Source organism: Acanthopagrus latus, chromosome 3, assembly GCF_904848185.1.
Source record: "Acanthopagrus latus isolate v.2019 chromosome 3, fAcaLat1.1, whole genome shotgun sequence".
Lineage (NCBI taxonomy): Eukaryota > Metazoa > Chordata > Actinopteri > Spariformes > Sparidae > Acanthopagrus > Acanthopagrus latus.
The window spans coordinates 19884190-19956278 of record NC_051041.1 but is presented as its reverse complement, the minus strand read 5'-3'; the positions used below and the strand labels follow the sequence as shown (position 1 = coordinate 19956278).

At 42.7% G+C, this 72089-nt stretch overlaps 4 protein-coding genes across 4 annotated transcripts; 1 reads left to right on the top strand and 3 right to left on the bottom strand.

The window, feature by feature from the left end:
* Nucleotides 1-33132: 33132 nt before the first annotated feature.
* gja4 (gap junction protein alpha 4) lies at nucleotides 33133-40914 on the top strand. Its single transcript, XM_037094184.1, has 2 exons — nucleotides 33133-33606; nucleotides 36468-40914. The coding sequence occupies exons 1-2, from the start codon at nucleotides 33415-33417 to the stop codon at nucleotides 37614-37616; spliced, it is 1341 nt and encodes a 446-aa protein (XP_036950079.1). The 5' UTR covers nucleotides 33133-33414; the 3' UTR covers nucleotides 37617-40914.
* A 5516-nt stretch (nucleotides 40915-46430) lies between these two features.
* smim12 (small integral membrane protein 12) lies at nucleotides 46431-48942 on the bottom strand. Its single transcript, XM_037093179.1, has 2 exons — nucleotides 48810-48942; nucleotides 46431-47829 (listed from the first exon to the last, which is right to left on the bottom strand). Exon 2 carries the CDS (start codon nucleotides 47799-47801, stop codon nucleotides 47529-47531), a length of 273 nt encoding a protein of 90 aa, XP_036949074.1. The 5' UTR covers nucleotides 47802-47829; nucleotides 48810-48942; the 3' UTR covers nucleotides 46431-47528.
* A 2426-nt stretch (nucleotides 48943-51368) lies between these two features.
* Nucleotides 51369-57855, bottom strand: pef1 (penta-EF-hand domain containing 1). The gene is made up of 5 exons (XM_037093178.1): nucleotides 57726-57855; nucleotides 56072-56333; nucleotides 54003-54158; nucleotides 53344-53487; nucleotides 51369-52643 (listed from the first exon to the last, which is right to left on the bottom strand). Exons 1-5 carry the CDS (start codon nucleotides 57741-57743, stop codon nucleotides 52414-52416), a joined length of 810 nt encoding a protein of 269 aa, XP_036949073.1. The 5' UTR covers nucleotides 57744-57855; the 3' UTR covers nucleotides 51369-52413.
* A 1828-nt stretch (nucleotides 57856-59683) lies between these two features.
* Nucleotides 59684-66077, bottom strand: gjb9b (gap junction protein beta 9b). Its single transcript, XM_037090708.1, has 4 exons — nucleotides 66060-66077; nucleotides 64930-65061; nucleotides 60723-61205; nucleotides 59684-60293 (listed from the first exon to the last, which is right to left on the bottom strand). Exons 3-4 carry the CDS (start codon nucleotides 61110-61112, stop codon nucleotides 59865-59867), a joined length of 819 nt encoding a protein of 272 aa, XP_036946603.1. The 5' UTR covers nucleotides 61113-61205; nucleotides 64930-65061; nucleotides 66060-66077; the 3' UTR covers nucleotides 59684-59864.
* Between the last annotated feature and the right edge of the window lie 6012 nt (nucleotides 66078-72089).

The window sequence follows — 72089 nt, the reverse complement described above, 5'->3', positions numbered from 1 at the left end:
TGGGTGCTGTTGGCTGTTTGAGCTGAATTTTGTTCATGTTTGTGTGTGTAGAGAGATGGCTGCTGCAGAGTGTGTGCAGAAGTTTGTAGGCAGGAGAAGCATGTGTGTGGATGTGACTGGGGCCTCAGGAATGAAGCCATCATTTCATTATACTTACCTGTTTGTGCGTGTTCAAGTGTGTGTGTGTGTGTGTGTGTGTGTGTGTGTGTGTGTGTGTGTGTGCACGCGCGTGCATTTTAAACAAAACAGGAATTTATGTATGTAGGAAGATGCTTGTAGCTCCATCCAATCAAAAACCATCATGCATGTAAACAGGAGGTCACTGTAGCATTATAATTCAGTAGCATAGCTTCCAAATGTTTTTTTGTTTTTTTTTCCATTTAGTCAATCTTGTGGTTTGAGGTTTGTTGTGTTATTTTTGTGAACATAAACGAGAAATATTCCAAGTTAGCATTAAACACCATTTTCAACATTTCAGCACAAGATTCAACATGCGAAGTCTGAGGAGGTTTGCTGTCAGACATCTGAGCCATTGGATTCTCTGATTGGTGGTGTGCCAGCTAATCAGCATTGTGTGTGGGAGGGGCGGAATACTGTGTGCACCTTGTTTTTCTATTCACTCCATTCTGTCATTCACTGTTTTCATGTTTTGAAGTACTGGCACGAAACTAGCTGTTGTATCGGTTCAGGACGAATGAATCTGTGTTCGTTTGGTAATGCCTCGCTGCATGTTTAGTATGCAGCTGTTTTTGCCTGAAATAGTTCATTTTTGTTTTGATCGAAAGTAAATAGAGTTGCGTGCATAAACCTCTCGTCCAGCGTCTTTTTTATACTCTAGTGCCACCCGCTTACTGCATCTCGTACACGCAACTGTGGAGCTGGCAGCATGTCGAAGCGGTGTGTTCAATGCAACTTTTCTGCCAAACGCATCAGACAAGAGGCAACAGTGGTCAGATAAAGGCAGTTGGCTGTTGGTTTGAGTCTGGGCGGTGTGTGGGGGGCTTAACTAAATGAGTGGGGAGAGAGTGATTACTTTACTTTCAAAAACTGAATTTCGAAGCGCCACTCAAATCCAACAAAAAAAAAACAAAAAAAAACACACACACATAAGAAACTTGGTGACTCTTTTATGCTGCTGCAACTTTATCATCTGATGTTTCATAACCTCATCCCTCTTGGTAATCCTGTGCATTAACCTGACATCCTCCTCTTCCGTGCCTACCACAAGTCTGTCCACACCAAAATCATTTGAAACTGTTGTGACTTTCCACTCATCTGCAACAAGATTGGCTCATATGTTTCCCTGTTCCACTCTTATAAAGCAGACGATTGGCTTTTTGTGGAGAGAAAGTAGGATTTGTCATACAGCTGCCATCGCCGGTGTTACATACTTTTATATTCAAAATGCTACATACATGTAAACTGCTACATAGAGCCTCTTTAAAAAAGGCTGGTGCCACTGGTTCCTGGTTGTAAGTAGTTTGATAGGACCTGTACTCTCTAGATGAATGGATGGATGTATAAAAGAAGAGACGGGAAAGAGAAAGGAGCGTATTGAAACACACTAAGCAGATTTAGCCCAATGCCGCGTGTGAATAAAGCAGGTAAATCCGTTAAATCTTCCACTGTCTCGGGGCTTCTAGAGAGAACAAGAGCGAGGAGCAGTCAGAGGGAATGATGCAAAAAGATGGAGCCATGGAACAAGAAAGGCTAGTACCAATTTTTTTTCCCCCCATGCAGCGAAAGGGAATTTTAGGTCAAGTAGGAAAGCAGTGTGGGAGTGTGCTTGTACCCGCCTCCAGAGAATTCAAATGAGAAACCATTCGACTTGACAAGGACATTAAAATCCAATATATTCACATTATGAGGCCAGCGCGTTTCTGAGGTTATTTTGGACAGCCACACACACACACACACACACACACACTGCTTTCTGAGCTGAAGAGAGCTCTTCTGGAGTGTCATCAGCAATATTATTCGGGATTTGTCACTTTTGGCACTTCACTGCGATCCGGTGACACTGTAAGCCTGATCACTCTTCATGACTGCTCGGCACATGTCGATGTCCATAAAATCAGACTGATTTGAAAGCTAAGAATGGATATGACTGCGCACACACAGAATATGTGCATGGGTGTGCCTGGACACACATCCTGCGACTGTGAAGTGCGCACAGATGGCACATGGAAACACGTCATGTCACACAAACACAGTCATTATCACGAGGCCAATGATGATCATTGTTTACCCTTGGTTTAGGGATCCTACACATGTGTGTAATGAATGGCATTAGGGAGCATGTTGGAGTCTACCCACTAATGGGAGGGTGAGTATGACATTTCACCAGCCTTGAGTAGTACTCCTACAATTAGCTCTTGACATTTCTGCGTCAGACTAATATTTGGGCCACTTTCTCTAGGCCTGGGTGAGAGTGTGTGTCCCTCCTTGTGTGTGTGTGTGTGTGTGTGTGTGTGTGTGTGTGTGTGTGTGTGTGTGTGTGTGTGTGTGTGTGTGTGCGCGTCAAAAGTGGATGATTAATCCTCTTATTTAGCACCACTGCAAACATTTACAGCTGTAATTTTTTCCATCCCTGTCTTTGATAGCGAGTGGGCTTTGGGGCTGCCAGTGTATCTGTGTGGACCCAGGCTCCAAATCCCCACAACGGCCACAAACAGAACTCAGTCAGGACTTAATGGAGTTTACCTCTTTATCACCTTGCTCTTGTTTGTATAGGGGATGGGATGTTTTCTTTTTTATGAAGTGTATTTTTTTTTCAAAGAAAGTTAAAACGTTGCGAGGGATCACATAACGGCAGTTTGAATCAAAGGCAGCCTGAGCAGCATTGATATTCCCTCCCTTTACTAGTCTATAAGGAAGAAGCTGCTGTGTGTGTGCGTGTATGTGCGTGTGTGTGTGTGTGTGTCTATGCGCGTAGTAGCTGCTGATGCTTCTTTTACATTGCCCAACTTCAAAAGCAGCATTTCCACTTTAATCTTCTCTTCTCCTGCACTGCGGACCCAAGGAAAGACAGAAGAGAGAGACCCGGGCTCTTTCTGCCACTCCCATCCTTCCTTCGCCTCCCAGAAAAGCCTTCCTTTTCTCTTTTACTGCACCCCCCACTTCAATTTTTCTCTATAACACACTAATGCACATGTGCGCTTATCCTCTCGCTCGCCTGCATGTGTCCACATCTCCGCTGTCCAAACACAGAGCCCTCGCCACGCACGCTAGCTGGCCTCGTAGTGACTTACAGTAATAGCCTCATCTTTCTTTCTCTCGCTCACACTCAGGCAAACATACACAGTCACACTGCATTGCCAAGTGTTGGCGCAGTGAGGTGAATGTATCAGGCATATTAAGTCATACTAGGAGGGCGCCGAGTGCGGGGGTGGGAGAAAGCTGGCAGCGGCACCTTGTGATTTCCACCACTGTGGCGTCAAAAATTGAAAAGCCAATTCCAATTGGACCCCAGTAATTAGAACTGACCCGAGTGGCTGCACTGAATATGGGATGAGAGAGAGAGAAAGGGAGAAGGGCAGCGTGGATACAAGGACAAATGACCTACACCTCCAAATGTATTGTTTCAATGGTCGGATATAAATGAACTGCCATGGAGGCTAACTGTCATCACGGTGACCACATAATTATGTTTGACAATCACTTTGGCTATATTAGCAGGTTTCATGCCAATCTCAATGAAATAGAACAAATTCAGTGAAAGAACGTACAAGAGTCAGTAACTGAGATGGTTGAGGTAAATCTCATGCTTTTGTGTTAAAAAATAGACCTGGAGTCAGAATGGGTGTTTCTTCCTAGAGGCAGCATGAACCGGCAAGCCTGTCCAGTTCAAAAGTACACCCTAATTAACATGTTGTATCTAATCTATTTGACTGTCACATAAACAGCTTTTAAATCTTTTCTAAAAATGGTGGTTTTGAGGGAAGTTCCATGTTCTATCTAGCCAGGGTTCCCACTCAAGGAAATTGTTTTTTTCAGCACCAGAATGTGACTAATTGACCCGTTTAATTTCCTCTTTTGCCAACTTGTAAAAGCTCACAATTATGTATGATCAATCAATCACCAAGTGTTTTAAAATCATAATTAACCCTAGTTTAATAAACACCAATACTAAAGGTGCAATATGTACAAATAAGTAATAGCATTGGGAGGAGTCACTATTTTGGTGTCATGTCAAAGTTGTCTACAGTCGCTCTGAGCCTGAAAACTTACTCTTACCAGTGTCCCAAAGTGTGCTGGCATTGTAAGCAACACCAACAGTCCCCCAGTGCTCCCAGTACAAGCAGGCTGTAGTATCTCTGATAGAACCATTGCCTGCACTGCTAAGTGCGCTAACTAGGTAATGACAGTTGGTAGCAGTTAGCAGATATTCTACTTATTTGTTAAACAACCTTCTTGTCTGAGTATGAATTTCACAGGTGGCCAGTTAGGATTTTATTTTTCAGATATAGTGAATGGATATATTTTCAGTTACAGGAAAAAATGAAAGAGAAAAATAATATTAAAATATGCTTAAATGTATGGTGCCAAAGCTGGCATCCCCTCTTCTGTGACATTACACTTAAAACTACAGCTGGTTGAGGCAGTCAGCTGGAGTGTGCTGCTGCTGTACTCGCACGACACAGAATCCCAACATTGACATGTGGGCTCTGAGTCCTCATTTACACAATTATGGTGTGAAATATTTCAGTGGTTCTCTGGGGTCTATGGAAAGGACGTTCCTCCTGACCCAGAACTGGCACTCTGCCACGCTAGCTGTAGACCTAATTTACCTGTTGGGCCTCAGACTGAAGAAAATGTCAGCTTATTAGTTGGAAATCGTGCTGTTCAGTTACACAGGACACTAGCACAGCAACAAAGTACATAAAATAAGCACTGCAGAAACATCAGAGCACTTTGTTCAACTACATATGATTAAAGGTTACAGTCATGGCTCAAAATGGCAACAGAAATATACAAGTTTGTTTTTTTGTCTTAACGTCTTAACATGTGTCATGAATATAGAACTGCACATTGTAAATCCTCTTACTTCTTATCCTAATCTGTTACTCTTGGAAAGGTACAACATCCTCAAATTAGGGTTTAAATTCTTTCTGAAAAATACAAGCTAAGCAAAAATTCCACTTGCTTTTCATGTAATTTAACCCAAAACCAGCATCAGTACAGCATCTTGATTAATTTCTGTCAAACATATGCTCCATAATTTAGAAAAAAAAAAACCTTCAAACATGTTTATCTACATTGGTGAAGTAGAATGATCTCTCTCTGTTGGGAGGTTTTACAGTTTTTGTCTCGAGACCATGTTCCAAACGACACCACAAAAACGTTGCCCTCACTGAATGTTGCTGGGCTGAAAGGGAGCACAGTCCTCCCTCCTCCCCGCTCCCTTTTACCATGTCATCCTTAAATCATCTCCCCTCCCCCTCTCCTTCTGCATTCTCCCTTTTCACCTCACCCTCACCCTCACATCCTCCTCTTTGATTCATTCCGTTTCAGCACCTTCATCCAACCTCTCTGTGCCGACCCCGTCCCCCATCTCCCAGGCTCTCCATCACTGCTGACCCTCACATCTTCACTCTCTCTCTCTCCCTCTCTTGACCTCCCTGCTGGCTTCACCTTACCTCTCACCTTGTTCACATGCTTCCAGTCCCACTATGGCTGATGGACTGAAGCGGAGAACCCAACATCCGAGGCGGGAAATGAGAGAGGGAGAGGAAAAGACGAGCAGGGGAGGAAAGAGTGGGCTGAGAGGAGGGAAGTTAGAAAATGTCAAGAGTGAGTGACAGGGGAAATCATATAACTTGGTGGGTAAGCTACGTATAGATATGGAGTATGGGATTCATTTTCAAAGTGCACACAAACACACACACAAACACACACAATTGTAGCTTCAAAACAATTCACACCAGTCTACAGGAGCTGTCAAAGGAAATGGTCACACTGGGCTGCCCAGGGTGAAGCATGGTGAGCTGAGAAGACACACACACACACACACACACACACACACACACACACACACACACACACACGCACACACACGGAGCACTGCACAATCCCATCACTCTCTTACTTCCTGGGTGCTTTCACTCAAACTAAATCCAACACTGAGGACAATAAACACTATTTAACCTGTGTACAACCAACGATTCAGAGATCCGTCACTTAATTGCCTTTTGAAAAAGGACCTGAATGACTAAACAGAAAGTTGTTGCTTAAAACCTGCACATGAATTTTGAACCAGTCCACCTACATGAGCTGAAGAAGGAGTCTCAGCCAGTAACAGAGAGCACAATCAGTGTTTGGCTCAAAAAAATCATATTGAGATTATTTTGACTGATATTATAACTGCGATTTAACTCAAGATCAGTGGGAAGGATCATTTTTAACACTGTTCACAAATTAAATAAGTAAAAAGAAATATAAGAATGAATGTTTGTGGAATTAATTTGGTTGAAAATAAACATTTAAAAATTTTGGCTAGTTTGACACCTAAGAATAGGATATAGCACAGCTGCTCTGTTGGTGTTAGCTGTGATGGGTCAGGCATGTGCAAGCTGACCAATGAGAGGAGAGTGGGTATTCAAGAGACAGGACACTAAAACAGGATACTATGAGAAAACTGATGTGTTTTTGTGTCCTAAAGCATGTAAACCAGTTCTAGAAATAACGCATGAACCTGAAAATGAGGATAATATGGCTCCTGTAGATTAACACGCTGCTGACTTCTGGTTTCATACTCATGGGCGAAAGTTTGTGCTCGGGCCTCTCCTCCCTATGCAGATTTGATCATTCATCATACTTCAATACCTGACTTCATCCTTTGCTGCCTCAATAATCAATACAGTCACAAAAGGTCACTGCCTAGCAAGAAACATAAAGGTGGGTTGTAAGAAGCTGCTTTCGTAGTCAACCTATGTCTTTCTCTTTTCTGATGAAGCTTGTGGGCAGACCAAACTGGTGTTGGCTTACACGCCCCCGTAAAATGACCAAATTGCTTTGTAATGGACTATGTTTCAATACACACCTCCAGGTAACCCCCAAATGCCAGAAGCACAAACTGAAACAGGATCCTTAAAGGTCCTTAGATAGTTTGATTTTCCTCGGCGCTGATCCCAGCACTCTACCTGCAGAAAAAGCAGCAAATCCTCCCATTTTAGATGCCATAACAAGTGCATTTTTGGCCATTCCTCCTTTATAAATCACTTTAATGATCTGTCGTTTTTCAATGGACCGACCAATGGTTTTGGCACCGACCCAGTGAACAAAAGGCCTACAGGCAATCACACTCTATGGCCATTTTCTGCAGTCATCATTGTGAGAGAGTGTGCTGAATTTCCTTTAGCCAAGTAAATTTGACACACTGATGATGAGCAGGAAACCAGTCGCATTATGGGAACGGGAGAGTAGATGCACTCGTGCCTTTACAGGCCCGGGGTTCATTAGCTGCACAGACACATATACGCACACTGGATGTTTGGCTGGATGTTTCACTGAAACGCACACACACGCTCATTCTGTAGGGGTGGTGAATGTACTCCATTAGCGGGTGCTGTAGGTACCAGGACTCTGAAACTCTGCGCTCCGTACTCTAATGGCCTCGGTCCTGCAGCCCTCCGGTGATCCAACCAATACAACTGACTGTCACACTGGCAGGAGTGTGTGCTTGTTTGCATGTGCGTAATTGTGTATGCACCCTGCTCGTGTGGCCCCCCTGTAGGGATTGTCTATTGCCTTTTTATTCACCTGCTGGTGTCACTGCATTTGCTACTGGTGTTTACAGAGTGAGGGGCCAAGTATAGTAATACAACCTAGACAACCACAACTATTATAACTACTAATAACAATAATCCTACTGCTAACATTGTCACCACGCATCTGTCAAAACAAAACTAATAAAAAGTGCTCTTCTCTGTATTAAATCATCTTCTCGCTGAGTCATTATTCATATTCCAGTGTGTGTCCTCATTAGCTGTGGCTGTCACACAGCAGGGTCAGGGTCTCTGCAGTATCATGTCGGGCCACAGGACCTTTGCTCCCCTGTATGCAGTCAGGTCAGAGCTGTGTGACAGCTGTGGGGCCCTCCTGCTCTCTTCCTGGCAGCGGCTGCAGCCTCTGGCCCTCCTCCAGACGAGCCACATTTAACCCAAACTGGCCCCGACTGGAAATCAGCATTGCTGTTCTCACTACATGCTGAAGAGCTTTTCTTTCGGGGGGAAAAAAACACGAGTGACAAACATCCAATTTTGTCTGCGCACTGTACAAATCTGTTTTCATTCAACTGTCAAATTAACTTTTTAAATAATGAACCGCATCAGCTGGAAACAGAGAAAAGTGTTTAGCCAAATCAAAGAGTGACAAATACATGGACTAAGTCTGTCATGAATTGATTAGCATTGGATAAGTGGTTATTGTAATGTGTTGTCAGCTGATGCCGTGTTTCTTGGCAGCTGACGATGAAAACATGGAAATGAATTTGGCAGTATTACAGTGTTTTAACTCAAACTTACAACCATGTGGTGAAAACATCAGCATAACCTGATGTGCAGTCAGATTAAGCATGTTGTATGGACGATTACATGGAACCTTTGTCATTTCTTATCTGAACAATGTATTGTCAGTTGTAATGACCTGATGATTTCCATCTCATCAGCCACCCATGTGTAAGCAGGATAAATATTGCAATTGTGTATTTCTGCAAACAGCTGTCTATAGCGCTTTTCCAGTCCAATGACCACTCAATGCACTTTACAACACTTGTCAAATTCACAGGTTCACACACACTGATGGCAGAGGCTTCAGACCTGCACTTCAGGGTTCAGTATCTTGTTCAATGATGGATAGTTCTACCTCTCTACTGCTCCACCTCCTGCACAACAACCAGCAGCTTATTACACCTCATACTGACATCTGTTGTCAGGCAATGACCTCTTGTGGCTACAGTAAGTATTACAGCATTAAAGGAGGAAGTCAGGTATACTATAAAGAGCTAGAAAGTCCTAATATAACATACGTATGTTTGTAGCTGAAGTAATGTAGCAGTTTTAACCCAAACAACAATGTTTTCCTTAAACTAACCAAATAACTTTAGTCCCTAAAGTAGTCCAGATCCAGATCCAGCATGCCTGTCAGTGTTAGTTCTTGGTAATCAGGTATGAGGATGCGCTGTACAGATTTATGTCTCTTTACATTTCAGTGTTTCACATATATGTTGAGACAGTGCTGTGCTTATGGTCGGGTTAAGTTTAGGCAGAAAAGGCTTTTGGTCAGGGTGAGCAAAATATCATGTTTTGGCTTTAAATGCCCGGCTTTTTCTTCACACAAAGAAGGAAATGTTCCAAATGTTGTTATGATCCGTATGAAACTTGCACCCATAACTTACCTAACAACTGGGCTGCCAACTCTGATCAATACCTCCACAACTATCTAAAAAAAAATGGGCTGAATATGAACTCTGCTGCTCGTGGCTGCCTGAGAGCATAAGCAGTGAGGTACATGTAATTCTGATCATGGCGTACTTCTGCTGATGTGCACTGTGACACAGAAATGGATCCCAATACAATACGTACACATAGGAACGCAGAGAGGGTTGCATTGTTGGAGGTGTAAAAATGAAGATTTCACATTTGTCAGTTCTGGTGAGAACACCGCTGTCAGCCAACACTCTCACACACTGTACCGCACCTCCGACGGATGGCAAAATGTACGACAGGATTTTTGCTTCATCTAACTCACAGATCACACTCCGAGACAAAGACAGAACCCCACTGAGACGGAAACAGGAAACAGAGGGAGAGAAAAAGACTTGTGTGTTGTGCTTATGTCTGCACGTGTGTTTGTTCTGCAGGAAGACACCTTGGAGGAAGAAGGAGCGCACCGAGGCTTTACTTCTCAAAACTCTCATTTAGTCTTTGTCTTCCACTTGTCTGTTGCAAAGCGCCAATCTCTCCATCACATCCCAGTGTGACTCAGCACCCCACTGATCAAACACCGTCTAGTCATTCCTCCCCTCCATCGCCCCTCTCTCCCCTTCCCTCTGACAGACTGTCGAGGGCGGCCGCACACAAACAGCTCCCTAAAATGCCCCCCTGAGGGACCAGCCCTGTATTCTTGAAAAGTAAGAAGCGCCCTCCAGGAGAAGGCTTTACAGAACGAGCACTGAATAACTGGCAAGAGAGAAAATAACAAGATAAGATCACAAACACAACTCTCTCTATCTTCTTTTTTCCCCTTCTCTCCTCAAGCACCAGTGCACAGCTCGCAGCTAGGATACCAGGAGACAATGGGGCGTATTTCTCTTTTCTTAGGGCTCCACTTATTCATCCTGTTATGATATTTCCTCTGACTTTTTCCGAGTGTCCCAAAAACCTTGAATAGACTGAAAAGAACAAAAAAGTCACAGTTTGTTCTCAACTGTCAGTCAGGCCGGTAAACCTACCGAGCTGTCCGGCAGTCCAGAGGACGAGTGATCGTGACAGAATGGATAACGCTGATAGTTATTCGAGCGCCGGCTTGTGAGAGAGCTAAACAATCAGGCCACGCGATTATGTTTCATACGAGCATGACATGAGATCAAATGACAATATCAGCCCCCTCGCTGTCAGAGGAAAGACGATGAAGAGAAGATAAAGAGGCTTGTGTTTGTCATTATATCTTTGTGATTGGTTCTCAGTGGTTAATGAGTGAATTTTCCACTGTGCTACTCTCATGAACACTTATCCATACAGTAGATCATTAGTCTGTTCCTCACGGAAAACGTAGCATATATAAAGTATGAGTAAGCCAACTAGCATAATCTTAGCTGCTTTAAATGTAAATTGTTAGTGATATTTAATTACTTGTAGCAGAGGCTGGGATTATTTCATTTAAATGGTACGAATGTTGATTCATGTCATGTTTTGAGTTACAGTACCACAGTCTATTTTCCTTGTCTGTAGTGATTTGAAGGTGATTTATTATGAAAAACAGTGACTGCCAAAAATGACTGATCTGTAAATGAGTAAATAAAAACTGGCAGCACCAGATATCACGCTGGTGACTAATGAATTTGAATATGGAGTAATTACTCCTCGTCAAACCTGCTTGATTTTGGACTGCCAGCAGTGGCAGTTCTGGATGTTTTACTGCAGTAGGTGAACTTTGATTCCCCAAATTGATAAATGTTAATCTGGGATGAAATACACGCTGGCCCTGTGGGATGTGTGTGTACCACTTTCACAACAACATCAGGGTGTATATGCAGGGTGTGTAAATGCGGGTTAACCCTCTCTTACCCTCTTGCTCCTTTTCCTTTGCCAGGAGATGAGGTTGCCTTTCTGTTTTGTTTTCCTGGTGAGTCACATTCGTTATCAAACCAGCAGCAGATACCTCATCAGACTGCATCCAAAAAGACAACACAACATGTTTTAAAAAGTCTTTATCAATATTAATTTGATTTTACACATTGTTTTCTTTTCTAGAGCTGATGATGACAGTTGCTAAGGGGTGAACATGCACAGTACCAGTCAGGACTCCAGTCTGTCTCTCAAATCTGGCACCGACTGAGCCACGTTTGATGGTGGAAACAAGCCACTGTCTTTATTTTCAATGTGCGTCACGAGTAAATAATAAACCAGCGTGTCCACCCAGGTGTTGTGTTTTCATCGCAGCTGATCAGAGCTGGAGCCGATAAACACGGGTGTCTACTGCAGAGTCATTTCATGCATTGAGTTTGGTGGAAGCTGGTTGTTCATTTGTGTTAGCAGACACCCAGCAGAGAGAGCAAATAAGATGGTTAAAAGAAACCAATGTTGGCTGCCAGTAGGAAATGGCAATTTCATATTTTTTCTAGCAACCCCCTACACCTACCCACCTCCACTCTATTTGCAGGTCCCCATGGAGGGTCCGCCACATTAAGTGCCATCCCAAACCAATTAGTAGGGACTGGAAGTGGGTTATAGACCCTGCAACATCGATGCCGAGTTCTTGCCCACGGGCAGTGTAGCGCTGAGTTCGTCATGGAAGACGCTCCATGAAAATCTCGGTTCGTAGTGTATTCAAGATAAAAACATAGCCTTCTTATCTCATCTTGTTATTGGCCATTTGCTCAAACAAACGATGACGTCATCTTACTTTGAAGGACGCTCTCTTCAGCTCAAGAGCCAACTTTAAGAATGAAAAACAAAGCTGGCATGAAGTGGAAAAAAATTAAAATAACTGCCACTGAGTCCCTTCCGCTCTCCTGATATCAATATTGCAAGCTTGCGAGCTGGCGTATGCATGTCACCATCAGTGAAGTCTGGCAACAATGCCTTCAGGATCTCCTGCATTATTCAGAGAGCCCAACAAGCACTAGGGCTCTGCCATTATCTATTTAAATCTGAGCACCAGCATGTCCCACTGAAAGCGTGTTCTTCCACCACCACCTGCCCTGCTTACAAGAGATAGAGAGGGCTGTAGAGTGGAGGCAAGGGACTGGTCCATGTAAAAGAGGATGGAAAACATGCGGGAGAGAGAGGGAGAGGGATCAGGAGGCCAAAATGTTATGGGCCGAGGTAGTAGTGGGAGCAACGAGATGAGGACAGTGGAGAAGGAGGAATTAAGCACGACAGCTATTAGAGTAAGGCAGAGGTTAGGCAAACGTAGTGAAATAAAAATGGGAGTGTGGAAAATGGAGGCAGGGTAAGAAGTGATGGAGGGAGATATGAAGAGGGCATTAGGGAAATCGGCAGAAGATGAGTTTTGGGGGAGTGGAGAGAATGAGGTGCTGAAAGGAGCGAACGAAGAAGGGAAGAAGGAAGAAAGAGGAAGGAAGGAGGAAGCATGAAAGGGGTAGGAAGGCAAAAAAATAAGCCAAAAGACAGGGGAAAGGGGAAGACAGGATAGAGGGCAGGAAGGGAGCGAGCAAAGAAGGAGAACGGAGATGAAGGAAGGAATGGGCGACTGGGAAAAAAAGGCAGAAAGAATTTTTTTTAAAATGGTGCACCTTGAGGAGAGAACTGAGCTAAATGAAATGAATAGCTACCGTATGATGTAGCTTTTTAAAAGTACTCCTCTCTATCATTTCATATCTCTCTCCCTCCCACCTCGCTCCCCACCATCACCCATTCATCAAATGACTGCCGTCCCTTCATCCTGAGTCATCGACGCAATTGCTCATCCACTCCATTAGACCATCATCCCACCCTCCTTTATTCCTGCTCTCCCCTCTCCTGCCCCTCCATCCTCTGATCGTCTTCAGGTGAAACACATCCCTCATCCGCTGCTGGCATTAGTGGAAAAAGCTAAGACTAGACCATAAAAACATCCAGTTATACAAGTCATTTAATCTGGCATCAATTCTTCTCATATCATTCCCATTTACTTGCCACTGGGGAGAGATCATTTCATATCCAATCAATCAACTTGTTTCAATGATTTTCCATGAAGCAGGCTCAATGCTCTGGAGTGAATGATCTATAATCTGAGTGAGTCTCCGGCTCTTCAGCTGTGTTTTCTGACACATGCACTTGTTTTTATTTTTTAATTTCACCAAAAGCTAAAAGTTAAAATGAATAGATAAAAAAAATGTGTGTGCACGTGCTCTGACATACACGTGCTGAGGCTAACTAGCTTACTAGCAGTGCAGCAATCTGGTGTGAGGCTCTATTTAAAGCTACTGTGAGTGATATATTTTAAAATAAATATTAAATAGCTCTATATTGTGTGTGTTTGCTAAGTCACCCATGTCTCACCTCCTCGTGCTCGTGCAGTTAAAGAGAGAAGACATTTTCTGGTCTCCCTGCCCACTTTAAGGAATAGAGCGGCAGAAAGTGTGGGTTCATTTCCCGTGTCGTATTCTACAACTGCTGGAAAAGTGAAGATGCATTGTTTACAGTCTCCCACTGACCTGCTAATGTGTCGCTAATCAAATCTTATTTGCCAGAACGTTCACGGACACTGAAGAATATTAATAGTGTTGTACAGCCACAAGAAAACACAGTTTTGTGAGTGTGGGGAAACAAGCTAACTTGCTCAGCCCTTCGACACAATGCAACTCCTTATGTATATGCCAACAGGGAAGATGCTGACCTTTTACCTGAGACATGTAGCTTCAGTCTCTGTCTGTCAGCAGCCGATCATGTGGGCCAGTGTTCCTCAGTCCTGCTCCCTGGGGCCCCATTTCCTGCATGGTTTAGACCAGTGGTGTCAAGCAAGAACACACCTGATTTGGATCAGGTGTGTTCTTGCTTGGTTGGAATGAAAACCTGCAGCCACATGGCCCTTTACTGGATCAGTTTGACACATGTGGTTTAGACGTTTCCTTACTCCAGCGCACCTGAATCAAACGATCAGCCCGTCATCAGGCTCTGCTGAAGTCATTCATTTGAATCAGGTGTGCTGGTGCAGAGGAACATCTGAAACATGCAGGGTGGTTGGTTAATGTGAGACCTATCAAAACCCCCAAAATGTATGGATCTATTTTATGCATTTCAGGGTTCTTCTTTTTGGTTCTATAAGGCACTTATAAAAAAAAAAAAAAAAAAAGTCAGCTGAAGACTGAGCTTCCTGGTAACTCACTGAAACACCACCTAACAGTTAGCAACAGTTGTGATTTCAGCTGACAGAAATGACTGTCATCGGCCATGTGAGGAGCCTGCTTTTGTTTCTTGTGCGAAATTGACGACTCGTTCCTTCAAAAATCACTATAATTACAAAATCTACTACATCCAATGTGAGAGCAGAACGCTCGGCAGGCATGGTAACAGTAACTATGGGAGGCGTGGGTTCATCTCTGAAACAATGACGTTTCTACTTTTACTTTTTACTCAATAGAGACGTTTCATTTCTGTCATGATAAATAACAGTCCCTTTACAGCACTTTCATAGAAAGAGTGACTCCTATCAGTTTAATTATGCAGAAAAATAATATTTTTTTCACGACCGGGTGCCTCATGTATCTCCTGCACATAATCGTCAAGGGAAACACTGTGCAACGTGTGTATTTCCCTTGGCAATTACCACTGGAGGTACAGTTAGAATATGCAGTGCAAACAGTCATCTCCTGAGCAGCATTTCTCAAGCATATAACATCACAGGAAGCACGTTTGATGTGTCGGATATTGTGAGTCCAGGGACTGAACTGGGTCATATTTTTCATACCCTATGACGTATTGAACATGAATGTTCCCCATGTGACTCAAAGTCATCAATCATGAAATTCATCAATTCATCAATCACGCAAGAAGGCATGATTGAAAAACACACACACACACACCATCCACACACACAAACACGCATTCCTCTATCAATATATGAATGATGGATGAACATATGTTAATATGATTCTTTCCCAGGAGCACTTGATCCACAGTCCTCAAATCAGCTTGCCCTCCGGCTCTGTTTCCGTCTCTCTCCTGATTTTGGCGTGAAATTCTCAATGATCATTCTGCCGCAGTTCTCCATGCAGCCCGTAATCATTGCAGCGCTCGCTCACTTATTCTGTCAGTCAGGGAGGAATGGAGAGGGCCAGCTGACACCCAACACCCACCCATCCTCCGCTCCCCCTCACAAACACACACATTCACAAGTACTCAAATAAACATTCGCACAGGCGACCGAAGGCAAACAGACAAACGCGGCGTACAGAAACACCCATGCAGAAAGGGCAACTCGCCTGGCTGGGGATGGGCGATGGACTTGGGCTTGGGGCTTGCTAGGGTGGAAAGGGGAACAATTTCATGCCCAAGTGCATCAGAGAAGAGTACACTGGGAACACGAACAAACATTTTTCCACCCAGATAGGTTACAGCAATTACCCTCGCCTCTTTAACCTTGCCGCTCGCCTGCAAGCTCTGTTTCAGGTCCCATCCACAAGACGAGTTGAGCATGGGAGTTTGTATTGGATTGTTGGGGGCTGGGTGGGTATCTTTCCCTCCATTACATCATCTTGAGCATGACGAGTGGTCTGTAGATCTATTGTGAGTGTGACAGCCGTTATGAGTTCGTTTTTGACCCGTTAGCCGACAATATCAGCGGCGGGTGTGATTAAATAGTCGTCATTCTGAGGGGAAATGTGTCAAAGCAAACGCCACAGCAAGAGTGGCACCGTAACAGCAACAATGGAGGTTGGCATTCATATGAGGGGGAGCGCTGACGATTAAAAGAGAAGCGTGAAGATATGACAAAGCATGTGTGCGCGCGCGTGTGTGCGTCGGACGCCAACACTCCACAACCAGACCTGGATTAACAATACAGGCCGCCCTATTCTATTAGTGTTTGTCTTGGCGCCAACACGGTGAGCCTGCCAACAGATAGAGCGGAAGAGAAGGCCCTTCTGACACCGGAGAAAAGATTAGCATTAATATGAGTGCAAACACACAGAAAATGTCATGGTGGTATTGAGCCCAATTCCAAATGCCTCGACCTCTGTGTAAAGCCTATAGGAATAGTGATTTCACCATTTCTGTTGTTGATTATTTTAGTTAACGAAATCTTTCAGGCCTGCCCTCTGTTTTCTTCCCTTTCAGCTCTGAAGGTATAGTTTGAGACATTAAGTGTGAATGAAAGTGTCTTTATCTCACGTGGATGTCAGACACTTGAAATAACGAGTATAACTGGCTCGTGCCACAACCTTCAGTGTGATGTCATTGGGTTTATCTTCTCAGTCTGTGGAAAGCTCCTTCTACAGCTGCTGAAGACATGACACTCTCTAACAGGCTGAGAAGAACTCCTCAGAAGAATTTTCTTTTTGATGTGCAACAGAGGGGGTGAACGGGACCCGAAGATTTGTTTGTCTCTCCACATGAAGCTTCTTGCAATTTGACATAATTGGCATGACTCATTCCACTTGTATAACCGGGATATACAGACAGTGATTCAACTGCTTCACTCCAGTAATCTGTAGAAAGAGGTTTTTTTCTGGTGAATCATCATGAAATTAGCATCACCCAGGGCTCTAATGGTTTGTGCAGTAGTACCGAACTGCCGCGATACGGGGGTCAAAGTCTGGTGCAGGCAGCAGCGCGGAGAGACTACGTGCTGTTGAGACCGATGTCTGTTAACAATAGAGTTCTGTCTGGAAACTTTGAGCCGTTAGCAGCACGTTAGCAACAAGAAGCGTGTGGCCTGAGGGTTGATTAGACTTTAGTCTGGTGAATGAAGACCCACCTGCGTCCTTTAAATAAGTTGTTTGGGAACAATTACAAGGTTACCAGTCAGCTAAGAACATCAACAGAGAAAAAGACGCGGGTGGTGCGTTGGTGATGCATCACTGTTTTGTGAATGGGAACACATCAAACATTTATCTCTCTGTTTAAAGTTGTAATTTGTCGGAAATGGACAGATTTTGAAGATAGCTCCAAAACTAACTGCCTGTGGACTAGCCACCGTTAGCATGTAGTTCAGTGAGCCCTGGAACTTAATGTAGAGACGGAATATTTTCACATCTCTACCAGCATACTCTCACCCAAACCTTAGGATGATCATGGGACGACAAACCAAGAGTGTTTTGGCGAGTTTGACTTCATTACTCATTTTGAAAGGAGTGTGTTTGGCCATTTTATGAGTTAACAAGGCAGTTAAGCTCATCGTAGTTTGGCAGAAGAGAGAAACTTGATTTCAGACTGTGCTATTTTTTTCTGTTTAGAAAGGAAAACGGATCCCTTCAGTTACTGACACTGTGTGACTTCAGTGGACATCTCTGTTACACAGTGCATAGATGTCCTTGCTTAACAACATCAACGCTGCTGTTTCTTCACACTCACACTGCTGATAATGTTTGCTCATTTTTTGGACTGTTTTATTCTTATATTCTGGCCAACAATTAAACAAATGTTTCAGTGTTTTGATCATTCAAACATATCAGAAGAAGAATATCAGTATGCATTTTTTTTTTCTGCTGAAGTTTCCGCTCTTAAGATGCTCCCTGAATTGACAGAGCAGCATGCTAAGCCAAAGCAGGGAGCACACTGCAGAAAACCCCCCAGGGTAGGCAAGATAGAGCCATAAGGAAGACACTACTAATACTGTTATAATACTGTTTTTTAACCTTGAGCCCTAATAGGACTGTAGGAGGCCGGGGTGGTGTGTGGCAGCTTTTGAGGAGGAGCTGTTATGAGTGAGGAGGGAGTCGTATTTAAACGGACCACCTCGTGGCGAGAATAGCTGTGATTGGTGTGAGACTGATTGGTAACAATGATTCCTTCGGCAGGCTTTCAGCTGATTACAGCTCCGTGTCCTGCATGAACGAACGCTAAGCTTCATTTTACCACTTCCTCCCTGGTGTCAAAGATTTAGCTAACAGCTAGCGACAGAAGTGATCTCATTATGTGACGCCCGTATGAAAGGTCGCTGTGGTCTACGTCGTTGTGTAATGCAAGACTCATCCTTTCAAAACTAACTGCAATTACAAAAACGACTATATTTACTGTGAGAACGGGGAGCTTGGCAGACGTAGTAACAGCAACTATGTGGGTGGTGGTTGTTGTCTAACGGTTGATTTAATTCAGAAATTTAACTGACATGACTCATTCCACTTGTATCACGAGCAGAAGGAACGCCACAGCTTCTGCTTGCCTCTCTCCATATGTATTGTGTTCATGACTAACAAGCTGGGGGTCGGCAGAGTTTACATCCACTCCACCATTAAACCCACTGAATCCACTCTGTGTTAGACTGACCAGGAATGCACCTGGTTCTTTTAGTTTCAATAACGTCTGCTGCATCTAATCACCTTGTCTCTGCCGGCCTGTGTTTCATCACGACAGTAATCTCCTTCCTTCCTTCTGTTTGGCTCTGTGAGGAGGCTACAGCTGCAGGACAGGCAACATTTTAAATGACTGATGTTACAGCCGCTGATTAACTCAAAGGTAAATGTTATACTGTTAATTACCACAGGGATATTAGCAAGCAAGTCAAATTATACCATGCATCAGTCATGGCTGCCCCTTCAGAACCTGAGCTGAATATTACACCAGAAAAAAAAAAATAAAAAATTACAACCTGCCTCCTGATTATTCAAATTGAGAACCACGCCTACGCCTCTTATCAGTCCACTCCACATCTGATCCTCCAAGATGACTTTCATCTACCTAAGAGTGTAGTTTACTTCACATCTGTCATTGTTATTGCACTTTGATTTGTTTTAACACGGGTTCCCATCAGGGGTTTAATGATGTAGCCGCAAAAATGATTCATAAAAACTGACTGGTTGATGTCTGGATCAACCAGGCAGCATCTTTTAACCTCAGCCTCCATAAAGCACGTGGATGACGGAACAGGGCTTACTTATATTGTGTCTTTGAGAGCCCAATAAAACCCCCAGCTCTAGAGCTGATGCTCTTTATTGATACGAAATATGCAGAATGGCCTCTTTACGGCTTAACACTCGGCACGGTTTATAAAAGTCTAGGGATGACGGAGAAGCTCATTATTCCTAGGATGGCGACAGAAAGTCACACTGACCCAGGAATGTCCAAGTTAGGGGTTTGTGTGGTCATTAAAGGTGCTATATGTCAAAAAGTAACTAAGAATATTAACAGAATTGGAAGAAATAACAGTTTTGATGCTAGAGTCAAAGACGTCCATGTATTGTGTAGCAGAGATGTCTGATGAATGATGTCAGCAGACTGACCAGCTACACCCAGGCCGAAAAATCTCTCAGTGGTCTAAATGCCCTGTGCTCGCAGTGTAGGCACCAACACTTCCACTCTGGCTGCAAGGCTAACTGAGCTAACAAGCTAACAGTAGCTAGTCATGGATGTATTAACAGGATACAGTTAGCAGTATTAGCACCCTATTGATATGCTGCCCCTATTGTTTGGGAATATAAATTCAACGTGGTGCCTATTCTTACATGTTGCAACTTTAAAGGGTTAAAAAATCACATGTGGGAGAGAGAGGTAGAGAGATGAGATTAAAGTAGGGAGGGTAAAAGTCTTTCCACGTATGTTCACAGCACGCTGAAACTGCCTGAGTTGTTCTCATCAGCAGTGCCCATTCAACTACATTTTAAATGAATGCACTCCAAAAACACGGAGGGCATTTCTCGCTCCTCTGCCCTGTGTTATCATGCACTGGTCGGCTTTCAAGTCGACTGTACCGATATGGAAACACTCAAAGCCCTTCACCTTGTCATCCAGACCACTATTGCTTTTCCACCACTGCAGGATTTCAGCACAGGGCTTTGATAAACTGCATAGATGATAACAAAGTGCTTTGTTGCGAGGAGATACCTTATCAGTGCCAGTTTGTATTGGGGGAAGGAAGTAACGGTGAATTCTGAAAGGTTTGAGTCCAGGGCAACTATTAATGGCAGGGAATTCTGATATGACATTGTGCAGCATTTTAAAAGATGGTCCACAGACCATCACATTTCTTAATAATGCTCAGTGTATCACTTTAATCAAGAGCTCTCCTTGTGTCAAGTCCAAATTCAGTTTTCCATTTTACTCTGGAATTGCTTCTTGACATTGGAAGCGATGTTAGGAAACCGTGGCACCCCACTGAAGGCATCACTTGGATTTGGAAGACGTCGTCACTTTTGACCATCTGAGCTGGTTGTTTTTTTTTTTTCAGCCATGCTAACAGCTCTAAGGATGACAATGTTGGACTGACATTCATGGTCCTCAGAGGATGAGATGTACTGCCTTTGGTGACCTCAAGTTTTACTTATTTTGTGGTATAATTCTACTGGACAGATCTGGTACAGACAATTATGATTAACAGATGATCGACCCGACAAGCAATCAATTCTGAGCAGTGTATCTCAACAGCTGTTGGATGGATTGCCATGCAGTTTGCCACACGGATTCAAGTCCCACTGAGGAAAAACTGTAATGATTTTCATGATCTGGCTTTCCCCTGCTGTCCTTATCAGAGTGAAAAATTCAAAGATGTGCATGCCTCATGTTTGCAATGCTGCCAGATCACGACCAAAAACAAAACAAAACAAAAAACTTTAATTTAATTCTCTTGACAACTTTTGTCCACTACTTTGGTTTCTGACCAAATATTTGCCAAAAGTAGCATTCTAACACGATAACATTGCTAAAACAAAAACAGTGAATTTGGTATAATACCTAATTAAACCAACACCACCATGTTGGCATTGCCACTGTAAGCATGTTAGAAAGCTAATGTTAGCATTTCACTCCAAGTACAGCCTCACATTACCACTAGCATGGCTGTGGACTCTTAGTCTTGTTATTAGGCCTGTAAGAGGAATGATCAAATCAATGATGTGCACAATCAGTAGATGTTCTGAGGATATTACGATTGACCAAATCATAATATCCTGTCAGATATTGGACATTAAGCCAATTTGTGCCGAGACACTGTTTGTTTCTGAAGTCATTACACAGAATAATGAACTGAACCCTCTCAGAGTCAGTAATCATTCCATCACTGCTCCACAAGGTGTTGCACTTCCCACTCCCCACATCCCTTTTTCCTGGAAGAGCATGTAGTGTGCGGGAACCTTTATACAGGCGTCACTTAATCTTCGTGCACCCATCACGACAGAGCATCATTACCGAGCCTCTTATGCGATGGTGAAAAGAAATAATAGGATTTGTGAAATGCGTGTTGATGCACTAAAATGAGATCTGGCAAATGCATCCATACACACTGCAAGAAATGTCCAAACACGTATAGCCTATTCTCTTTTTTTTCCCCTTGGTTTGAAAAACAGAAAATCAATTTTAAGGTTGGATGAGACTTGAAAAGTCGCTGCGAGCCGACATTTTGATAGCATCTTGCTTTCTTAATGTTTTGTATTTCCTGGTGGATGAAGAAGAGACTGTTTTGGTCGGAGAGAAGATTGGGATTCTTCAAGAATGTATTTCCTGTTTGGGTTTTTTATTCATGTCCGTTGCATTAGGAGTTGTGGTTTTAAAAGAAAACATTCTGTAGCTTTATATTATAAAAGCAAGCCAACAAAAGGGGGGGGGGAAACATTTCCTATTTAACAACACTGTTTTTCTCCTGTCAAACTGACCCGTTTTCCATTTAATGGACGAGATGAGCAGCGCGTCCTGCTGTATAACAGAACATGCCGTCTCATCGCACCATTTTCACATCTGACAGATTTGAGACAGAAAAGTGCAATTGATTGCGAGTGCATCTGAAAAGCAGCCCTTTCTGCAAGCTGGTGGTGCAGGCTGACACACTCAAGAGGAAGATTGAGAGGATGTGTGTGTGTGTGTGTTGGTGTTGGTGGTTGTGGGGTCAGCTGGCACACTCACTCACTGGATCAGGAGATACAAATTTCTTCCTGGAGTTGGAATCGTTTCGATGGGACGGGCTTGTTCTGGCCCCAGTGAGCTACAGTAGTGTTAATAATTTATTACCCTGACACTGAAAACTACAGTATCTGGTCAGTCAACACTCTGACTCACTTTGTTATCCAAAGATATCTGATATCTGTTTCATGTCTTCTGGTTTTGGAGCCGCACGCTGTTGGATGCGAGGATGTTTAGTCGATGCACTCACACATCAGCGCCGGTTTATGCGTTTACTCTGCACTGCAGTTCACAAACACACACACACACACACACAGCCAGATACAGCCTGGATTCACAGAACAATGTAATGCAAAATATTAACCTTATCGGTAAAACTCGTGCATTTCCTCATCGTCTGGTACAATAATCCTTTAGATCTGATACCACAGGAAGAAGTATCAAAACCACAGCTGCATATGTTCTGCGCCTCATCCATCTGATCTTTTCACACGTTACAATATAATCCAACTAATGCTGCACAGAGAGGTGAGGCGGTGCCAAAAGGGGGGCTGGATTTCAGCAGCATGACTGTAACATACAGGAAAAGGGGCGGTCACTGAGCCAATTCATGTGAAGCCAGATGTTCACGGGCCGAATGGTTTGCATCCCTCACAGGAGCGCAAAACGCGCGTCAGAAGCTGCAAAACCTTCGCCTCCTCATCCAAGCACACACTGGTAGAATAATACATGTGCAGCATCATAAACGACCCTGCCTCGCCACCAGCAGCGCACAACCCCCCTGGAGGATTTTTGGACCGGGGTGGTCCTGAGGTATCATCTCCTCTCTGTCCCGAGCGCCGTGCTCGTTGTGCGCCGCTCTCGTGTGATTAATTTAAAGCCGTTGTGCACCTCGGCTTCGCACTGTGAACGCGATACTTGTGCAGCCAGAGCGTATTCCTCTCCGGGACATACACACTCACACATATAACACACACACACACACACACACACACACACACACACACACACACACACACACACACACACACACACACACACACACACACATACACTGCAAGCGCGCTTTCACGGTCAGCGAACATTTACGCACAGATGAAAATCGGTGATCGCCAATATCTCCGCGTCTTTAACGTATGTGTTTGGAGTTTACTGCCAAAGATACATTCGGTGCTTGAGTGTTTTCTTGTCTGTGTGTGTGAGAGAGAGAGTGTGTGTGGAGGAGGGGGGTCGTCCTGCGTTCGCAAATGGCGCAACTTCTCCTGTTTTTCCCGTCAAGTTGACACAGCTGGGCGCCCCGCTGCGCTGACAGTAAGGCGACCAGTCCCCCGGTGTTTGACGCCGGGCCGCACCAGTGCAGCCCAGTGTTCAGTCCTTATCTTCTGCACACGAAGACATAAAGCCACATGACAGCCCGCACTCTCCCGCACAGGAGCACCTGCACCTTCAGCCTTTTACCCTCCCACCCCTCCGACCCCCGCTCCATCCATCCATCCATCCATCCAGCCGTTTCAGGAGCATCCTTACCTTAAAGTCGAGGCTTCTCTTCTCTGCGACGTTTTTTTCTTTCTTTCTTTTTTTGTGGACTGATCTTCGTTGGAGTGACAGAAGCAAAAACACACGCCTACTCCGCAGCTCCCCGATCGCTGTGTGGAGGAGAACGAAGGATGGAGGAGCAGCGGTGAAAACCAGCGGCGCTCTCTCTCTCTCTCTCTCTCTCTCTCTCTCTCTCTCTCTCTGGTTCACTGGCAGGGATCCCCGCTGAAATATTACCAGCAACCCGATTGGTCCGCGGGATCCTCGGCGGCCCCTCTCCGCTGCTCTAGGAGGGGCCAAACAAAACCACGGGGACAGAAGTGCCAACAACGCGCCGCGAATAAATCAATCTCACAAGCCATGCAGCTCTAATGTCCAGTTTGTGTTTAGTGTGTATTCACACGGAGCCTAAACCACGTGTTTACAATGCGGTTACATCCGGTCATGGTGCACTGCAAAAAATGCATTTCAAGTTGCACGGTATGGCAAGTTTTGTCTGAGGTTGGTTGCTTGTCTAATTCTGCAGTAGATTGCAGATACGCAATATAATATTTGTTTGGACTTAAAGGGGCGGGCACTATGTTGTTTCGAGCAGATCAATAAGGTAATAATACAAACTCTCTCTCTCTCTCTCTCTCTCTCTCATCTTTCTATCTTCAGACGTGTTCTGGGGACATTATTTTCCTGACAATAGCTTGTTTATTCAGTTTTAGAATAAATAAATAAATATGAGTTTGTATTAGTGCCTAATTAATATTGGGGACAATAAGTTAAAAATGTCTTATCCAAAATGACAGAGCGTTCTGCTGAAGGGTATCTTTAAGTTTCCCATTTCACACATAAAGTGTGTTTGCAGTTGCATCATGGGTAATGTAGGCACCAAATTTTGAAGAGCAGCACACTACTTTAGATTTGAAATAGAAATACATACATCTGAACCAGAGATATTTTTTATTCCACGCATTGGTCTTCCTTTTCAGAGCCTGGTCCGGACATTACCCACAATGCAACTTAGTTGCTCAGCGTCATCACTGAGGGCTGTTTATCAGATTACATGCAGCTCTGGAGCCACAAAGGCTTTTTACTTCTGAAAAATAAAATATAGATGTTTAAATAAAACAATATATCAGCCTATAGAGTGCCCCTTTAAGTTGTACAATGAGGTAGCCTTTACAGTCTGTAAGGCTCAAGGTTACATGTCCAGTCTATAGTATTTCTTTACTTGTACAGTTTTATGATTGAAAAGCCAAATTCACTTCGCACTGAATATGGATTACCCATCCACACGAAGCATCACCAAATGTCGACCATAGATTAGCCCCAAAGATCTCACTGATGTTTGAGCAGCGCAGCCGCCAATCCTGAATACGCCGTCATGTCACGCACTTAACTTAGACTGAAGCTGTAAATGGGTCAGAGCAGAGAGAGAGAGGGAGAGTGGAAATAAAGACTCGTTTTCAATAGGCCTTAAGGGCATTTCATGATTGCATGAGTGTTTTATTGCGCACTTGAAAACTACATGGGCCAATACTTGCAAACAATGCCCTACATTTATTTTTTATTGTTCAACTTTTAAGATAAACTGATGGAAAAAAAATACAGCATGTGAGGGAAAGAAACAGACTGAAAAGGCGTACATGTGGGACCGTTAGGGTGTTGGAGCCTCAGAGTGTTTTTCTTTATTCCCCGTCGGTTCCTAACAGGGACCGTCATCTTCACAGACGCTGCACAGCGCCTTCAGTGTTAATTTCTCATGATGCAGCGTAAATATATTCAGCGCTGCTGCTCCAACAGAGACATAACCCGAGGCTCTTCAGGAGTCAGCGCATCACGACCCACCATGAGCGTCTTTATCTTCAATAGCAAAGGTCTTTGTCAGTTACAGCCATCATGTTTAGACCTTCACAGTTAAACAAATACTGGTCAGAAAGGAATGTGGGCTCAGTTTCCTTATTTTCATTTGCAAAACAGAGTTTACCCCCACTCGTGGTTAATAAATATTCATGATATATTAAAGTGACTATGAGGTCTAGTAAAAAAGTGATATTTTTCAGAGAGACTAATTAATTGTTTTACTATACAGCTTGTTTTCCTTGTGATTTTTCACCCACTGGCAACCTTTAATTTACTGCTGCGGCACTTCTGACAAGGATTCAGCATCTTCAGCAAATGTTAATAACTTTGTTTTCAAGGGAAGTGATGTGTGAATGGATTATAGTTATCCCTGGTGTTTTAAAGTATCCTCAGTTGTGTGAAATAGTCCTGTTTATTTAGTAACAGCAGTGACAGTAGTGGGAGCTGAGGGAGCAGCTTAGTTACACTGGCAGACTTTGGTTTCAGCACCATGGTCAGTGACATTGTGTGAGACTGTTGGTGCAGTGTGTGTGTGTGTGTGTGTGTGTGTGTGTGTGTGTGTGTGTGTGTGTGTGTGTTTTCTGCTATTCCCACAAGACTCCTGACCATCGACGTATGTGTTTACTATCAGGATCAAAGTGTCAATGTGTCAAGTCAACCTGAGATCAGAGCTGAGACTTAATCTACTCTCCCTCTGTGTCAAAGTGTGATGTTCACTTTCATTTTCAGGATGACGGAGTGCCTCTGCTGACCTGATTAGGTGACGTTTGAGCTTATGAGTGTTGCTGGTGTCTATGTGGGAGTAACGTAGAACTGCATGCCATAAAGCACACTTGAGTGTTGATCAGTCTATCGGCAAAGATTAGATCGGTATCAGCAGAACTATGTTGCAGTTTTACGTTGCGTTAGGTTCAGTCTTCATTTGTCTCTTGTCAGAATTCTGTGGTTAGGGTTAGGGTTAAACACAGTCTGTTCTGGTCAGATATCCTGACTCTCCACAAACACAGCTAAAAAGTGTCTTAAGGCCTCCTCAAAAACATCCGGTGGTGTCATGCTTACGAATGTAGCCAGTGCACAAATTTGAACACATGCAGAAATGTTGACCACTAACATTTTATCCTGCAGACAGGCTTTAATTTGTTTTTTCCATTCTATTTCTATTCAATAATTAGTTTAAATTTGATGTGCAGTTTCAGATTTATATATCTATTTTGGGTATTTATTTACAACTATTAGCTGTTCACTTCCAGCCTCTTGTGGCAGACTATCATTATCATATTGCCTTTTAAAGATCGGCTATCTGTTGACCTCTGATGCACACATGATTAACCACACCGACCCTGAGAGTAGGTGTAGCTGTCACAAATTGATGCACACTGACATTCACATGCAAACCTGGGCCCTAAGTGTTGCTACAGGCAAGTGTGTCATACTCAATCAGAGCTGCATTAAGGCAAAGTATAGGAGAGAAAATCACGCTTTAGTGTATTAGCCCCATTATGGCTTTGTAGTCGCACTCGAGCTCAGTCGCGGCACACCATTTTCCTACATAACAAGGCCACTGAGATGTAACTGTACACCTTCTCTCTCTCGACTGATGGCAGCGTAATGAATATTTATCGGTTCACTGGGTCAAGGTGTAATATCCGTATTTTCAACGCGACACAACACGCGCCCTCACCCCTCACGTATGTGGCAGGGCATTCATCACCAGGCCAGAATCGTTTACAGCTCGGCCCCGCGCCACCTGCTTCACAGCCTGCCAGCAGATCCGTTTGCATCTTCATTAGCACTCTTACGAACTGCGCTACGACCAGATGTCAGAGGGGCCTGACCTCGGCTCACTTTGAATAAAGCCAACCCACTGGTTGCAAAATTTGTGTCAGAGAAGAAACGTGCCACTTCTCTGCACATTCTGAGATTGAAGTCCTGAATTACCATGGTCACAAGTAAATTGGATATGCTATTTTCTGCTCCAGAAACATTGGGTAGATTGAACCCAGAACCCCCTCCCCGTGGTTGCGAGGCAGGTAATCAATCTTTTGAAAACACACACAAGTCAGTGGGAAAAAAATACTAATAACTCTCAGTCTGAGGTAAATTTAAGTTTGCGTGAGCATTCACACAGATATGAGCATGTTCAAATACACAGCCATGCATCACAGAAAACAGAGAGAAAGCAGGCAGTATTTTCTATTAAAGTAAAGTGAAAGAGGTGACTTGAAATATTTGATAGGCACCTGGAGTAGAGGCGCAAAAACAGTTGAACTGTATATTGCTTGTCTTTGCCAAGTTATAGTTAGTGGGTAAATTATATCAAAACAGCTCATAAACCAGTCAGTCATGATGATTAATGGAATTATCACATTAATATCCAATGCTGGGTTTGCCTTCTGGCGATAGCTCATGATTACCTGTGGTCGGAGGGCATCATCCCCCCAGGACAAAATAAAATTGATCACCTTCAGGGAAAAAAAAAACAAAAACACAGCCACTCAATTGATCCCCAAACAAATGTGATGAGCTCTATTCATGGTTCATCCCCTTTGGGCCTTTTGATGTGGGGAAACTTGCTGAGCCGCCGTGTCCTCCTTTTCTAATAAAGCTGTCATCAGCTGCCAATGTGCACTTTCATGGCGTGGCTCCAAGCTGGCTGAGATCAATAGCGCCTGTCAGGGAGCGCTCCCTAGGCGTAATAAGGCTGGGAGACACATGGTAAGTAGACCACAGGGAGGATCCAGGCAACGCTCTGATTGGATTTGGACCCTGATTTCAACAGGCAGACATGAAACTGTGTTTAGGGGGAAAAGATTTAAAAGAAATTTGGCCATGCATAGATATAAAATAATGTTATTCCAGAATCCGCTTAAAGCAGAAGAACCTGGATGTATGAAGCTGTAGTTAGTTTCTGTTGGGACAGTGGTGATTACACAAACCCTTCTAGTGTAGAATGATGTCACCCATATATATATATATATATATATATATATATATATATATATATATATATATATATATATATATATATATATATATATATCCATCTCCATCACTTCAGAGGATCTACAGCTCTGCCAGTGTCATGCATATTTCATCAAACAACATGCAAGGCTGCCGAGCCCATAGCTCATGTACCTCTGACATCTTTACTAACCAGGCAGCATTGACAGACACACACCACTTTCTGTGCTGGAAATTTACTGTTAATGTGACAGACTGATAGAAAGAGCCATTCTTGCGCTGTCTCATGCAAACACACACCCACACAGCACAGCCACACAGTATTATATCCTGTCATGTCGCCCCTGAAGTGTAGTAGTGACATTTTCTTCTTGGACTTGCAGATGAATTTTGCACGATGTAACATGTCACCAGAACTTCCCAGTTCCTCAGAGACTTCTCCGTGTGGATGTTCTCTGACAAAGTGAGGTGGAATGTTTCTTTGTGCATCGCTGCAAATGCAGGGGAGTCTTTCTATATGAAGACTATCATCATTGTCTTCCTCACAGATAAGATAAGGGCAGATGATTATAGTGGACCCAACAGCTGAGATAACAGTATAATAAACTGAGGTTAAACAAGACTAAAAGTCAGCAGCCATGCTGGTGAACTCTCTAAGCTGAGATCTGAATACTGATGCAGAATGTAGGCCAAGACAACATTTAGTCTGTTTGTAGTCCAAGTTGCACTGACCAATCATGTTTGGCTTCGGCTGAATGCAGGTAAAAAGTCTTTGTGGGGAGCAAACGAGTTAGAGTGCACTTTCCCAACCTATCAGCTAGCATCCAACTTCATCCAACTGTTTTATTCATTTACCTGCTTTCATATGAAAATATCTGTTTAGATAGAGATAAGACCCATCCTGCATCCGAAAAAGGAAGTCTTGGTATGTGAACATCCACTGGCAACACTGAAATCCCTGAAGCTTTGGCCATTTGCTTCAGAGGCTAAATCGGTGTTGGGCAGTAGCCGATGGGTTCAAAAACTGCCTTGTTAGCATGTTAGCAGCTCTGTACTGGCTGCAGACACAGGCACAGCGCTTTGAGCAAAATGCAAACAAAACCATGCTAATTTTCTCAAAGTGACAATGCTAACAAGCAGATGTTCATCAGCTTCCATGTTAACCACCGTGTTCTTATGCTGCCTTTCACATAATGCAGAACACAAAAAATCGCAACAGAACGCCGTCAGGATTCTTACACGTTAACATGTCCAACCAGCCCGACTTCATGAAGTAACAGCTGTTTCACACCACACAACAGTGGCAGCAGCCGTGGGGAGGAGGTATATGACCGTGTTGTCGTTACGCTAGTGAATGTTGCATTTAGACACATTTCAGTATCAGTGCTGTAAAATAAAACGTTATCCTGAGTCATTTTCCCTCCTCTGTTTCTTTTATACATGCAAATAAGCGGCGCTGCTGAAGGTTCTTATCGTGTACACTTGCCAGAGAGACATCACTTTGTGATGTTTTTTGTCAACTTTTGGCATCCTGCACTGGGAACGCTTGGAGGTCCGAAGTAGGAAAATTCAAAGAGGGAATCTGACCTCGGCCTTTGACTGAAACGCAGCATTAGTTTAACGTATCAGCAGGCTAACATGCAACTCCTTCAACAGATGATGAGATATTTCACTCAAATCCACAAGCATGAACCTCATGCTGCTGGTAGAGGAAAAGTCAGGGAAAGTCAGTAGGATTTATCCTCTGTGAACTGTGAATGTGCTGAAGAAAAATCGCATTGAAATGCATCCAGTAGTTGCCAACACGCTGCACTAAAAAACATAGATGTCAATTGAACTATGGGGCTGGAGGAAAAATCAGGGGATAGCCAAAGACAGTAGGATTAATCCTCTGGGGACAATGAATATCTGTACAAAATGAACAGGACTTCCTCTATTAGTTGTTGGGATATTTAATTGTGCACCAAAGTGGTGGACTGTTATGGATTGCTATCCCTGGAGCTATTTCTACAAATAAATATTCAATTCTAGTGACCCACCTTTAGTTTGTAAATAAAGAGAGCCTGGGTAGAAGGTGTTTGTTTTTTCTTTACAACCGATGGTTGCTGTTAATCATTTAGCAAAGCAAGGTGAGGTTTATTTAACACTCCCTCCATTACTTATTCATGTTAAGAAAACACAAACATGGGCATGATTTGTTGGCTGTCAGTGCTTCCTTTTTTCTAAAGGGGACCTGGGGCTGTCGGGTAAATGGATCTTGCTGTTTGGTTGCTTTCGCTTCTGTTTTTAACCCGTGAGGAGAAACCTGCCTGCGTGTTTTTGCCATGTAGATTTAAAAAAATGAAAAAAAAAAAGTTTGATCCTCAGACTCATAACGCGATGTTCTGACCCATCCCTGAATAAGTGTTCCCAATCGACGGTCATATCTGCATCATTGAGTTCACTGATGTATTCTCAGGTCTGAACCCTGTCACAAACTACGATGGTGCATGTTCAAATGTGTGAGGAACTGATTGAAGTTGAAGCTGGCAATTAGTTTCATTGATAACTGTGCCGCCGGGGAGGAACACACCGAACACAGGGGGACACAACACATCTCCTGAATGGAAACAGTCCCATTACTCTCTGTCTGCTGTCCTCACTCCTCTCCTCGCCATTCATCTACGGATATAATGACCAAAGAAAGAGCAAGACGCTGATCTGTCAGGATGATTCACTGTCAATTTAGCAGGCTTTTTATAAAGCTCTGCACAGTGCAGCAGCTGGGTAGATGGAGCCGGCCTCCTAACTCTTGTTATAATCTACATATTGACACATATGATGGCGCAGTGCTGATTGGGGACGACTGTGAGGAGATGACTTCTCAGCAAACACTTTAATTTGACTGAGTGCGGTGTCAGGAGGCGATAACTGGAGCGGCCATTAGCAGCTGGATTTGTTGCAGACTATGCTATGACATGTGATATGGTGCTGAACAGCATTATGCAACAAGGCTCTTTTTGAATTTGTGTTATCGTGCAGCAAATGTGTTGGAATAAAATGCTTGTTTACAATCCGTCACTGTTTCAATTTCTTGTCGACATGAGAAAGCCATTGGCTATGATGCTCGGAGCAGTGTAGCTTGTGCCAAAATTGATTTAAGATGTGAAATCTAGTCTTCCAGCAACCTCTTGCTTACAGAACATACTCTGTTTGCATCTCTCAGAGGAGAGAGGCTCGTTTTGAAAAGATGCATTTATATTGCCGAGACGTGCCTCAAGGTTTTGCATTATCACCGTATGGACTTTCAATGAGCAGGCACTGAGAGGCGGAATTACAGCAGCGTCTTGGCCTCGGTAGGGTTAGCTATAGCCACTCATCGACCCGACAAAGCCTGTGCACGGCCAGCTGCCTGTCTGGCTCCTGACTGGAACAGGCTGCAGACTTTCCAATAAGCTCAAAAACAAGAGGTGGTCTTGGTGCGTTTGCTCCAGCAGTCAAACTGTTCCTCCTCATACGTGAATTATAATCCAGATGAGATGATGAAACGCCGCTGGTGCCAGCAGGGTTATTTTAATAGTAATCCTCAAAACACATTCGAGTCTGGCACAGACACACATACAGTGGCCCTGTAACTTACATATGTACACATGTAAAGTAACGTAATGTAAGTATTGTATGTTAAAATAACTTTTAATAGGGTGAATTCACTCCCGCTGTGGCTTGTTTCTGCACTGTTACTTCAGTGAGAGGGTGGGATCCCAGTGCCGCATTGATTGAGTTTGATTTTGCCTGTAATTTATTTGTTTAATATGTTTTTAAATGTGTCTTAAACACAGTGTATCCCTGCTGTGTGGTTAACTTGAATTTGGTGTGTGGATTTATTTCTGTAGTTATGTATTTCTTCATTAAACTACCTTTCTTTATGTTTTTATTTTGTGAATACTTTCTTTTTCAACACAAACCTAATAACTTTTTACATGCTACTGTCTCTGTACGTGACTCTATTTGCTGTGGTTTTAGGTTACTGTGTACATTTTTGTGACGGAAACAATAAAAATAAAACATTCTTAAGATAAAATCAAACTAAAATTATCACATTTTCCGTATCTAAATCTTGATCTACATAAAAATATTGAGTTCATCCACAGTATGGTCACATTTTGCTGCACAGACTACAGTGTCAGAGGTCATACTGATGCGGGTATAGAAGATGCTGGAGTTACCACAGCAACAAGCTGCGCGTTTGACCAAATCTCTCAGGAGATACAAACCTGCGGAGGTCACCACGGCGGCCTCATCGATCTGTGCGTCATGTGCTTCCTGTAAATAAGCACACTGGCGCCATTGCGTGGCATAATGGAAAACTACAGGAGACTGTGACGATGTAAGATCCAAATATGTCATCAAGTACAAATACAACCTGAGATGAGAGGGTCGGGAAAATAACTGGATTAAGTTAGCAACTATAACACTGATAACACAGTAGTGATCTGAACAGATCCGATTATAGTCTAATCACAGGCATGTGGAGCGCATTTTATTTTAAATAATAAATCACTGATAAGTTATTGTTGTTGTTTTTGTTTTGTTTGTTAATCAGCGTGAACAGAGTTGGACAGAAGTTTCCAGAGTTTACTGTGGAAATAAAAGTGTTAGTTATAATCGCACAGCTCCGCCTTTTCCTTTAAAAACCTCGCATTTATGACACCTCTCTCCTTTTCCTACGTAATGTAACCCAGTCAAACCTTTAAATAACCGAAGGCACGACATCTCCTCTGTAATTAACGCGCAGTGGTGCGCTTTAAACTGAAGCCGCACGTCCGAGCGCACTTACACAGAACTCGAGTTCACCCGTCCCATTTCCTGGATGAGGTTCCTGAGGGAGGATCCAGAGAGGCAGGCATGGGAAAGTTCTCCCCACTTTTTCCGATTACATCGATTCTTTTTAAAGAAAGCAGGCAAACTCAAAGCGACTGCAGACCGCTACTGCAGGCAGCGGAGGGTGACACACGGGAGTCCACAGTCAGTGCTGCTGAGGCCGGGAAGGAGACAGAGAAAGGTAGGCAGGATGATCTGACTCACCTTCATCAGGCCTACAGTGTCTAACACACTTCTTTAATTACCTTTAATCACTCTGTTGCTTTAATTGATGACACCAAAGTCAGTGACAGGGTGTCTAAACTGAAGTCTCATATGTTGATGAGACAGTGATCCCAGTGATCAGTCAGGGTGATAACTGGTTGACCCACGTACATGTTGAGATATGTATGATTTACTTTAACTTGTACTTTGAATACTTAAGTACATTTATTGTTAGATACTTTATCAAGTGGATGTACTATACCGACATGACAACACTCCACTGATGAATTGATTTACTGGACTAGTAAATCATTTGTTGTTTAACATTTTAAACTGTTAGGAATCCCCTTTTTACTGAATGTATCTGTAATCTAATTACAACGTTTTACCCCAGTACTAGAATACAGTTACCTTTTTTTGTGCCCTAATTACAAAATCCCATTTCATTTATTCTGTAACTGCCCAGGCCTGCTTGTAAATGAAAAAAATGTTTTTAAAATTAGTCCTGTGAAAAGCCTATTGTGACTTGTAGTGTCAGTGGTACTGTTGATTTTTTATTTAGTTATACTCTTTTATTGTATTTTCCACTGATATGTAAGTTAATTGGACTTCATCCCCCATAACCTCTTGTACATTGACTCATTACAGCTCTGTTGGTGTTATGCTGGTAGAGATAACAGAAATACCCAAGACAAAACTGCCAGGAGTGAAACAGTCCAGTTATCGTTTTGGTGCCTGACAGCCCATTGTCTCGTCTCATCCTGTCAGAGGAGTTTGTATTTTCACTATTAGGAAGTTTGTTTTTTTCTCTCAGAGGAGAAGAAATAACAGAAAAACAGAGAAAAAAAAAGTCTAAACAAACACATGAGCAGCGTCTCAGCTCCCCCGCACAGGATGTTTATTCAGATGTGTGTGTGTGTGTGTGTGTCGCACGTGATTGTCTACGCGCATGAGTTTCCCACCAGCCACCGACCGTCATTTATCAGTCATGACTTCCATCTCGCCCTCATAGTATTTTCATGTAATTGGTGACTTGACTCAGCTCTGAAGGAATCCAGCTAGAATGGAATGAATGTACATAATAATGCTGTGTAATGTAAAAGTTTGAGGGGCCTCTCTTGGACCCATTCACTCCAGTTTTATTGTGAACAGTGAAAGCCTACACTGCTCAACTCATATTAAATGTTCACTTTAGTACCAGGTGTTTCTGTTTTAGTTCAATTTAGTGTATGGAGGCCTTGTTTTTCACATGCTGATGATGAGGAGTTGGAGCCCAACCTAACAACGGTGTGAGCTCATGGAAGAACTAATAGGGGGCTGCAGCCAGATACACATGTTCCCCTCGGTAAAGAAAGACGCCATTATACTGAAAAGGTTGCGGAAACTTAGCTCGTTTTGTTGCGTATAGAAATCATTAAACACTTACTGTGCATTAGCCGTGCGTTTATGGAAACCCATGAGAATTCTGCAGTGGGAATAAAATATACCAATTAGGTGTTAAGTGGCACATTCAAGCCAATCTGTTCAGCAGTGTAGCAGTAAATAAAAAGGTGGATGAACTGTTTGACCCGTATAACAACTACAGCTAGATGTACATGCTGGTGTAATGGGCTCCAAGCAGCCAGTACGGCCGGCTCAATCAGAGGAAACATGTTTTCTGCATTTGTTCAGAGATGTTCAGACCATAAAATCTCTTGAGGCTTTATTCTCAATTTTATCTTGTGACAATGATGTGCTTATGCTTTGGTTAGCATTGGGCACATAAAGACAATTCACAGGGCTCGGAAAAAAAAATCTTGTTTTGTCTTAAAACACCTGTTTTGGATGCCACAAACACAGCTGGAGATGTCCTGAGGAAAATATTCAGTGCTGTCATGTTTACAGATATTGAACCACCTTCTCAAACTGCATATTTTTATAAATGTCAGTATGGTACATAGCTTCATACATATATGGGACTGTATCATTGGTTTGCAGAAATGTTGACTGCGAACATGTTATCCTCACGACTGGGCTGATACAGCACATCACAGTTTAGACGAGCATAACAGAGTTTAAAACTCAAATTTGTGAGTCTCATCAGTCTTGCGTCTCATTCTTGAAGCGTCAGTATTTGACGAGTTGGGAATAAGACTGAAATCAACTATCTTAGAAATGGGACCTTCAAACAGATGATTTGAAGCTGGTTTATTTTGCTAACAGTTTTTTTTTTTAAATAGGTTTCAAAGCATTTTTGGTAAAATATGCAGCAACTCAGGTTTGATTCAGATAAGCATTAGATTTATGGGGGGAAAAAAGACATGTGCCAAATTATTTGCTTTGTTTCTTAAGAAAAATTGTGGAACATCTTCATGGGCATTTTTAATGTGACTGTGCATCTTGTATCGTAGGTATACAGCTTACCTTTCTAACTAATCAAACTGCCTGAAAACTAATCAAAAGTTCAGCGAGTTGTGATATTAATTGTGGATAGACTTACATCCATTAGGAGCTGCGGCTGACCAAAATGGCGGCCATGTTGACACATCACTCTGATGATTGAGGAGAGTTATCGGCCTGTTTGTCTTAGAGCGCCCCCATAGGTTGAGTATGGCTCAGTTTAAATGTGTGTCTGGTTTTGCATTGTTGATATCTCTGCTGCAAAATTCATTCAAGGTGTGGTCCGATGCACAGCCACTGTTAAAGACGGTGTAATCCAATGAAAACTGCATCGATTTTACTTGAACCTGTCTTTATTTAGTATCCTCAGTGTTATTATTTTTTATTAAAGTTAGTTAAGTATGTTTTACAACATTTTTGATCTGTATTTACTCATTCTCTACCAACTGTCCCTCTTAGGAGCAGAGGATGTCCAGAGCTGACTGGTCCTTCCTGGAGCACCTGCTGGAGGAGGGACAGGAGTATTCGACAGCCATTGGCCGCGTCTGGCTTACTGTGCTCTTCCTGTTTCGCATCCTGGTACTGGGAACTGCTGCTGAATCTGCCTGGGACGACGAGCAAGCAGACTTTGTCTGCAACACGAAACAGCCTGGCTGCCCTGCTGTGTGCTACGACAGAGCCTTCCCCATCTCACACTTTCGCTACTTTGTCCTCCAGATCATCTTTGTCTCCACACCGACTATCTTCTACTTTGGATATGTGGCTGTACGGGCTGTGAAGGACACAAATGGAGAGGAGAATGAGAGGCAGGCAGAAGAAGGTGGTGGTGGGAGTAAGAGAGGAGGAATTGAGATAGAGAGAGACAATAAGTATGTTACTAAAAATGATGAGAAGGAGAAACAAGAGGATGGTGGAAAAGGCAGAAGAGTTGACAAGGCTCCTCCTGAGCCTCCTAAACTGAAAGGCAGGCTGCTGTGTGCATACGCTTTCAGCATCCTGGTAAAAGTCCTCCTAGAAGCCGGTTTCATGGCCGGGCTGTGGATCCTTTATGATGGCCTCTTCATTGCAGCAAAGTTTGAGTGCCAGGGGTTCCCTTGTCCTCACACGGTGGACTGCTTTGTCTCTCGTCCCACGGAGAAGACCATCTTCACCATCTACACTCAGGTGATCGCCGCCATCTCCCTGCTCCTCAACCTCATCGAGCTCCTCCACCTCCTTCAGCTTGCCATCTCCCAGCGGCTGGAGAAGCACTACCGCAAGGAGCAGGAAGACTACCTACCTCCGGTAAAAGTGGTAGCAGCGCCAGAGGAGGAGCCAGAAAGTCAAGCAGGGGCGTTTCCGCACAAAGCAGCGAGCCACGTTGATCTTCCCGTGCAGGCTGCATGCCACGCTAACCCCTGCGAGAGCTACAGGGATCTGGAAATAGAGGTGAACTCGGGACCTGGGGAGGCTGTGAATGACGTGCTTCCGAGTTATGTGAACTGCATGGGGGCTATGAGGACGACACATTCCCCGAGAGTCCATTACAAGAAACAGGCACCACAACACACTGGGAAAAACACTAAGAGTGTCCAAAAAGGACACCTAAAGCAGAAACACTATGTATGACGCAGTCTGATGTGGTGTTGAAGGATTTGTTTGACCCCAGATTTCTTCCAGTTTCTTCCTACTATCCTACACATGACACTCGACTAACTAGAGTGCACGGTGAGAGCTCAAATTAGAGAGAAACGAGGAAGAACAGCTATTGCACTGTAAACTGGATGCCTCGGAGGCAGGCAGACATTAAAACCCAGATTTACCAGATGAATTGACCTATTCAAAAAAGCAACATTTTGAGAACACTCCCCAAGGCAACGAAAATGGGACTCAACAATAAAGAAGACACAGTCATAAGATGCTTTCACGTTACACTTTATGGCTTTTAGTCTTGAATGTGGCAGTGGAAAAAGAAAATCTGCAAGGCGGGGGGGGGGTTTGTCTGTGGAGGGATGTTGTGAGTGTGCAGTGGGAGCACATTTAAGAGTATTCCTCTGAGATTTGCACTGTAACCCCTGGAGTTCTCTGAAACCTCCTCCCTCTCTCCAGGCCTGTGTTCGCACTGAGGAATGCTCTGGTCTCTGGGTCCTGCTCAGCTCCCCAGAGGATAATGGCTGCGTGGATGTAGGCACGCATGCATGCACACACACAATGTACTACCCCCCCCCCCTTTCATAAGTTTTGGTCAGTTGGGGTTATGGTCTGAGAGGGAAGGGGAGCCAAACCATGAGAATGCTGGGATTTTTACATGTCTTCTCATTGCCAGTGACCGAACCATTTCATCTGTGAGGGAAGAGCGAGAGAGAGTGGATACTCCAATGCAAGAGCTGAATAATGGAGCACAGACAAGTAGCCAGTTTGAAAATCAAACCTTTTTGAGAGCCTGGGAGAGAACTCAAGAGATAAATAAGTGATTGAACACTGAATGGACCGAAAGCGGTACAGAGCTGTGCAGACCTAAAGGTGTACTCTGTGGTTTTGGGGAAGATTTTAATCTGAAGAAAAAGATCTTCACTGATGCAACAAAATTATTATTATTTTTTTTTTCATGACTGATCACAATTTCATACTGTTTTACTTTATTTGGCAGACCCTGCCACTTTCCAGCTTCAAAAGTTTTGAGAACAGCTTTATTCAGTTGTGGAAAAAGTTTGTATTAGGACCTCATTAATATTTTAAAAATTAAAATTCTTACATCCAAAACTACATAGTGCCCCTTTGAAGAGCAACTTCAAGGTACCATTTTTACATATTAAAGTGTGTTTACAAGTCTTGGCGAGTTCTGCTGCATATGGATAAAGTTAAATGAAGCCTTTTGTGGCTGCAGAGGAGGCTGCATTACATTGCCTCTGGTGACGTCACCCTGTCGCTAAGTTGTATTGTGGGTAATGTAGGAACCAAGTTTCGGAGATCAGCGCATTTGTTTAGCTTTGCACTTGAAATCAATACATCAGAACCATATCACTTTTTTTATTCCATGCATCATTCTTTGTTTTCAGAACCTGCCGTATACATTCCCCACAATGCAACTCAGTCACTGAGTGATCACTGGAGGAAATTTATCAGGTTGCATGCAGCTTCCTCTGGAGACACAAAAGGCTTTATGCTGCTTTTCTTCACACATGCACTAGCACTCCTCAAGACCTCTTAACACACTTCAATGTGTGAAATTGGTGGAGTTACCCTTTAAATGAAAGGAAATGACTAACTATGTGAAAACTGTGTTTAATGTTTAATGTCTGTGAAGAAATACCAGTGCTAATATTTATTATTTTGTGTAAAATAAAGTGTACCATTAAATAAATGATGCACAGTCAATCACTCAAATTAAATTCTGCATTTTTCACCTTAGACAAAATACACTGTAGATGGTATACAGTGACTAGATTCCATACAAGCTGATGTCTTGCGTACATGATGGTTTTATTCCTCTCCTGTGGATACAGGGATGAGATTTCTCCGTGGGGAAAATGTCTCTGAAGTGTGCATTGCCTCTGTGTCCACCCATACACTCTCTGCTATCCAAATACTGTCACAATACGGAGGCAGTGAATCACTCAAGAGCAAGCTTTGGGAATAATAGAAACACGCAGCTGTGGAGAAGTGGATGAGCCTTACAGGGTATCACGAGCATAACCTCCTTAGGGGGAAAAAATGGAGAGAAATAACTTTGATTTAATGGCTGTTTTCAAATCCGCAGCTCTGGCTGTAGAGGGAAGAAAGGCATCAATTATATGCCAGTAAAAGTTCATACAAGGTGGAACAGCATTTTCTATTTAATATCCCCCAGGGAGTCCTCACTGTTAACGCTGTTTTCGCGGAAAGCAATTGATAAAATCCAGAACTCAGCACCTTCCAAGAAGGTGCTCGTCCAGGCTCCGCATGAATGTAGCCATATGTCTTTTCAGGGCGGCAGCCTCAGCGCTCGGCAACACGGTGCTCATTTCCAGCAATTTACAGAACTGTCTCCATGACGATAAGAGATTATCTATAGCAGGAAAGGGGGTTTATGGGAAATTTAAGTGAGACAGGTTCTCATAAAACAAACAGCTTGAACCGTGTGAGGCCAAACAAGGACTACAAAAAGCAGCTGTGAAACTGAAATTAAAAATACTTTCTTTCTCTCTCTGCAGTTTAATCAACATGTTTTATGATTTGATAATAATAGGAAGACTCGTTTCTCAGTCCTCAGAGTGGAATGTGCTTTCATTGTTGGCAGCCCCTCCCTGTGTCAAGGATAAACTGGCAGATATCGTCAAGAGAACAATCCAAACAGAGCCTGCTGAAGCTGCCCAGTTCAGTGTCTGTTCACAAGAACTTGGCTGGCATTCTCATGCAGTCTTGTTATCTCAGTCCAGGTGGGTGGGTGCATGTGTGTGCGCTCGCATGCATGTATCATGTGTGTGTTTTCACAAAAAGCCAAGGGGTCATGGAACAGATTGTGCAGGGGGCGACCTGCATCAGCCCTGCGCCTGCCAACAAAAGCTGACAGCGGAGCTCGCTTTAGCATCCATCTTCCTTATATTTGATCAAGCGAGAGAAGCCCTACACCCTGCTCTGTTCTTTACACAGCGTAAACTCTCACCTCACATTCAGAGGAGCAGACATAAACCCTCCAAGACGAACAGATTCTACACAGTCATATCTACTCACCAGAAAAACTGCAGCCATCCCAGTGAAGCCCCCTAACAGTGCCGATCAAAGTGATGTTTTGGCTCCATGTTCCTCTGTCAGGACAACAGGACATAAGCAAATTGCTCTCCCATTCATTGGTTTGATTACCCATAATTTACGTCTAGACTTTTTCCCCACACACCGCTTTCAGAGGACATTCCAATAAAGCCTTAACAATGGAGATATTTGTTTGTGTAAAGCTGTGAGCAAATAAAAATGAGTGGGAGTCATTAGCTCGGACGACCCCAATCTGTGTGACAAGTCATCTCTAACGGTCATACATGCAGCCTCTGGGATCAGCTGCCATTCTGACTGCGCTTCCTGACATTGTTGGAGTCACTGCTGATGCATTTCCTAACTCTGCTGGTGAAGCCACAGGGCCGCTGATCGCACACAAAGACACACAGTTTGGTGAATGAGTGCGCTTGCACACACACAGACACACACACACACACACCTCCACACACAAGCATTTAGTGTGAAGCAGCTCAAAGGGCCAACAAGTAGCCTCTAGGTTCGAGCAGGTCTTTATGAGAGGCCAACAGTCATACCCAGAGGCAAATCTCCTTTAGGGAAGGTCTCACAAAGTCATGCCCTGCACTGAAGGCTCCGGAGGGTCTTTAGAGGATCCACATGTGCCAAACCTGCTCTGTTGTCACACCTCCTGCCAGCTGAACTGTTGAAAGCTTAATGTATCCAGAGGAAGCGCCCTGAACAGACAGAGAAGCCACTCTCTCTCTCAGTTTGTGCAGCTGTCCTTGACTTTGCATTGACTTTGACAGCCTAACCCCAACCTTTAGCCTAACTCTAACTATGATCTAACGATCGAACTCTAACAGTTTATGCCTTACCATAACCTCAGTTCATACCTTACAACTAAACTTGACCAGGACCTCAGAAATCATGTTTTGGACTGGTCCATCAGGACTACTGATCCTCACATGGTCAGTGTTTATACCAGAAACAGTCCCCAATAGGTAAGAAAAAGGCATACATACACACACACATACACACACTCACACACGTACACACACACACACACACAGCGGTAAACAGGGCTTAAAATAGCAAGCCATGAGGTGAATGAGGTTAATCAAAATTATGCAACATATCTGGATTTTGAGGTATTTACAAATAATCTGCCACATATTACAAAAATCAAACAAAAAAAGCACTTTTAAGGGTTTAGCGTTTATGCAGTTGTGTGTGTTCCGTGTACATACTCCCATTGTTTCACTTGACTTATATCTGCACAACGCCGACACACGACTCCCTCAGTATCCATAACAATGTCACGTCCGAGCACCCACTCCTTAATTTGGCCATTTGTGCTACTCGACAAAACGACTGCAAAATGCTTTGAGCAGATCCTAAATTTAAACTCTGGGCAGGAAGTGGGTCTGTATCTGTTTCCTGCTCCAGTATTGTTTCTCCCCAGGGATTGGTCGTTTGGGATTGTTCACCCTGACAATGGGGCTGCACCGCAGTGGGCATTGTTGCATTGTTTTGTGGCGACTCCGCGGTGCTTTGTTGACCTAATGTCATGGCCACCCCATCAAAGACCAGTGAAGGATGAGGGTAATGGGCAAAGAGCCGTCTGTGCGGCTGGAGTCAATTTAGAGGGCTGGTGCTGGTGTTCATAGCTGGCCGTGTGTGTGCGTGTGTGTATGAGGTGGGGTCTAAGTAGGCATGTTCATGTTTATTTGGTGGTCTCTCTTAAACAATCGGTTGTCAGGAAGAGTTACAGGTAAGTTTTACAACTTGTGCTTTGTAGTTTTGAGCTGCAAAGTAACACATTAGTGTTATTATTTTGGTGAAAGTAACACAAAGAATAATCATTTTAAATAGTAACAGTAAGTGACTAATGCATCTATTGCCAGTTTAAAGCTGCACTCATTTAAATTTTTTTATCATTATGCAAATATATTAGTAAGTAAGCTGCACTTATCAATATTTTTGCATGAACAATGAGTATGATGACTAAATGTCAGACTAAAGGTGCTGCTCATAGTGAATCACAGAATCATAGAATCATCTTCCGGCTGTTCAGTTCCCCTCAGCTCTATGGAGCCTTTTTAGCACCTTTGAGCTCATTGTTTTGTTTTGTTTTCATCGCACAACTTAACTGTTTTGGTTCACTCACACAGCACTTATCAACTTTGCTTCCAGCGAAATTGCTCCGCCAGACAGACTATGTGCAACCTGCCAAGAACAAAACAACAGACAAAGTTAGCAACTAGCCAGTGAATGCAGTGAAGCATTTAGCAAGTAAATATGTAATTTACCAATGAACTGGTGGGGACCCAAATGGTTAATTAAAAGGAAATAATGGACTTATATTTGTCAGGTGGCCAGGAACTTGAAGTGCACACCAAACTGTGTAATAGACGTGCTGGTCTGTCATGTCACTGTTGCTTACAACACTGTCTCACTCCGTGTACAAGTTAGCAACATCCATTTACACTTTTAAAACAAAAGCACCAAAGGTACTTGGTTAGGTTTAGGAAACGTTGTTTATAAAGGTTCTTGTTCATGTAAAAGGTCCTGAAAGTTAAAAAGTAACGGTGTCAGTAGTCTCACCTTCAACTCTGTGACTTTGAAACATCATATGCCATGTCACACATTTGCAAAGAACAGTATTTGCCCATATTAGTGACAGAAGTGAAGCTAACTGGGACCTGAACAAAGGACAGAGGGAGGAGCTAAAATAGAGCACTTTAGACAGAGGGGGGATACAGTGCTGCAGCACTGGACTGTATGAGAGAACTGATGTGTATTTTGAGCATTAAAGCATGTAAACTTCTTCTAGTAGGAGCCCAAAATATAACTGGGGCTGAAAAGAGCGTAACATGTCTAATTTAAAATAGCTACATCCTGTACATCCCAATCATCACTGACTATCAACTTTATACATGATTTGAAAACTGGTCTCCAAGCTCATAGTCCTGTGACTGACCGCCCATCCACACGTCTGTTACATAACTATTGTAACTGCTAATGTTGCTCAGTCACATTTTCAGGTGATAAACTGTGAGTGTTGTGTTTTCAGCTCATTCTACTCACCCCAGGTGGAAAAAACAACCATCCAATAAACACTTGATGCCGCTTTAAAGTTTAATACATGGAGAATGAAAATGTCCTGTTTCTCCTTCAGACTTAATAAAAGAGAGACTTAATCTCCAAATGTTGCTTGAAGAGAAAACAAAAAAACCAACAAATTAAGTTGGCCACTGTGTTTTTTTTTTTTACAAGTTGTTCAGCACATTTCAATTTGCAAGGACTTCTTATTTTTTTCATGTGGTGGGATCATTCCTGAAACAGCAGCTCTCGTTCATTGACATCTAAACCCAAGTATGACATGAAATTTTTGAGCTACATGTGATTTCAGCTAATTTAGTGAATCCAACTATCTACTGCATCCTGGCTGTCAGAGAACTTTTCTTCAGTTGTCCCCCATGAGAATATACCTGGAAGTATTTCTACTTTAGACAATACTTCCCCTACTAGGATGAGACTCTCCATATGATTACATCCAGGATTCTTGTCTGTGTATAGGTTTGATATACAGCAATACCTGTATCCCTGTGTTCTGTGTGTGTGTGGTTGTTAAATAGGGGATGTGGTGCCCTTCCAGCGGCAGACAGCTCTATTGTTCCTGCAGCACAGGGAACAACGTCTCCGGCCTGTCCACTCAGGATGTTGAATTGTACCTCCTTTAAAAAAAAAAAAGGAACAACCAGCATCACCCACGCCCATTATCCCCATCATCCAGCAAGAACAATGGAGCACCTCCAAACATCCCCGTCCTTTCCCAGGAGCCTCGGCGCTCGGTTCCCACAGTACTGTCCAGTTCTAAGCTGCTGGGCCATTGTTAGTCGGCTGACCTGTCCTCTGATTGTTCCCTGGAGGACACACACACACCTTTCACACACCTAAAAGGACTCCGAGTTGACGTTCTCTCTCTCGCAGTATAAGAGAGCCCCTCCGTCCTCGCTGGTTTCACATGGAAACTTCCACCAGCTTGAAGTAATTGCCGAGCTTAACATGCACAACCGGGGTCATTCCACTCTGGAGCGGGTCATTCCACTCTGATAGCAAACTTAAGTGGGGAGTACAAGCCGATGACTGCCGATAGCGCACCGCTTACCGCTGCGGTGCCAATATAAATCTGGGCCTTGTAATCTTTCCCCAGTCACTAGCTGGAGGGGTAACGTAGCGGAACTCATCCTGGCACGCTGGAAAGGTTATTCATTAAGAGAGCTTGTGGGGTGCAGGAGAGGTGGACCTCCACAAAGTTTTCTCATTTTGCGGCCTTTATGACAGGATAACTCGTGTGTCTTCAATCAATGATGAATTCTTATTAAAGTCTTTGTTTCCCGGCACATCACTGTTTTAATAATGAAGACGATGAAGATCTTTTTGATCGACTAGTGAGAGCCTACACAGGGAGGGCAAACGTCATGGCAGCATCACTAAAGTGCTGAGTGAGTCTGTCTACAGATTCTGTGACCTCTGCTTTATTCATAATAATAACAACATATTTTTAATCACTGCTGATATTGCTGTTTTTGGATTTGTATATCAGTCCTGACGTTACTGATGGACTGTGAGATAAAGAGAGGCAAGCTGCCCTTTAACGGATGTAGTTAATTTTAGCCTCATGCTGTGCCGCTGGATCAAAAGGAATGTTTTCACAAAATTTCCCACGGGGTCGTACGTGTCACTCTGCTGTGGAGCTGTTGTTCAGAGCAATCACACACAGCGTCCTCGCAAAGACAGATTTTAGCCAGGTTAGGACCTGTTCCTCACACAGGGTTTAACCAATTCTGCCAAGTTGTTATCTGGCTAAAATTATCCTGTTGGCTCTGATCCAGCTGACTGAGTCATTGAGTGGAGCTGTATGACTGAGTGGGTAACCTTAAATGGAATGGTGCACTCGTCATATGACGCTGTAACATGGTGGAGGGAAGTAAACGCTGGATTGATGGCAAGAAACTTTTTACCAGTTTTTACCTTGTCACATATTGTTTCCTTTGCTTGTTCATGTCACTCAAATTAGAGTGTTAAAATGTCATGATCACATCTGATGTTTTCTGCCTTTTACCAGTCAAAGGTTATGGGCTTTGGGGTTGTTCTTTTTAAGGGTGCCTATGTACGTAATGTTTGCGTGATAATTGCTCCAATAGATCATGATGGTTTCTACCTACGGTACCTAAGATTTATCCAAAAGCATCATACCAACAACACAAGGAATCATTTAAAGCCAGCTTTCAAAAACTGAAAAATCCAGACTTATTCAAATGGATTGTTTTTTTTCTGTAATCATCCTTTTTCTTTGCCAGAGGCAGAACACATAATTGTCTATAGGCCAAATTCCAAGAGGAATGAGTTCCCAGTTTCCCCATTTCTCATCTCTTTGTCTCCGCGTTCCCTCGAAAATGATTTCCTACCTTGAAGCTGAATGAGCAGAGCCATTACTTCCTTCCTCTGACTTTGATGTTACTTTCTGTCCCTGGCAGCAGTTTTATAATCAAGTGAAATCAGATTATTTGTTCAGACCTGAATGTGAAACAATGCTGCTGAAACACAAGTGACAGAAACTTGAAACTTTTGTTTGATTACTCCGTTAGAAAAAATCACTGGGCAGAACTGGCGATGTCAACAACTCCTTAAAGGAGATGCAGATATTTACTGAAATATCAACACAGCTGTAGCAGACACACACATCTTTATTTATCACACTTTCAGTGAAACACATAATTAAAACTTTTCGTGTGCAAACAGTCTTCCTTATATGAATGTATTATGTGGATGCTTCAGACAATAATGGGACTAAGCAGCTTAAACTTCCTGAGGGGACCTCCCGTACTGTTGGATTATTTTGTCACATACCATCAAAGGTTACATGTCATGAGATAAAGAGACCTACAACAAAGACCCGTCTTTCTTCCTCCTCTCTCATGTTCTCAAACAAAAGTCCTTTCTAAATGTACAGAAAAGATAAAAAGGACAAAGGCTTTGTGACAGGCTTGAAACATGCAAATCAGTTTTTTTTGTGCATGAAATGACAAACTCTGTTTGATGCAACTGCAAAGACACAATAACATCTGTCACTGTACTCACAACTAGATTTAAATTAAACAGAAAATGACCAGCTCACCTCAAAGCCTGCCAACAGTTTGAAGCATGGACACTCGAGACGTAAAGGTGCAGTATGAGAGAATTGTAGTTGAAAGGATAAAAAACTACAATTATTCACAGAATGTAAAGGAATATCAATTTGTGATATTTACTGAGATTGGCATGCTAACCAGTTAGCCCCAGCCCATCCCAGTCCTCAGCTCCTGTGCTAGCAGGGTAAGCACCAACACGCTCCTGGTGCTCGGAGCTCACCGTTTGGCCATCTGCATGGCTAACTGAGCTAATTAGCTAATGGCAGCTACAGTTAGCAGCAACAGTGGTTACTCTGGTGGTATTTGTGTTGTGTATGAATTCAACAGATGGCAAATTCTTCCATATTGCACCTTCAGGATGTTGTAATTGCAGTGTAAGACAGAAGTTAACAGTCATGTGCAACATCAGAGGGAAGGTAAGAATCACATACAGCACACTTAAGCTATAGTCGACTCAATTCAAGTGTTTATGATCAGCCTCTAAAAGGTATTTACACAAGTGAGCTGATGCTTTCTGGTCACCAGGGATGAGGATGAATGGCTGCACAGGTGTTTCTGCCCTCCAGTTCGACCCGTTTGCTCTCCTGCTGAGAAAGGGGCAAAAACAAGTCTCTCACGCCTATAACGTGATGGGCTAGCTCTTCTCGGGTCGGTTCCTGTTCAGAGCCGCTCTGGGTGTGAACTCCAGTTTCTCTTTGAGGCTAAGCACCTGGGTGCCGTCCATGCCCGCCTGTTCCTCTAGCTTCCTCTCCTCCCTCAGCTCCAGGATGCCCTTCTCCTCTCGAAGTTTAGGGGTCCCTCTGACGAACCACTCCAGGTGGTAGCCCACCGCTCCCACCACGAAGGCCACGGGGAAGGTGACATAAGGAGCATAGGTCCGTAGCGCTGTCCACATCACAGGCCACATGACTGCACGCTGCCTTGGCTCCCAGGTGCTCCACGGGGGGGAAATAATAAAGTGGTGAGTCCATTTTAGCAGACAGAGAAAGATGATCACAGTATTCAGTATTTCAAATAGCATATCATAAATATCAATTTCCCCAAGTAGTTTTGGAAAGCACTTATTCTCAGCTAGTCCCCCCTTGTAGTTGAAAGTCATTGTGACTATAAAACCATGAAATTAAAACTACTGAGGTAATAACAGTCCTCACTGCATATACAATTAATTAATGGCATTGTCTCGAAACTGTGGTGATAGCCAGTGTCTGACATGGACTGTTTCCATGCAGGTATGTGCAATTAGTTTTTAGTCTGCTATTCATAAACGTCAGACTGTCACCACACATGAAGGCTGTCTGTCCTTCTCATGTCCTCCTCACAGTTTCCCCAGCCAACAAACATGCCAACATAATGGCGGACTCAGTAGAAGATCCAGACCAAAACAATCCCGAAACCAGACGTTTTCCCTATGTGAACAGCCTGACATAAACCTGACATACTGTCAACATAACATTAGCATCGCTTTATCAATGCTTATCAAATCAGCGGCGATAGCGCTGCGTTCTTTCGAGACACTTGGAGATCCCTACAAATTTGCAAGTTAATTTTTTTTGATAATCTGCGCTTTTTAGTTTGTTGCATCCTCGCCGAAATGAAAAGCGCCTCTCCTTTATTCCGAAGGAGCTTTTACGTGTGTCCTAGGCCGTGTAGTTTTCTTTGTACACAGGGAAAAACATTACATCGTCAAATCTGTTATGGAGTTTTGCATGGCGTCGGCTAACCACACAACGTCGGCGAACAGGGATATAACTGACTGGGACACAGCGTCTGATGACGTGAGGAAACGGTTGACATCACTACGGACAAACGTTTGCTCGAAAATAATAATTGAAAAAAAAAACACGACAGTCCTTGTGAGGTTTATATCTCTAAGAGTTTTCTAAGGACATTAGTTGTGACATAAGTCTCCGCTCACCTTTACCCGTTAGCACGTTGATACAGCAGCGGGTCAACGCAACTTCCGTGTGACTGTCGGTCAACTTCCTGGTTGAACTTGATTGGCTGATGAGCTCCAGTTTGCTGCAACCAAGAGGGTTCAACCTGAGCTTTCTCGGTGCTTTAACCCCGCCTAGTGGTCAACATGGCGCACTACATGAGTGTTTGAGGAACGCCAAAACAGACATTTACATTTAGCTTATTGTGAGGAAAGACAAGGGGATCAACAATCTGCTGTTAATACTCGTACTGACAGTGTTGTGTACAAATTCATTAAGTAATATTTTACAAGATTACTTCATAGACTGTAAACAATCATGCATTCATTCAATTTAAAAACATCATTAAATGTGGTTATTACAGTTTTGCCACCTTTATAAAGTACTTTCCCCCATGAAACATAAAGCATATCCAAATACATCCTAATAAGCCGTAAAAATATCAAATTCATTTAAATTCAAGTACAGATTTTATGACTTTACGAGGCTCATACATACTGCACATAGATGTTTGTCTCCTCCGTGGCTTCCGTGACAAGGAGCCTTACAAAACATAATTTCTGGGCTTCTGTGTTCAAACATTGATGACAATTTTGCACAAAATCCTCCTCTCAAGCAACACTCAAGAAAAGCTGACAGATCTGTCACCAGTATCGTGTGATATGTTGACAAGGCGTGAGCCACCCTCTCTCTTGGATGACAAACCCCTCAAGTGCAGACAGTTTTCTTTTTTCAAAAGCTCATTTTGGCACAAACAGACAGGGACACTTCCAGAGGCTTGGTACACTGTGGAAAGACACAGACAGTTTGAGAAGCTTTGGTTTTGTTGCAGAGAAATTGTGTAGATTTCATTCACCCAGCGGGAGGCCATAAACTGCAGAGCAGACTACAGAGTGAAGAATACCCTCCTCTGTGTTCGTGTTGTTTCTCGGTGGTGAATCGGTAAATGCTCTTTGCAAATCTCTACATGATTGATGACGCTGATATTTCAGCTCACAGGCCCAAACGTTTTCCATGTTACTACACCAGTGCAGGGGACAGGGCTGATCTATAGCGATTGGAATCCGGCCTGTCATGGAGCGATGACCTGTTCAGACTCATTGGTCATTTCTGCAGAGGCAGAAAAAAAAGTGAGCTCTATCCACATTTTTTTTTCATTACCTCGAAATGCCTGCTGAAATAGTAGTGATTAACAGGATTCTGTGTGGGTGATTATGTTTCATGCTTCAAAATGATTCTTTTAAGCAGTTCCTCCCTCTATGCTGTCCACCTTTTAGTTGCCAGAACTGGCAGTTGATCAGTCCTGTCAGATAAAGTAAAATGTGCTCATCCCCCTGCAGGAAAACAACATTACCAGTGCCAGTTCTGCTTTACCAGCAACCTTAGCGTTGGCAGGATTATTTCATCAGCTCCTGTTTATTAGTAAATGAGATTTAGAGCTGCGCTAGCCAAGATTTTTATGTAAAAATACAACAGTCTTTATCAATCCAAATAACAATCTGGGGCTGACAAAGTGGAGCGTTGCACCCTCGCTAACTGGAGCCCTGCAGACCTGCTCTATGTGCCCAAGTTAATTACAGATGTCAGGCATGGTCAGTGGTGGGAAATTTCCTCATTACACAGAAAATGACAATCAGGACTTAAGTTAAATCACTGCTGAATCACACGAGCCAGAAAAGGGCTGCTGGAAATCTCTCTACAGACTGACACCTTCAAGCACGCTGCACTTTTGGCTGCACTTTTAACTGACTGAACTCAGCATTTTGAAAGCGATCCAGACACTAAACCACATCAATGTTCAGGTGTCAACAGAACAGGGGGATGACAGGGAGTGTGTGACACAGAGTGTGCTTAAGGACCCAGGAGAGCTATGTTTAGCCTCAGATTAAGATGGAGGGAGTGGGGTGAAGTGGAGACGGAGGTGGGATGTGACCGAAAAAGATGCGAGGGAGAATTTGATGGATTGCCTCTGATTTGGAGAGAGCCGAAGAGAAGCAGGAGGACTCTTGACACAGACTGTGATCAAGCAGAGGAACAGATGGCGAGGGAGAGACGTGCCAGATGTGGAAGGGGAAGACAGAGGCACTTTTGCTCTTTTGTGCGGCCAATCTACCCAACAAAGGGAGAAATGAGAGGCTGATTGGGGGGATGAGGTAAATTCCAACTTGTTGTTAAAGAAAGTACGGTAACAAATGAACTTTTGCAGGCAAACAAAATCAATTCTTAATCTATTTTCCTCAATTTAGGTACTAACAATAACTGTTTTCTTGCTTTTTTTAACTAAAAAAACACCAAGATGGTTTTGGAATTTCCATTGTTCTGTCGCGTTTACGTAAGGGATAATGGCCGACGAGGTGTCCATAATCAGGAAGTAATGGACGATGCGGAGGCCTAAGAACCATCTGTTGCGTTTACACACTATTTAATCTTTAGATACAAACTGAACTCTGTTTACAGTATGCAGCGTTTTGTAATATACATCACGTCTCTTATGCATTTTATCATCAGTATGAATGATTGTCAATCAAGAATATGAACAGGTCAGAATGTGATACAAAAGCATTTATTTGTTTTTGGCATCACAAACCATTTTGGCATGTTTACTGATCGCAGAGCCTCAGTGGAGTGCTTAAGTACTGGCCCGACAATCACTGAATCTCTCATTTCACTGAGGTGAAAGTGGTAAACATAATATGTAACACCTTTCAGTGCTTCTGGGTCACTTATCTTTTGGCCACATGTTATTCAATTATTTACGGTTGATGCTGGCTCACAGGAGTGCAACTTGGCAAGAAGGAGATAATGAAGTCATTTTATCTAAACATTCAGAATCAATTAGTTACAGAGCTTAAAGGAAAACTTCCTTCTCAGTGTGTGAGAGAATTCTGATACTATAAAATGGCCCTTGTTTTGCTTAATAAGACCCATTTCAACACAAAGCAAAGTTCAATACAATGTGCAGCCACTGTGTAGTAGTACCCTCTGGGAATGCCGACTACTCCTGATATGCATACTTATAAAAGAGAGTTTAAAATCATTTCAATGATATATGATCATGCTGCATGTGAGCAAAGTCAGAGGATGTGAATTGAAGTCCAGCAGAATCACTGTCATGCAGTAGGAGCAGTGAAAATGATCACTGATGGATTCACTTACTCTATGTTACTTCCTCACATCAAGTGTTTACAGTGATGTTTGGTTAGTCTGGTCAACAAACACATGTAAACAAGTGCTCCCTGTTTCTCATTTAAACTAGCCATCATTTTGATCAAGTACTGTACTGGTAAGAGTCAAAAAGAGGCCTGATAACTGTCACCAAGGCATCTATGGCAAGATTATCGCTGTTTAAAGGTGACTGATGTTATAACCTTAGTAACAGCCACTGAACTTCAGTCAGGTGCATGGCATAAGGCATCTACTTACAGCAACTAGCTATGGAATAAGGTGTACTGGCTGATATGTTGTATACATACCAACAGGTTTGGGCACTTATGGGAAAGAAATAAAAACTCAGCAAAATCATGACCTGAACATGGAATGATACTGTGAATCCACAGTGCAGCGGGTCTGTCAGAGGAACGAGGCTCACATGAGCCTGGTGACAGCTCCAGACAGGAAGTCCTCATAGCTGAGGCGGATGTTGCCCGTCATGGCCGTGTCTCTCTCCCTGAACACCTGCGTCATGGACTGGAGCTGGGTGCACACTTGGATGAAGCGGTCCAGATGGATGCCGGGTCGTTCGCCTCGCACGGCGAAGCGGCGCACCAAGTTCTCAGAAAACTGGGGGCTCAGGTTGTAGCCCATCTGAGCGAGGGCTGGAGAAGAGACAGACAGAGGACAGGTACACAAGATGGAAGTGAATTCTTCTTCTCTGGGTTGCATCTCAGTGTTAATTTTAAAAAAAATGTGCAATTATCCCAATCATGGCCATGTTTGCTGATAATTTTTGATTGATCCCTATTCCAATTGAATACACAGTACGTAAAAAAAACAGTGAAATAAATAAATTATAAAGGTGTAGTTTTTAGATGTTTTAAAGGTGTAAAATGTAACAGAATGTGAAGAAATTCCTGTTTTAACATTATGTCAAAGACGTCTATGTACTGTTTTGAAGAAATATCTGCCGAAGATAACATGCTAACCAGCTAGCCCTGGGCCTGAAGACCTCTTTCTCCCATGAATCAAAATCGCCAACACTGCCCTGATTGTCTAGCTTCAAGGCTAACTGAGCTAACAGTAGCTGCCGTCATGTATGTATAAATAAAGGTACAGTTAGCAGCAGCTGGCAATATACTGCCCCTATTTGTTGGGAGTATACATTCAAGGTGACCAAATCCATATGTATTGCACCTTTATTGAAGAAAACTTTCTATCTTTAAATTGTAGCATTTAAACACACACACGCATGCACGTGCGCACACACACACACACACACACGCACACGCGCGCACACACACACACACACACACACACACACACACACACACACACACACACACACACACACAGGGATACCTTGCTGTAGCTCCATGCCACTGATAGACCCTGAGCGGTCTCTGTCATGCTGCTGAAAGAGCGCCCTCCACCGCTGTATGAAGTCCCACAGTGCCGAGAAGCCAAACAAGTCTATTCGACCGGTCCGCGTCTTGTCGAACATGTCTAACAGGAAATTTAAAAAAACACAGCCTGTTCAGCACAGACAAGACTCAGACGCTATTCTTCGCTTATTCTTGCAACACAGCAAGAAGTCACACATTTCTCATTATGGTAATAGGACAATTAGTCACTAGCTGGCACATTCCGCTGGAATGCAGGGCAACATCAAGATAAACATGACTCAGTAATTTGTCTCATCAGTCACATAGTTCTTTCTGAGGTAGACTCCTGGCTGCATAAATGTCTCCTTTTAGAAACAGAGATTTCTATTTACAAGTTTGGGAGATTTAGTGAGTGCTACTCTCATTTAAAACCAGTCTGTTTTCTTTCTCCTGCCACTCCTTTATTTATTTGTTTTTCCTAAGCAACTTTCTCCTCCACCTTGCTTAAACCATTTAGCTCTCTGAAAGCATTCTGTATAGTTAAACTCAGTGTGATTTGGCCTAAGGAAAAGCTGCCACAGCATTTCTAGCTTCTTTATCCTCACAGAGCTACTTCTGTTGACTTGTGTAACTTACTGATCATCATGAGGCAGGTCTCGTCATTAAAAGCAGAATAGTTGGAGTTGACAAGCGCCTGCTTCAGCTCCTTTGGGTTGATGAAACCGCTGTGGTCAGTGTCGACAGTCTGGAACCACTGGTACGCCTCTGGGTTAACACCAGGAGGGATGTTACCTGAAGGGAGGATATATAAGAGTAGTAGAGTAGGATGGTGAAGAAAGGACAGGGACTTTCAGACTGACTTTGAAGATGCCCATCAGTAGAAGATTGTTTTCTTAGCATGATGTTTCCATCAGTAGTTTCTTCTTCATCATCTCTGTGCCAACTAGTCTGATTTATTCTCTTTATTATTTCGGTCCTTATTTTTTCTACCAGTTATTATTTCAGTAGAGCTTTCAGACTCTGAGTAGGGGAATAGTTAAAGAGACAGAAGAAAGAGACAGTGAAGATTCTCCTAAATGAAACGGCTGCCTCGCTCCGATGCAAAATAATTTCTTATTTATTGAGAGATGAAGACACACGCTTCAACTCACTGACAGTTGAAATTGTAAAAACTTTATCATAAAAAAATGACATCTGTGCTTGACTCAAACTTTGGGCCCTGGTGGTGTGTGTGGTGAAGGCCCTGACTCCATACAGTAGACAATGACTATAACATCTAATACACGTTAAGCCAACAAACTAAACTACTTTCTAATGAAACTATTAGAGACACAAGACTGCTGACTGATGTTACTTGTTGGAATAATGTATGAATGAGTGACAAAAATCATCTCAATTGTGTGAGATTATACCAACAAACAAATTTCATCTAGTTTGAAAGACAGGTTTGTGAGAGCTACGATCGGCCAATAGACACAATTATGATGTTCTAGTGACACCAACACCAGTCACAAAAGCTATGACATCACAACAGCGTGATTGGTCAGTGACGGTCCTGGAACAAGATTCATTATGATGTTGTAGGAACAACACCAACACGCTGATATCAGATACACCACACAAAGGCACAAATATCATTATAATATCTGCCCAATTTGTGCCTGAAAATGTGTGAATCTTATTTTGAACTGAACTTTCCTGTTCTCATTTTAACGGTAGGTTTTGGATGGCCATGCCGACACTAGCATGAAGCAAAGTGCCACACCTGTCCTCACCAAATAAAGTGTTGAATTGTTATTAACCCTTTTTTTCTCCCTGCGCCTCAGGCTGCACATTTAGCTGAGATTATTACATTTTTAGGAAAAATGTATACACATTATACATACAAAGGATGTACCCCCTCCCCGGAGCCAATGGAAATTTAATATTTCCACTATCCAGTTTATTTAACTAAAATCATGTATAAGCTTAAGGTGAGGAAAAATGCCGAGCTCAGGCATAGTGACTCTCCCTACAGTTGTAAAACTAGTTGGTATTCTGCAAAAGAATACCTCCCCAGCTTTATTATATATGCTCAGTGTTTCATAAGGCTCAAGGTGTGAGAAAAGGGTCAAGGGTTGAAGAAAAGTCATTTCAGCGAGGAGGGAGATAGTGTCGGGCAAGAGGCCATTACCTGAATACATGGAGGAACAGAAACAAAGTGTGAGGATGGTGTGAGATGAGGGGAGGAGTGTAGGGAGGGCTGATTGTCAGAAAAATGAATGGGGCGAGAGGGACAGGTGACACTTCAGGCCAGACCCTGATGGATTTTTACCCTGTGGGGAGTGATAGCCACATGGGCTCTGACTGAGGCTTAGCTGCTACAGGAAATAGTGTAATCACACACATATACACACACACACAACACACTCTTTACCCATCTGTCTCTTACTCTGTTTAGCCCTCACTCAGTATTACCGGAGTCATCACTCCAGCCGTGTAATCCTGCTGAGGGGCACAAACTGAACCCTGTCTCTACATGACTGTCTGGGAACGTAAGTCATTTTCTATCCATCATCTCACCAGAGAGTGAGGGAGAGAGAAGCCATGACGGAGGAGAAAGGAGAGTATCTGCAGTCTCCTCATGTTTAGAATATGCCTGCTCAAGTCCCGCAAGCAAACCCTCTACAGAAGCTAAAGCAGCCGCTGTCTCATCCTACAGTTACCTGCAGGAGCATGGTGTCCATAATGCCCTCCATGAGGCTGTCCTCCATGAGGCTGTCCCCCGTAACCTCCATAATGACCGCCGGGGGGACCCCCTGGTGCCGGCCCATACTGCCCTCCCTGACCTGGGGCTCCGTAAGCACCATAAGGACCTCCTGGTTGATGTGTTGCACCACCGTATGGAGCTGAAGGGTGATGACCATAGGGACCACTGCCTCCCCCGTATGGAGCACCAGGTGGTGGGTGGCCTCCCACTGGATAGCCCTGCAGTGACAGACAAGTTCACTGTGAATGTATGATAAATACAAAGACTACACCAGCTGCGTATAGCTAGACAGAGCTTCTTAGAGTCTCTGAAGAGATCTAAATAAAAAAGTAATTTATTGTAGTTTTAATGTACATATTTTTCTTCTATATTATAGTACTTTTGATATTTCAGTTACCTACTCTTAGTTGTATTATACATTATCTAATCGCACAATGTGATAATTCTACTTTAAAAAGGAACAGCTACAACATTTTTTCTGTCTCTGCAGCTTCACAGCCAAAGAGCGTGGCCGCATTCTCCTGAACTGAGATCCCAAAGTGATTCAGAAAGACATTATTTACACCCTTGCTGTGCGGTCCAGCTTGTGCGCCCACTTCAGACGGGAGCTGCACCAACGCTTGTAACGAAGCAGCAACTGTGAAGATTTCAGCTTACGATGGGTTGTAATCAACGTCTTTTCAAAACAGTTTGGGGCTTCTGGAGACTGAAATTGACCTTTATGGAGGCGTTTTAGATTTTAAAACAAGTCCCCATCATCTTCAGTTGTTTAGGAGAATGTCACAATGCTGTTGTAGTTGTGAAGCTCCAGAAAACTCTACACAACTGTAACAAAAACAACTCCCCCCCGGGATCAATAAAGTATTCTGATTCCATCAACGTGATGGTGGCTAGATGGTGACTGAACTTTCGTTTTAGGGTGAACTTTAAGTTTAACTTTTGAGTACATCCATAATTTCCACTAAGTTTCTCAGGAACATATTTTTTTTCCCACACCAGCTGCATATTAAGAGTTTCATTAAAAAAATACAACAGTTCTCTGGAGGGGGGCATTTTTCGTAGGTTTCAACATAGATAATATTTCTGTAATTTGTCTCGGGGAAAACGGTAAATGTGAAACTTGTAATGGAATATAGGAGCAGTGAGGTAGTGATACTTTTACTTTTAATTCGAAGGATGTGAATACTTCTCCCACCACGTTGAATGCATACATACCAACTCATTTACTGATACACTGACTTCGAAGTGATTAAACAAGAATTAATTACGACTGCCTGTTCACTAAAAACAAGGGGGGATACTACAAAAGTTAGGCCCTGTATGGTGTTCTATATCATTCCACAGCTTAACTATAACTCCACCAATGTTAGCGCAATGTAAATTAATGTCACGTTAGCAAAACACACTTGCTGTCAGATAGCAACAGTTGAACACTGCTATACACATCCTCATAGCAAGCACACGAACGGCTAACGTTACTTGTGTTTACATGACACACACTGGTAGTTACGTTGTATCACGGCAAAACAGCAGATAACACACGTATTTAACAACATCAATGTGTTATTTTAACAGACACAGACGGAACAGAAGACGCAGTATTTCTTTACCTGGCCGTGGAAACTCATATTTGACAGACTTCACTTCCTTCAACAACGCAGCAGCAAAGGCGGACACGGCACCACTTTCTGAGGGTAACTATTGGTGCATTTCCGGGTCTGTCAAAACCGCACCCGCGGCTCCTGCCTCTGATTGGTTGTCAGAGTGGAAAAAGTGATGACGTCGGAACAAATGAGCGTGAATCACTGTGCCCGTCACTCCAATGGATGTAACAGAATATTTGGTGAGTTACTCATTCACTGTGTAATCCGGTAACAAAAAACGGCCTTTACGGGAGTTTCCACTGACTTTTGACAAGGTAATAATGATTTATTATTATATACTTTTTTTTTTTTTTAAATAATGTAATGACTATACATGAAGTGAGTGGACATGTTGTACACAACCAATGACTTTATGTATATTATTAAATATTTATGGCATTGCACCATTATATTGTTGTATGACATAAATGATTTTAGACATTTATATATCTATCTTCATCCATTGGTATGTATGAAATGGTTTTATGTTTAGTATTTTTTTTTTTTTACTAATTTTTTGTCTGCTTTCTAGGTGTAAGTCTATTTATATCTTTCTGTAAAATATTTCATGAATGTGGTTTCATTTTATAAAGCAAGTTTTGCAGCCAGGTTTACAGGGAGTACTCCCAGTGATTTAATGTTGCATATTCTTAAAGCTGGAGGACTTGAGTAAGATACAGTATTTTAAAGCTACTAAACTGTATGGTGAAATGTCTGTCTTTTTTATTATAGTCAAGGTGATGTAATAAATACTATGAATGTTTCACATCTCTCAGTCCAGAGAGAAATGCATGCATTGTTTAGAAATGACATGAATGCTTGTTTATATTTGTTGATACATATGTTTTCATCCACTGAGATATTTATTTTTATTGTAGCTTTTTGTTCAGTCTTTTTATTTAGTTGCAAGTCTATTTCTAATCTTCGCAGAAAATATTGTTTGAACTGTGTATTGTAATATTGAGAGCAACCAAAAACTTGGGTCACATTATTTTGCGTCTATCTATACAAATTTGGCTGATAAAGCTGATTCTGATCAATGCTTAACTAACATGGTTTTACTTCTTTGTCTATAATTATTATTTCAAACACAATGTCTCCTTACCTTTCCTCATATTCACAGTCAAACAAGAGCCCTTGAATGACAGCTTTAAATGATGTATGGTGTATGATAATAGTTAAAGCTTTATCAAAGAGAACAAAAGACACACATTGAAATGTGAGAAATAACTGTATATATGACAAAATAAATACAAAATAGCAAACAAAATATATGTTTTTTTTAAAAACAAAAATAAACAACCAAATCTGTGGACATAAAAATATATCTGATCTAATTTTTCAGCAGTTTTAATATGATTTAATAGCATGACACATGTCAACAGGAGCTAAAGTTAGTCTTTCACATTAAAAAGAACATTTTCTTCATATATTCATATCAAAGATCAAAAAGCTCTCAGGTGCTTTCTGCTGGTTACGTTACCCCTAAAGGAAGTGCTTTGTGTGCTGTATCTTGTTTTATTCATTAGGGGGCAGTGTGTACATTCATTGAAATCACTCTCTAAACTGTATTTACATGACTTGGGAAATTTCGACAGTATATATCTCTAGTTTTATTCACATAGTACTTGATAAAACAGCTTTCACACATGACTGGCAAATAAAACATACAAAAACAGGTCCACACTGTCAAATAAACCTTTTCCATAAGATACTCTCCACCCTTTAACCTCCTCTCATCTTTTTTGAGGGGTTAAATTGCATACATGTGTTGTGCATCCCTGCAAGTCATCCATCCATCCATCCATCATCTGTACACATTATATGTACGCCGCTTAATCCTCTGCAGGGTCGCGGGGGGCTGGAGCCTATCCCAGCTGACTTAGGGCGAAGGCAGGGTACACCCTGGACAGGTCGCCAGTCTATCGCAGGGCTTCCCTGCAAGTCATTTAATATTATAACATTTTTACAAGTCTCTCTCAGAGATCCCTGAATTGATGGATATCTTTGGTGTTGAGCAGCAGTTCTCTGCAGAGTCTGATGAATGCACTGTGTCCCATGAGTACTTATCTCAGTTTTTCAACGTGACTCCTGCCATATTGTAGGTTATTTTTTCGGAGGTGGCCTATCCTCCTCCTTGATGTTACTGAGGTTTTGGATGGAGGCTGTAGGATCCACTCTGATTGATGTTTTGGATCTGAACTCCGACCTGGGCGCTGCCAGTGGCGTCATCTCATGACTCTCTGCAAACAGCCTCCTTTCTGCCTCAGTCTTTCTCTTGATCAGTTTCTGAATGCGTTTGCAGATGAGGTAAATCATCTCGCAGATGCACATTAAGATGCAGAAAGCAGAGGAGACCACCATGAAGATGGTGAAGATCTTTTTCTCAGTGGGACGTGATATGTAGCAGTCCACCGTGTTGGGGCACGGTTCGAGGGAACACTTCGACAGGCGGGGCATGTCGTAACCGTCGTAGATGTGGTACAGGAGGTAAAGGAAGCCAGCGTCAAAGCCTGCCTTGAAAACCAGACTCACCTATCAGAAAAAGAGAGACACTTTTTTCAGTTTTAAATAAATAGAAGAGTTTGATCATGGCTGGAGAAATTGTGCCTTTTTGGAAGCAGAACAAATGATTTATAACGCAGGATTTTTCAAAAAATGTACATGAGCATTTTTTGAACAATAGAAAGCGCCCAACTACGACAGCTTGAGTCCAGGTTGAAAGGATCTTGAAACTTGTTTCAGATTGGGCCAAAAGAAGCCATCAGAACCATTTTTCAGGAGAAAACACACCATATATAATTACACAAATGTCTTCTCCAGCCTTTTGTACACAGCCACTCATCCATGGCAATTATTTCTGACATTTTTAACAATGACTAACTTCAGTTGCTCTAGGTTGAAGCACTGCTGTGCCTCATGTGTCATGTGGAAGAATGAATATTTCAGCCCCTTCATGCTCACCAGGTAGGTCCACCAGAGCCCCCCACGTTTCTTTCCAGGGTTGGCGTACAGGTGGGCGCCCTTGTGCGAGGCGCCGTACTGCAAGTCCTTCTTCTCGCGATATTTGACGTGCCCCACCACCATCAACGACGGGCAAGTGACAAAGATAAGCTGCAGGGCCCACAGGCGGATGTGGGAAATGGGGAAGATGGAGTCATAGCACACGTTGGTGCAGCCCGGCTGGGCCGTGTTGCACTCAAAGTCCTTGTTCTCGTCGCCCCACACTCGCTGGGCCGCTACCACGAACACCATCACCCGGAAGACAAAGACCATGGAGAGCCAGACGCGGCCGAACACAGTGGAGTATTTGTTGACCCCGCTGATGAGCGCCTCCAAAGCAGACCAGTTCATGGCTGCTGCCTCAGAGGTTCAGGAGGGGAAATTGAAGGAAATGGAAGAGCTCCGCGGGAGACCAGGTGGGATGAGGTTCTTGATGAGCTCACCCTGAGCAAAGGAGGAATGACAAAGCAGATTAGAGAAAGGAGAATAGTTCAAGAACTTGAATGTGAAAAACTCTCTCTGTTTATTAAATATAACAGCACTGCACATTCATCTTTTCATATATTTAATTCAATTCTATAAAGCAAGTATTGCAGCCAGGTTTAACCAGAGTACTCCCAGTGATTTAATATAGCACCTTCTTAAAGTTAAGGGACTGGAGTGAGACATTTTAAAGCCCCTATATTGCACAGTGAGATTTCTGTCTTTTTTGATTATGTAACAGGGTAGCAGCTGTAATAAATTCTGTGAAGGTATCAAATCTCTCAATCCTGGGAGAAATGCACCCAACCGTTGTCAGAAATCTGCCATGAAAATGAACCGCCAGGACATGGGTGAGGTTGTGATGTCACAACGACACAGTCACCACCCTCAGACACGCCCCCCCAGGACAGCTATGATGCCAACAACAGCAGTTCTGATTTGGAAACACAGTGGGTGGTGCCAACTCATGCCTGTGAGAGCTGGCCAATAAGAGCAGACTGTTGGCTCAACCTACCAACCAAGTGTAAGAACGAGGAATTAGACGCAGCAAGCAGCTATCTTTCAGCTGAACTGCTTCTTGTATTTTTAAAGCTTAGAAATATTTTCTGGTGGACTCCAAAAATAAAAACCTGTTAATGAGCATGATATGGGAACTTTGAAAATGAGGATTAAAATTGTCATGGCAGCTTTTTAATTGGGACCCCAGATGACCCAATAAGACCCAAACATTCTGGATCCTCCATTTCACACAGTGCAACCAGATAGCATCCACTGACATACCATCCAAACTACAACTTTATAATGCAGACATCGTCGGGGTCATTTTCTCAGACTCCTCTAGATCCTTGGGCTGTATCATACACTGTTTTCACTGAACAGGACTCCTCGGGCACATTAACTTGACTTTATGTATAAAATCAGAACACGTCTGCTAACACATTGGAGTCACTCACCTGTGTTTGATTTCAATTATAATAAAATACATTCGATTTTTCATGTTTGTATTTGTAAAGATATATAATAGTGATCCTACATAAAGGTAATACAACTTTTCTAGGTCATTTCCCAACCTGACGAGGCAGAATCATCTATCAAAAGGAAACAATCATTTTGATGTGATCAGCTGTATAGAAACCAAACACCCAGACACCATTTTCATGATCATAGTCCCTGTGATGGCTGATCCGTATTTACACTGAGGTACCTCATCAGTACTGACTCATTTCACATCAGTGAATGAGTCATCGTTGGGCCCTCCCTGTTCTGAAAAGACAAAACCAATTCCCCAACTCTGTTAATAAGATGTTTGATCAGGCAGCCACAGTCATGTCTGTAATCCCACACTTGGTTCTTCAAAGGACCATTAAGGGGTGGCTTTCATTTGTGATCGTGCCATGGGGCTGCCGCTCTGTGATCAAGAAGGGAGATTTAAGAAGAAATATTAGCATGTGGATTTAAAGATGGAGCTGTTGTGGATCACCTCTATAGCCAGTTGGCTGTGACTTTCAGATATTTGCGACTGCATTTGTACCCTTATCCTATCTCTCTTTTACTGGAGTTTGGCAGTGTGTAAACCAAGTGGTGTATGCATACGTGTGTGTTTAAAAAGATTCATTTGCATTAGAATCTAAGAGGGAGTGACAGATTTAGTTTGGGTTGGGAGCTCTGGAGCGACAGGTGTGACTGTTCAGTGAGGGGGTGCAAACAGCGTTGAAATACATATTTGATTTTGTTACGTAAGTGTAAACAGAAGGAGGGTTTTCTGCGCCACATAAGGGTTCAGATTTCTAAAGGATTAGTTTGCAACAATCGGAGAAAAAGCCCCTCTTATACATTTACATCTCATTCTAGGGAACGCTCACAGCCTGACAGGGAACAAGTTGGATAACAGCCTCACTGTTCACTGTTCCATTTCAATCCCGTCTCGTCTAATCCAGAGTATTTGAATACAGAAACACTTTCCTTCACCGTTTCAGCATCACGGTAAAAATATTGAGCTGTCAAATCAGTTGCTATTTTCTCTCTCATCCAGAATTCTTGACTATTAAATTACACAGCATGAAAAAGACTCGGCTCAATGAATGGCTTCAGAATCACAACATAGGCTACTGGCAGCGAAACAGGTTCAACCACTGTCGCTTCATCTCGTCTGACTGGATAAATTGGTGTAAATCTTAAAATGCGTCTCAGCTTCTGTCTTTGGGGCTTTGATGTTCCTCAGCTTTACTGATAGAACAGGCTGCAAGATGTTTCCTTGTTTTGAATCTTGAGAAATGTCATTTTTTGAAATGTCAAGTGCTACCAGAGGCCTGACAAATCTTCAAATTACATGTTTACCCACAAACACAATATGATGCATTGCTTTTGCACAAAGATGCAGAGCATGTGATTTATTAGAGTGATTTCTCTCTCAATTTGACACACACCCGTACACAAACTTTGAGGTGACATTCAGCGCGGAGAGGAAAAACAAAAACCTCAGAGACAACAGTATATCTTGTCTCGGGGAGATGGCAAAGCTGGACCACAATTTGTTTTCCTATTTGCTCTAGATTGCAATGTTGCCTTCCCCCGCCGACAGCAGCCGGCCTCGTCTATCTCCTCGCTGCGTGTTTGTCTTTCTCTTTGTTGTGACGAACGAGACGTATCATGCTTCCTCAACTGAGAAACCTCGGGTTATTTGATGCGTTTGATTCGAATATTCCTACCCGGTGCAACAAAATACAGCTCTCACACAGCCACAAAACATGCCCAGCATCGGATGATGTATTAGGCTGGCATGTCCAAATGTGCCAGTTCTTAGTTGGAAACAATCCTTCTACACTTCTTTTGATCCGCAGTGCTATTGGTGGATTCAGTGGTGGATTCAGTGGGGGTGATTGCTCCCCTGGTGCCCCCATGTTAAAAAAAAAAGTGCCTATTTGAGTGGCCTGTTGGTTGATAACATGTGATAAAGTGCCCTTTCTTCACTATACAGTAAATATATCATGACTTTCTCTGCCCTTTTTATTCTTTTCGCCCCTGCTCTGTGAACATCCTGGTCCGCCACTGCTCAGTGCGGCTCCCCATTATGTCTACAGCTCCACCGAGCTCCTTGTGTACACAACCACTTCATCTGAAACACTGATGTATCCATGGCCCTAACTTGCTCTACAGGTTGAGCTAGTCACGAATACCTTCCTATCCACCAAGGCTGCATTATCTGTATGAGTCAACGCTCCTGGCTAATAAGGTGGGGTTGAAGTTCTCTTATGTGACATCTCTTTCTCTTCTTCTTTTTAACCAGCTCTGCCTCTCATTCCTTTCCTGTCATGGGCACATATCTCGCCTTCTTACCTTCAACCTGACTTTTCTAAAGGGAACACGATTCAGCCGCAGGAGCAGAGCAAAAGCAATCGGTGTATGGTTTTATTCGCACTGCTTCCAGTTATCTGTCTTTACAAATCTCATTCTTTTGTACGCACCAGGGCACCAGCTCTCTCTGAGATCTTATGTGTCAAGATCTTGCCTCGTTGAATGATGGAAAAGGAAATGAATGAATAATATTCTAGCCCTTTTAGTGTCCCTTTTTTTACACTATCTTGAATCCTTTCCAGCCATCATCTGAAATTAAAATGAAATTCATCTACATAACATCTATTTTCACGAGCTAATGCTGCTTTTAAACACAGACAAAGCACCTTACCTTAGGCACAGAGAGCCAGTGTGAAAGAGCTGCTCCCTGACTGCCAAGTGCGTCCCAGCTGGCCTTGTGTCGATGCTTAACGACTCGCGCTCACCTGGATGTTTAGATGGGGGTTGGCGTTGAGGTGTGGACCTGCTGGAAGCATTCAGGAATAGGAGAATGGGCGGAGCATCACACACACAAACACTTATGTACTCACACACTGGTTATGGCAATTTCTGGACCTGTTTTGCATGAGCAGACCTGTTTATGAGTGACGGCGAGATTAGATCAGAGAAAGGAATGAAATACTGTTAAGGTGGGAAGAGATATGAAGTGAAAATGATAGTTAGAGTTGACAGTAACAGCTGACAGGTCTGCATAGAATTGTATATGATATGAAACAAATACAAGTGTGTTAGCGCTCAGGTCCATGCTGGTTTCAGGCATTTAACCTTCAGATCCAGCTTAGTGTCTCGATCACCTACATGTGCATTGGGATGATGACGCACAGGAAGAATAAAAGGTGCTTCCTCTAAAATAAAGTTATTTACACTGTACACAGACCAAAGTGCTGAACAGGCTTAAAGTACAAATACAAAAGTGACAAGCCGTGAGGAAAGAGACCAATGAACAAACAAAATGATCACATAACAGCAGAGGAATTCAATGTGTCTAGCTCAACAGGAGGTGAGACGAAGTGTGTCTACAGCGACGATGAGACATTTCTAAGGTCTGCAGGTTGATCCAGGGACCAGGGGCAGCCATCGCAAAGGCCCCACGGTCACCCATCATTTTGAACCTGGAGCCAGAAATGTCCAAAAGGATCTGGTTGGTCCACATCAGTGCTCTGGCTGGAGTATTTGATATACAAGCATTCTACCAAACCAAATTGATATCTAACCAGAACACAGAAGGTGACATAAATTTGTTTTTAAAATAGTAATGTTGTCAAAAAAAATGTTGTGTTGAAAAAGAGTTTACAATGACTCCAGGTAAACAAAACAGTAGCACATACAAAGCACATGTGAGCGGAAATAAAGGAACATGAAGAACATGAAACAAGTATAATACAAATAAATATATGCACAACACATATGATGAAAATAAAATAGAGATAAATACAGTCAAGAAAAATCAGGTATACAGACCAAGGTTTCAGGGTAGAGGGTTTCAAAATTACAAAAAAAAAAATCCTCCTGTGCAGTCTTGTGCACTTTGTGGTGTTCTACCTTTTTTCTGATCAAAACGAAGAATACCATGACAGCTAATCTGTCTTCTAATGTGTCTTTGTGGCAAACAATCCTGAACATTCCAGTGGCAGTGGGTGTGTCAACCGACAGTGGCACACCCCCTGGCTGTCTGCATGACCCATGAACGCAACCAATACAATACGTGGAGGCAAAGAGGATAACAAAGGTACACATTGTAGAATAAAAAAGGGAATGAACACATTTGTGTGTGTAAGATGAAAACTAATGAAAAATAATGTGACACTTGCTTGATTTTGACAATGCTGTTACTATGTGTGTTGAGAGAGAAACAAACCTGACAGCAGGATAATTACTAAGTTCTGCTATGGGGTGTGACACAGTGATGCTAGGCAGGCTTGTGACTTCATCATAAGCCACATAGCAGGTTTGTTCATTTGGATCCTGTTTCATGTGAAACCAGTCAGTACTTTTAAAGAAGATATTTGATTGCACCAAAAAAAAAAAGAACTGTACAGGGTTGGACTGAGGTAATAAATACAGCACTATCACGCATTGAGAGGAATCAGACAGGAATGAAGATCAGACGGGAACAGAGATTAATGCCTTTGTGCACAGGTTATGTCATGCCCTCCACTGGCCTCTAGAGAATGCTGATGCTCCATCGTTTCATAACAGTGTTTTTTTTTTTCCTGTCAGAGGGGGGGTGAGCCAGAGGAGAAATGTTAAATAGAAAGAGAAACTGAGGATCCCATCTCCCCTATTAAAACTAAGCAGCCACATCATCTGTGATAAAGAAAGCGGCAGCATTCAAGCAAAGCTACAGAGTCGGTTGTCAATAGTGATACAGCTGCCTGAGAACAAGCTATTCCAGATGACCGGAGATTTCAAACCCACAACACCAGCAGCCTTGTGGTCAAACTAAAGACTGCCTATAGCTCAGCCACCCACTTCAGCACTGTGAGTGTTCACAAACATGCTCAGCCAATCAGAATGAGCCCATCTAACTCCTGAGAGAGACACAAGAGATGCAACCCCACTTTGCTCTTCTCATATTGTAGAGGAAGCTTGGAGACATCCGGCTGATTCATTCTTGACCCAAATGACCTCTGAGTAACAAAATCTCCCGCACACTGTCAACACTTTTACTGGACGGCTAGGTTTTGGTCAAGCAACCTTTTCATTACTTACCCTCCGGAACACCTGTCTGAACGCAGATGTGCGAAGATCACTTTTCCGAAAAAAGCATTCTAAGAATATGAAGAGAATGACAATGAATACACAGGAACTTTCACCAGGAGACAAGTCCTGTGTGTGGCCAAGGGTCAGTGTTAACTTAAGTAAACAATGTATGTTACGTTAGTGATGTGATTTGAAGTTACTTAACGTACCTATTTTAAACCATGACCTTTTCCTAAACTTAATGGATTTTGTGCCTGACTGTAACACAACATTTGTAACAGTCCAAAAGTCACAATAAGTCATGTTATGTGAAGTGACTGTCGGTAAAATGTATTTTGAAAGTCTAACTGAATGTTGCATAATACATTTTACCGCTACCTTGACCTTGGAGTCCTGCATGTGCAAAACTGATGCAAGAATGGAAATTAACGTTTCAAAGTTTGAAACCTGAATTTAAAAAAAAAAAAAAAAAGAAAAAAAAAAAATATATATATATATATATATATATATATATATATATATATATATATATATATATATAAAATATTGATACAATCTTTTTAAAAATAGTACATCTACAGTGCTTGTAGAAATGTGTAAAAAAAGAAAAAAAAAGATTTTCTGTCACATTGTTAAAAAAATATGTTGGGTCTAAAATGATGGATTTCTTGGAATTTTTGCTAGAATGGTGTTGCTAATGCAAGAGAAAAGGGGAGATGGAGTGCAACGTTTAATGGCTGAGTGTTATAAGTAGCACCTTCTTGGTCAAGTGGATTTTAGGCCCTTCAATGTGGAAATATTTCATCTATAAGAGGGGCCGGTCTCGCAGGTTTGCATGTGTTGTCAGGGTCTGTAGACTAAAAAGCAACTCCCTCTGATGGATAGAGGAATATTGCACTGAATGTTTTTGTCTTATACCGGAGCACAACATGTTTTAGGTGACAGTGGGTGAAAGGCAACCTTTCTCCCTACACCTCATGAAAGTGCAGAGATTGGAGAAACGAAATGAACCAAATGAGAACATCACAACAAATACCTCTTTCCCCATTATGCAGGCTGAGTGGCCTGCACAATGTCTGCAGGAGGAATTCCTACATGAATCTGGTCTCGTTGCCTCTGTCTTTTTCCAACAGAGTAAATAGGCTGAGAATCAGTGGCTGAGCATGCACGTTCATATTCTTGTAATGTTGAGGCTACTAAATGAGTGTCAAAGCCCCATTAGAGATGTGTGTAATAAAACTGGCGGACAAGCTCATTATCTGCATGGGGAATCAAAGAAAATTAGGGCTTCCTACCAGAAAAGTTATTTAGTTCAGAAATATAAGGCCCTCGCCAGGAAGGATACAAGCTTCTGTCTCTCTACAAATTCTAAAGATGGAAGAGAAAGCAAAGTTCAGACAAGTCATATGGAAAACATAGTTTCATTATTGATATAAAGTCTGAATAATAGTCAATTAACAGTTTCTTGCCATTCTCTACATAAAATCATGATTAATGTGTTGACGACATACTGATGTTTACAGATGCTATGCTTTGCTTTTCACTTGTCAGGTCTGAACTGTTTTACTTCAGATATCCAAACAATGCTGTATCCATCTATGCTGATACAGTCATCCTGTCTGGTCTCATGTCTTGTCTCTCTGATCATCCTCAACAAACCACCATCCCACAACTCAACCCTCCACCCTCTCCTGTTTCCACCCTGCTCCCCCCCTCAGCACCCATCCCTTTCCCAGGGACCTGTCCCATTACTGTCACAGTCATTGCTCCAGCTTGGGTCATTCCCCAGTGTGTCAGAGCTGGTGACACCGAGCCAGCCCCCCCTCGCTGCGTGTTGTGACAGCAACGTGTCTCCAACGCCACTGCCGATGATGTCAGGATGCCCCCTCGAGGAGGTCACCATCCTCTATCTCTCTGTTTCTCTGTCCATTACACCAACTCCACGGGATGCTGCTCTGCGGAAGAAAAGCTTTGACAAAATACCAGGGAATGTAAAGGCTTTACTGGAAAATACACAACTGTCTGTGAGATGATTAATGCAGAAAGCCAGTGATCACAGTCAATCAAATGCCTGGTAATTACACTCATTATGTAACACATAAAATGCACTAAATGAATGTTGCTTGACTCCATACCTGTGGGACACCAATTAATTATGCTTTTAACAAACATATTTTTTACTGACAGCATTTGTTAAAACATGCTTAAATGTGCCTACTGCACCTTTAAAGGGACAGTCCACCCAAAAAATAAAATGCAGGCATCAACTCGCCTCTCGTTCAGATTGAAAGTCAGGCGAAGTTTTGTAGTCCACAAAACATTTGTGGAGCTTCACCGCTAAACAGTGTTACAGCATTCTCCTCAACAACTGCAGTAATATGGGTCATCCCTCCTATACAGTGGATCCTGTGTAATTTGAGTAGCCAGAAACCCTGAAATCCCGAACTGATTTGAAAAGTCACTATTTACATCCTTGATACATAATTTTTTAAGAACAAGTTCCCATCAGTTGTTTAGGAGAACACTGCAACACCGTTTTGCTGCTAAGCCCGAGAACCGTTTTGTGGATTACAAAATTTCACCTGACTTTCCATCGGCATGAGTTGATCATGACTGATTTTTTCTACTTTTTGGGGAATTTATTCTTTAATAATTACCGGATCTAACTAGCTCTACTCTGCAGCTCTGACGATGCTTCCCACTAGCAGCTGGCCTGGATGTTGAAGTTTTGCCCTGGGATCCATTGATTTAGCCTCAATCTTTTAGCATTACATATACTGTACGTAGCCCAGTTAAAGGTCCAGTGTGTAAGATTTAGTGTCATCTTGTGGTGAAGGTGCGGATTGCAACTAACAGAACAATTATGTCTTACACACCTCTTTCAAGCGTGTATAGAAGAACTGATAAGAGGTTTAAAAAAAAAGCAAAAAACTGAAAAATTACCTCTCTAGCTCCAGTGTTTAGTTTGTCCATCCTGGGATACTGTGAAAAAATGGCAATGCAACATGGTGGACTCCGTGGAAGAGAAGCTGCTCTGTTTTTAGATATAGAAGGCTCATTTTAGGTAAAAGAAAACATAATTTCACAGCTTTTGGTGACTATACACTAATTGAAATAGTAATCATCAGTATAACATTTAATTTATGCCAACAGATCTTCCTAAATGCTCCACAGTGGACCTTTAAGACACTTCGCAGCCTTTTGTTGTCAGCTGGAAACACTGAAAAGTGTGTTTACACTAGTCACAACTGATGAAATCTGCCAGTTCATGATAAAAGCCAGTTATTGGTCACGATTGAGAAAGCTGCTTTTGTTTACTTCCGTGTTAAATCTAACACTCACTGTTTTTAAAAATGACAGCACATTTCGTGAGGCGAATCTGCCACAGTTATCACTGGTAAACTGGAGTAATCTGACTGCAATTGTCTTTTGCAAATTTGCTGTGTTGCTCTGCCATTTATTGTGTTTTTCAGCCACTCCGAGCGGGTCAGGATTTGTTATTCCAGAGAGCAACCGTTCCTTTTTGTGTGTGGGTCTGGCAGTGATTCTGGTGTTTGAGGGAGCAGTGAGCTGCATGTAAAACTACACTACATTGTTTTGTTGTCTGCCAGAGCAGGAGATTTGGCTCTTTGTGATTAAGCAGTGAGCAGTCCGTGATGGCGATTGTCGATTAATAATTGCCCGACTGTCAACTGAATGGTCACGATATATAATTGTTGACCTTGTTAAAGTAGGTCATTCAAACTAAAACATTTTTTTTTTTATCTATATTTAAGGCCAAGGAAAACTTGATTACATAAAGTCAAATTTAATTTTGAAAAACTATCATCATGTAACCTCTCACATTATACACAATACGTGATGATATTCAGAATTATTCATTTCTTAGTTACGCCCTTAGCTTGTGCCTGCATAACAATGCGGCGTGGGACGATGCCAAGTGAACGGACTGCATGCACAACAAGCGGTATTGTCGGTTGTTCTTATGCAGATTGGTTGCCGCTCCTTCGGGGGTTTCCTCTTCCAACCTGTGACTTCAACACCAATTCATCATCATTCCACAAACACACACTTATTAATCTCACCCTACACCTTGTTAAAGGCCAGCTGCTGCCCTGCATGACAATGCATTTCTGTTTTATGACATCTAAGGTGTTAGTGAGGTTATCATTTCTATTTAATACATCTTGGGTCTTATTTGAATAATTTTGGTCAGTATTGTCCGACTCTGATGGTCTTTTCAGACATGATTGACTTCATATTATCATCAAAATTGCAGATGTCTAAAATCTGCATAGAAATCATCATAAGACTCAAAGGAATCCAGCCATAGTTGTCTGTAGCCTACAGAATGGATACACTGTTATCAGGAACTGCTAATAGATAATTCAGCGAAGTTTTAATTATGCCAATTTGCCAAAGTGTGAACAAATTAACAGATCTAAAAACGGGCTCGAGAATAGAATTCCAGCACCTCCTATTGTTGGCATCTCAATGTTCCATTTGATGAGCTTTTACAGGTTCTTGCTCTCTTGAAGGTTTAATGTTTCTGCAGCTGTAATTATTCTCTAATATGCCCGGAGAAACATTACTGCCAGACTTCTTCCCTTTTTCACACAAAAGTTATATTTCATACTGAGCTGATATAGCAAGAAAAAAGTAGAGGGACAAGCAACTCCTCCCATGGAAACACATCAGAGACTCACTTTACAACACAAGGACATTTCACAGGACAGGCATGAAAGGAGAGGAGGTCCGGCAAATTCCTAGACAATAATAGCAGATGTT

Bases quoted from the DNA above. Each gene is read 5' to 3' on its own strand.
- gja4 (XM_037094184.1), top strand. From the start codon at position 33,415: ATGAGGTTCCTGAGGGAGGATCCAGAGAGGCAGGCATGGGAAAGTTCT. The intron at 33,607-36,467 runs GTAGGCAGGATG...TGTCCCTCTTAG, and splicing joins CGGGAAGGAGACAGAGAAAG to GAGCAGAGGATGTCCAGAGC.
- smim12 (XM_037093179.1), bottom strand. From the start codon at position 47,801: ATGTGGCCTGTGATGTGGACAGCGCTACGGACCTATGCTCCTTATGTC.
- pef1 (XM_037093178.1), bottom strand. The intron at 53,488-54,002 runs GTAAGTTACACA...ATTTCCTGTTAG, and splicing joins GACCTGCCTCATGATGATCA to ACATGTTCGACAAGACGCGG. The intron at 52,644-53,343 runs GTATCCCTGTGT...TCTCTTCTCCAG, and splicing joins TGGCATGGAGCTACAGCAAG to CCCTCGCTCAGATGGGCTAC.
- gjb9b (XM_037090708.1), bottom strand. From the start codon at position 61,112: ATGAACTGGTCTGCTTTGGAGGCGCTCATCAGCGGGGTCAACAAATAC. The intron at 60,294-60,722 runs GTGAGCATGAAG...TTTTTCTGATAG, and splicing joins GGCTCTGGTGGACCTACCTG to GTGAGTCTGGTTTTCAAGGC.